Source organism: Paramisgurnus dabryanus, chromosome 3 (genome assembly GCF_030506205.2).
Source record: "Paramisgurnus dabryanus chromosome 3, PD_genome_1.1, whole genome shotgun sequence".
Classification (NCBI taxonomy): Eukaryota; Metazoa; Chordata; class Actinopteri; order Cypriniformes; family Cobitidae; genus Paramisgurnus; species Paramisgurnus dabryanus.
In genome coordinates, this window is record NC_133339.1 from 41,802,591 (window position 1) to 41,874,679 (window position 72,089).

The 72,089-nt window shown below is 37.5% G+C and overlaps 2 protein-coding genes across 4 annotated transcripts; one reads left to right on the plus strand and one right to left on the minus strand.

Annotated features, from left to right (window-relative positions):
* Positions 1–2,975: 2,975 nt before the first annotated feature.
* LOC135718825 (5-hydroxytryptamine receptor 3C-like) lies at positions 2,976–37,847 on the plus strand. Its single transcript, XM_073814126.1, has 6 exons — positions 2,976–2,980; positions 3,110–3,207; positions 3,389–3,549; positions 4,075–4,285; positions 19,847–19,987; positions 35,334–37,847. Exons 1-6 carry the CDS (start codon positions 2,976–2,978, stop codon positions 35,516–35,518), a joined length of 801 nt encoding a protein of 266 aa, XP_073670227.1. The 3' UTR covers positions 35,519–37,847.
* A 1,037-nt stretch (positions 37,848–38,884) lies between these two features.
* Positions 38,885–45,215, minus strand: LOC135744895 (ketosamine-3-kinase-like). 3 transcript variants are annotated; one of them, XM_073814062.1, is made up of 8 exons: positions 45,120–45,192; positions 44,888–45,028; positions 44,178–44,329; positions 44,005–44,096; positions 43,827–43,909; positions 43,629–43,718; positions 42,525–42,557; positions 38,885–40,898 (listed from the first exon to the last, which is right to left on the minus strand). In XM_073814062.1, exons 2-8 carry the CDS (start codon positions 45,026–45,028, stop codon positions 40,560–40,562), a joined length of 930 nt encoding a protein of 309 aa, XP_073670163.1. In that variant the 5' UTR covers positions 45,120–45,192; the 3' UTR covers positions 38,885–40,559. The 3 variants fall into 3 exon arrangements, with proteins under 3 accessions (XP_073670163.1, XP_073670164.1, XP_073670162.1); XM_073814063.1 differs by having other exon boundaries at positions 45,116–45,174; XM_073814061.1 differs by having other exon boundaries at positions 38,887–40,898; positions 44,888–45,042; positions 45,120–45,215.
* Between the last annotated feature and the right edge of the window lie 26,874 nt (positions 45,216–72,089).

Sequence of the window (72,089 nt, forward strand, 5' to 3'; positions counted from 1 at the left end):
CACAGAGAAAATTAAAAATGGCCGACTTCCTGTGGGGTTTAGAGCTTGGTTCCAAGGGACTTTTTTGTAGGTCTTGAGGTGATAGATGACCCTACCAAATTTCGTATCTGTACGTTTTTCGTAGCGGGAGAGCTGTTCTCTTGAAATTTTGCAGGTGGCGCTATCGAGCCATTTCTACACGCCCATTTCTGGTGCCTATACCACATGTAAATTTTCGTCACTTCTGACGCGTGTGCAAAGTTTCATGAGTTTTCGAGCATGTTTAGGCCCTCAAAAATGCGATACATTTTGGAGAAGAAAAAGTAAAAGAAACTGAGCAAAAACAATAGGGCTTTGCACCCACGATGCAGGCCATTCTGGCCTGCTCCTCGGTGCTCGGGTCCTCCTTGAAGAACAATAGGGTCCTCACACCCCGGTGTGCTCGGGCCCTAATTATGTCACCATTGTTGCAATTAATTAGCCTGACTAAATTTCCGCTAAATTTCATTACGCTTCTGTACTCAGTCTGAGATACCTCCCATTCAAACCGTTTTCCTCCGGCATCGAGACGGCCGACAAATCAACGAACAGAGGGCGGGCTGAGAGCCGTGACGTAGACGCTAAGCGCCGAATGTACGGTTGTAGTTTGTAGTGGACATGGAGGCACAGAAAGCTATTTGCTCTGTTGTGGAGAACCGGCACTTGCCAACTTAAGCCCGAACAAGAAAAGTGTTTGTTAAACATTTTAAATGGAGATTATGTTGTTGCCCTACTCCCGACAGGTTTTGGGAAAAGTTTAATTTATCAACTATTACCGATCGTCAGCGAGAAACTGTGCAGCACAGCTTGACGTGCACAACAATCGAGAAATCATGGAAGGGAATTTCATTGTTCACAGTTAATGGTGGAGGACGCGTGGGCAAACATTCTTTGGTGACATTCCTGATTAACCAGAAAATAAGGTAGGAAGATTTGATTTATATATGGTTATGGCTGTCTGGTGGAAGAGTTTGAGAGGAGAGAGGGGCTTTTATCTAAGGCAGTGACTGGAAGTTGTAGTTGTAGTTCTGCTCATTATCACCAGGTGTCTTCAATAATCCAATAATCACTCAAATGATTGCTTAAGTATCGTATTAACTCTAAGGCTCTGTTTACACGTACATGGTTATTTTTAAAAACTGAGAGATTTACCTTCGTTTGTGCCCTTCGTTTACACGCAAACACAGAACTCGCCTCTGAAACCGATTGTTTCTAAAAACTCCGGCCAGAGTGGAGATCTTGCACGGTTGCATGTAAAGTGAGACAAACGGTTGTTTAAGCAGGCAACGTCACAGAGTATGCGCCAGAGCTCGCACCTACGTCAAAAGTGCGACCTATGTTTACATGTGACTGCTACTCTGAACGCTTCCAAGATCACATTTATGTTCGTGCAAACTCGTTTCGTGTGTTTGTATTTGCAAATACAGCTGCTCCATTATGTCGAGGAGTAGAGACGAGTGCTCGGAGGTCAGCAATTTTACGGGTGTTTGACTTCATGCAGCGCTGCAAGAACCGACAGACGGATGATGTCAAAGTACCGCGAGAGCAATTCGAAATTAGACCTCTACGTGTGATTCCTCAACTCGCTCTCGCGGTACGTTGACGTCATCAATCACCTACTGCAACAACTCCTCCCTCCAACATGAAGAACCAGTTCACGTCACCACCAGCGCTGCCGGTGATTGGCTTACGTGGGCTTGAGTGTCTCTTGACGGGAAATATGCACGGGTACGTGTAAATAAACACTTTTCTGAAAACTGACATGTGTGCACAATATTTTTTTTGAAACCGGAGAGGTTGAAATGTCCGTTTATGAAAATAGCCGCCCACGTGTAAACATAGCCTAACACTGTTTCGGTGTTACTTTTAACACCCTGCTGGTGGTACCCATATAAACACTGAGCCGGTGTTAATTTAACACTGGGGATTTTGCTGTGGCACATTTAAATACATGTAAACAGTGAACTAGTGTAACTAGCCCTACATTGGCGGTAATAATACTGTATATTATTAACAAAACATTATTCTATGTGAAAAGGAATTCAAAATAAGTAACTTGAAATGGGACATGAAATAAATAACTGGACAGTAGACATATCACATGGCCTGTGTTAAATGCAATGCAAGCAAGCATTTTTTTCCATCATACAGGTTGGGGGTGTCCTCAACTAAGGATTTTCATATTCGAATCAGAATTGTAGAATCTTGCTATAGTTGACTGATTGTTGAATCATCTATGTGAGTCAAGTCAAGTCAAGTCTTGCCCCCTCGTGGGTTTTTGCTTTCTGGTATTTTGTCTTAAAGTTTTGTTTTCATCCGCCACCTGCATGTGGGTTCTGTGGTTGCATGTTCATGACAGCAAATAACAGATAAATAGGGTGGCCATTCGTGCCAGTTCCGCCGGACACGTCCCGAACATGTTTCGGGTGCTTTTTCCGGAAGTCGCGTTGCTCGGCCGCATATGTCATCGAGGTTCTCACATTTTAGTTAAAATACATCAGAAAATTAAGATTTATTTATTTTAAGAGATAGAACCATTGTAGTTTCATTTTACCTTGAAATGTAACGGTTGCTTTTCTGAAATCGAACCCGAAATATTAAACCTTGATGGCATATGCAGTCGACCAACGCGACTTCCAGAGAACGCACCCGAAAACATGTTCGGGACGTGTCCGGGGGAACTGGCACAAATGGCCACCCTACAGATAAACGCATGAAATCTGTCAAGATTTCACCAGAAGATTAAACAACTCCATAAACACCAATCTTCACTTATTTCAAACCATTTTGCAACATTATTTTTGTCATACATCTTCAAAAGCTCTTACTGAAAATTAAATTAATAATTCTTTGTTATATTGAAACCAATTTAGAGACAGAGCCACATCTGGGCCACCGCCCTTTATTTGATAATCTCTGGGTCAAATCTGGGCACACTCATCATTTCTACTTACACTATGAGGTCTGTTTGTGTAGACCAGATCTGTGTTGAACACCCAGGCATATACTGGGCTACAACTACACTTTGCTACAATAAAAAGTTTATTTTATTTTATTTGAATATCTGATGCTTTTTGTTTTGTTGATTCAGTGTCAAGACAGAGGCTGCAGTGAAGGAGTCTCCATATGTGCAAATAAATTCTCGTGGCTTAAAGTGGACAATGGATATTTTATCTCTGACCACAACCTGTAAGATGGATCTCTACAGGTTTCCATTTGACACACAAATCTGCAGTTTAACTCTTCAATCTTTAACCTATACAGGTGAAATCAAAAACAAACACATAAATGAAATATAACCATTACAGTTGTTCACATGAATTGTTTGATTGTCAAATTTTAACATGTATTGCTTTATATTTTTCCACAGACGATCAGCTAAAATTGAAGAAAGGCACAGATCCGAAATCCCTTGTCAATGAATCCAAGAAGAACTTTCAGACTGAGGGAGAGTGGGATTTTCTCAATTTAACTACGACAACAACCTCTTCCAAGACTTTGTGGGTCGATAGAAGTCGCATTGTATTTCAGGTAGAGAGCAAAGAGCACAGATCCATCATGATGATAATGTTAAAACTCTTATATATTAATAAACTTTTGTCTCAAAACAACATTGAAAATGTGCATAATCTGGTCTGGAAACCCTGAAAAAATATCCTCTGAGATAAATTAAAATTGTGTGCCAGGACCCAGGCATTGCTTTCTGCACAAATTTAAGATGCATATAAGCACAATATTCTAGAATGTAATTGTATACAGTACATTAATTGTGAAATTCCTGAAAAAGCCAAACCTGTTGTTTAGAAAGGGTGTCCAATATAATTAACAGTATATTACAGTACAGAACAGTACAATGTAGTATAATATACAGTACAAATGCCTAAAAATTACAATACGTATAATCTGACATAGATGGCTGACCCATAGGCTTAATGTTAGGCTTTTTACTTGCATAATCACCAATAGTTTCAGAATTGCAGAATTATACAGACAGGCTGTAACATAATAAATTATTTGGACTGTATTGTTGTTACTGTTTATATTTTCATATTGCAGATCACCATCATGAGGAGATCTCGGATGTATATCATCAACTTAATTTTTCCAGTATTCTGTGTCCTTGTGCTAGATGTAGCCTCCTTCTTCATAAAGGCATCTGTAGCAGACAAGCTGAGCTTTAAAGTGACTTTACTGCTGTCCATTTCTGTGTTACTGCTGATTCTTCATGACAAGCTGCCATCTACCTCCAGTAAAATCCCACTGATTGGTAAGTCAACATGACTGTCAGCATTAAAACATTATAATATAATAAAATTACACACTTGATCCTATCAGTATAACATCAATATAATGAAAAATGTAGAGATTTACCAGTTCCCTTAGCAGAAGACAATTTAGATTTGAATACTGGTACTAAATGAGTGAACAAAGCCGACGTTAAGAAATACCCACAAAGCAAAACGATAAGGTTACTCACATAACCCCAGTTCCCTAAAATAACATGAATGAACATTGCGTCAGCAAATGACGCTATGGGAAAACTATTGTTTTATGATACTAAAGCCTATGCGTTAACATATTTACAAATCACAGACCAGTGGTGTTCAAGCCTGCCATTTCGGGCAGATGATTTGCCTATATGTGACCCGTCACAGAAACCAGTGACACAAGTCTGCAGCACAAGTTTCGAGATAATGAGAAACAAAGTTCAAAATTTGTGATTTTCGTTTTTTTGCAGAAACTGTTAGTTAAGATCACGAAGAAGCCTCTCCATGTTTGAGATAGCAGTTTTTGTACATTTAAAAGCGTACATTTTGCGGTTGAAATCGGCTTGTTTTTCCGGAGATTCTACCGTACAGCGCGGGGGGGGGGGGGTCATTGTCTGTGTATATTTACATACTGTATAAGCAGTTGTTTTCGCCCCCGCCCCCAAAGGGAACAGCGTGACTACTAAATAAGGATAGTTCGCCCAAAAATGAAAATAATGTAATTAATGACTTACTCTTATGTCGTTCTAAGCACGGAAGACCTCCGTTCATCTTCGGAACACAGTTTAAGATGTTTTAACGTTAGATTTAGTCCGAGCTTTCTGTCCTCTCTATTGAAAATCTATGTACGGTTTCCGTGTCCAGAAAGGTAATAAAAACATCATCAAAGTAGTCCATGTGACATCAGTGGGTCAGTTAGAATGTGTTGAAGCATCGAAAATACATTTTGGTCCAAAAATAGCAAGAATTACAACTATATTCAGCACTGTCTTCTCTTTCGGTTCTGTTGTAAACCGCATGAAGTCACGTGACTGTACATGTTTGCTAAGTTTTTTTTCCAACTTACAGCGTGCGTCTCCCCAGACTGTAAACAAACTCGGGCGCACAAAACAAAAGAAAAAAAAAGAAGCTGGGGTGGAACAGATAACAGTCAGCCGCATCGTACGTCAGCCGCGTCACTGGCTTACTCGACTTTATGCGGCGCCGCAGTCGGATGAAGTCAAAGTACCACGAGAGCTCTTCAAGAAATCTTACGGAGTAGTTTAATTTCGACTCGCTCTCGCGGTACTTTGACGTCATCTGTCTGTCAGTTCTTGCAGCGCAGCATGAAGTCAAACACACATAAGTTACACAGAGATCGTTGAATTCTTTATATATATTGACTACATGTTTTATCTATCAATATTTTCCATGAAGTCATTGGCTGATGGAGGAACGAGTGAGTGATTGGTTGGTAACATCCCTAAAGGACGTCACGTTTTCAGTGCTGTTTGGATTATCTATTATACTACCTCCCTGTTTTAAATACAAACTTAGAAGGCGGTTTCATGTGTTTAACAGAACGTAAATTACCAGAGTGTAATCTCATATACCCTTACATGTTACGATGTAAATAGTCCTCAGATTGTATATTCTATTTTATTACCAGACGTTCATGCGAAATTTGATGTAAACAATAGACTTTATATCTATATTTCACGGATTATACGTTTTTGTGGACAAAAATGGTCATTGGATGATTCACACATCTGAAACAGACTGGATTCGACTTGTTCAACACAAAGGTAAAAAGTCATGTTTATTTTTGCATGTTGTCATTCGGACTTCTGTCACAAAATACTACATATGACGCTAGAACATCTGTATCTCAAAACGGCTTTACAGGCGGTATGGCTTAGCTAAATGAGATGTAAATGAGCCCTATTGTCTCCCCCAGCTGGAAAAGAGAGTCCCTTTCATCTCTATTTTCTCGGTTTGAGTTTTTCTGAGTTCCTAAATTCAAATGGCCACAACTTCTCCAAATCTTATCAGATTTCCATGTGTTACACAGCGTTGGAACGCTTAGAAACTGCACTTTATAAATCAAAATGGCCCAGATCTGACTTGTGTCCCTACTTTCCGTGACTGGTCACATATAAGTCTGGGCATAGGCCAGAGACAGGACACTCGTAGGGCCCATATAAATATGGCAGTGTGAGCACAAAGGTTTCAAAGCCTATTGCATCTCTTAAAGTGCACTTATTTCGTTGCTAACAAAAAACAATGTTATTTTGTGCATTTTGGATAATACAATGTGTTTGCGTGGTTTATGGGTAATAAAACACATTATTTTCCACATACCGTACATTTTTGTAGCTTTAGATATACTGCTTTCCTTAAACTCTTTGACTTTGTACAAAAATCTTTGATCTGAAAAGCGCTGTGTCCCCGATTGGCCAGCTAATCTGTACGTTGTAATTGGCCTGAATACCTCTGATGTCAACCGGAAATGTGATGCTCCTTATCATGTTTGAAAGATTCGCTCACAATGCAATGCTGACAGGAGTTAATTTACAGGCTGTGATTCCAGGTGGGAGCAATTATGATAATGTCGGTCTTGTCTACGTCAGCAGGCCCAGAAATTAAACTGTTGCCTACAATCCGTGTGTTTATTGTAGCCCAAGAAATGAGATTTACGTTGGAAACAATAACCCACGTTACAATAACATATTGTTAACTTGTATTAAAGGGGTCATATTATGAGAAATTTTCAAGATGTAAAATAAATCGTTGGTGTCCCCAGAGTGTGTATGTGAAGTTTTAGCTCACAGATACTCCACAGATAATTTATTATAGCATGTTAAAATCGCAAATTTGTAGGCCTGAGCAAAAGTGTGCCGTTTGTGTCGTTTAAAATGCAAATGAGCGGATGAAGTGCAAACACTGATCACAATGATGGTGGTTTGTTGTAATTGAAACTCAATTGTGTTGTCAAGTAGAGCTTTAATCGGGCCTTAAAAGTTAGGCCCGAAATGACCGAAGCCCGACAGAATGCAGCCCGAACGTACATTTAGATTGACAGCTTTTTAAAAGCCCGAACCCGTTTACAGCCCGACATTATTTTAATGTGCGCACACACACAGCTTTTGTCAAGAACGAGTAATTTACACATGTTTTAACATTATTTATTCATGACTAATAATCTACATGCCACTTGGAAGTTGAAACAAAGAAATAAAATAAGTCATCTGTAACATTGTAACATCTCATTCTAAATAGGCCTATGCAATACGCTATAAATAGGCCAATAAAAAATATTATTTCTTAACAAATTAAATTAAGATAATACATTCTGAATTAAGATGGGTATTTGGCAATAACGAAATTAAGAGAAGGATTTGCGTCGGCACTTCTCTCCATTACTGCCAACATTAGTCTATATCCTCTGTCTAAATTATGTATTTAAGACTCAATTAATATTTAGTTATACATTGAAAAACCTTTACTCACCAAGATTAGACTACATGTTTTTGATGAGGAAAATTATTAAATCCACTGAAAATGGCTTCAGCGCGGTCCTGCGCTACTGATCCAGCTGCATTGAACTTGACCGCTCATTTACCTCACAAAGCCGGAGCGCAAGCCCGAGCCCGGCCCGAGCCCGTGTAAAATGTTAGAAATTAAGCCCGAGCCCGTCGGGTCCCGACGGGTCCCATCGGGTTCGGGGAAAGATCTTCAGCTCTACTGTCAAGTCCTTATTTTCTCCCTCTTTCTCTCGGCACTAAATGGCAGTGCTGTGGTTGGATAGTGCAGATAAAGGGGGCGGTATTATTGTCATTTGCCTTGCTACCTACCTCACAAAACAACCACATTTTTTACATGCTTGCAGAAAATGGCTTACTCAAATTAAGTTACTGGGTTGATCTTTATCACATTTTCTAGGTTGATAGAAGCACTGGGGACACAATTATAGCACTTAAACATGAAAAAAGTCTAATTTTCACGCTATGACCCCTTTAATAAACACTTACATACCAAAGGACATTTAAAATCTTGAATAAGACAATAACTGCTCCTAAAGCACTTAACACATGGCCTGAATGACAGGGTGGGCACACTGGGGCGCATCACGAATTATGGCGATTTAAAGATTAAGCCGTGAGGACCTGCTTCTGTAAGGCTCTATCTAAGCTTTGAAATCTAATAAAGGTGGGTGGCAAGGACCAGCCGGCTGCCGCACATATATCCGCTATGTATATCCTTAGCCCAGGAGGAGGCCATACCTCTAATGGGACCTCTCAGATTGGAAAACCACGGCTTGTTCTGACACAGGCGGCGACTAGTAGCACTACGCATTAGTCTTCCTTGATCCTGCTAAGGACCTGCATAGGAAAGGCATAAAGACGGTGCTTTGAACACGTCTGGGACAGGGTGTCACTCTGCTTTGAGAAAGGCATCAGGCAGTGGGCATTCTCCTCTGAGTCAAAGAGGCTGATTTCTGCTCAATAGAAAATGTCCCAGATTGTCTCGACCATTTGGGGGTGCAGTCACCATTCCCTTGTTTACTGTGCTCGGGACATGTGTCGCTCTGATTCAGCAGACATTCCGCTGTCCCCAAATTAAGAGGCACCTTGTCAGTCTGTATAGTGGATGAGATCGGAGCCCTCCCTGGTGATTTATGAATTAAACCATCATCATGATGTCCGATCGGATCTAGACGTGGTGGTGGTGCTGAATTTTCGATTGGAAATGCTGAAACACCAATATAACTGCCATTATCTTGAGATGTTTGATATGCCGTTGTGACAAAGGGGCAGTCCACGTGCTGAAGGCGTGTTTGCCAATGCAGTTAGCAGTCAATCCCCTCTTGGAGACATTCTTAGTCACACTTTCCTTCTGTACACTGAGATGAACTCCTAAATGAGCACCTAAAAGGATTAGGCAAGCGGCAACATCGCTCTCATGCAGTCGTGTGTCACTTTGAGCTTTAGTCACCCCAACCTCCACGCTCATGACAGGACCCTCGCTTTTAGCCAAAATTGGAATGGCTGCATGTAAAGCAGACCCAGCAGAATGCTGCTGCCATGAGACCTCACATCATCAAGTGGAATGAAGGAGCAACTTTGAACAAAGTTACTGTGTGTCTGACCACTACTGCACCCTGCCAGGCTCGGACCCTGCCTAAAAATGTGATCCGCTGAGTAGGGGTGAGCTAGGGGTGTGACGGTTATTATATAACCGTGAGACCGACGGTTATAGTTGAACACCGTCATTAGAACTCTATAACCGACAAAACCGTGTTATTAAAATATAAAAAATATATATATCATAAAAAAATGTTTAAATACTAATTAAAAACAATTGTCAAAAGTCTGTGTTACATGCACCACCATGTTATCACGTCACGCAATGAAAAATACAGAGCGGAGCAGACACTGCGCTGACATACAGGAGAGACCAGGGCACTTTTTGGTTACTTTGAGATTAAACATATTAAACAAAGTCTCGCCTTTCAAATCATCTCTTCCTTCTATTTAATTTATAGAATCAAATAAACATGAATGACCATAATATGTTTTAACCGCGGAAAGGCTCCGCCCCACTATTCAAGTTCAAATCCTCCCATCTACTAACTCTCCTGAAAGCACATTCACTGCTAGTGGCCATTGTGCTTTTACACCGGCTGCGTTTGCAGCGCATATGGCGCAGTTTAATAACAGTATAACAATCTCAAGTTCACATTACTTTATTTTACATGCATTTATGAGCAAAACCTCTTTAAGACGCTTTTTAATCCACATTGTTTTCGTGCTGTTCTGGTCCGTGTAATGACAGATATAGACACAATTATAGATATTAAAAGCCCATGGCACAAATCTGTTTCTCTGAAGATTATAAAGATAATGACAGATAGAGGATTTCATTTATGCTGGGCAGAGAGTGACAGCGCAGTCTGGCAAGTGTGTTTTTTAAATATTTAATTGCTTTCTGTTAATTTGTTTTAATTTTAAAAGTCATTATGGTTTAAAACACACTTGGCATCACATTCATGATTTTATGGTAAAATGACACGCATCAATCCACGAGCATTTAAACAACCCCCCCCCCCCCCCAGACGGTTATGTGATGAACCGTCACATTTGACTCACGTCATAACCGTCATCACCAATTCTGTAACCGGCACAGCCCTAGGGTGAGCAAGCTCTTGTTGAGGTTGATCCTGAACCCGAAATATTCCAGATGCTAGAGAAGAACGGATCTGTGTGCACATATCTCCTGCTCCAGCTGAGCTAGAACCATCAATCATCAAAATTATTCAGCATGCCAGTGTCACTCCATCTTAGAGGGGTGAGTGCTGTATCCGCACATTTGGTATACTGTATGTACATGGGGCTACAGATAATCTAAAGGGTATGGCAGTGTATTGGTGTGCTATCCCTTCAAACACAAGTCTCAAGAGTAGTCAACAGGGGACTATTGGGAAGTGAAAATAATCACCTTTCAGATCCACCGATTTACACCAATTCCTTGGGCAAAGTAGAGCCATAATTCGCTTTACTTTTTTTCAACATTTTCAACAGCTTTTTCATGAGAAAGTGGTTCAAAGCGTGTAAGTCCAAGATTGGTCTAACACTGCTGTCTTTCTTTTGAACGAGGATGTAAGGACTATAAAATCTGTGGGGACCATTTTTATAGCGCCTTTCTGTAACAAAGCTTATACTTTGGCTCTGAGGATATGAATGCATTCGTCAGAGGCCAAAGAGGTAAGAATGCAGGAGGTCTGCGAGAGAATTGGAGCGAGTAGCTATTTTTTCACGTCTATGATCCACCTGGACATACTGGGAGCACCAGACATGAAGTTTGGGAGCAAGCTTCGACAGGGGTATGGATTGCAAGACATTTTCTATAATGTATAAAAAATGTAAAGGATAAGGTTGCAGCAGGTACCCATTTCTGCAATATCATAGCAAGGGGGGAAATTGCTCTGTTTGTGAGGATTTTTTTGGTTTCGCTATAACAACAAAAACATTTTGCTACATTTTGGGTTTGCTATGATAGCGAGTTTAGGTGTGGGGGTGCATAGAGTGTGAATGGTCCTAAGAACGGCAACATTTCCATGGTGTCCAGCAACCTGATGTAAAGAGGGGACTGGGGAACACAGGCTTTTCGTGGGTGGTCTGGCCGATGCGAAACTTAACCCTTTTCTCAGGGGAATGATTAGCATGTATTTAGCGTGAAGTGTGAAGGGCAGAAGCGGCTTGACTTTAGAACTTTAGAAAGTTACCAGCCACATTGGCTGGTGGTCAAAAAAGTTAATTTAGGACCCTGTATATATATATAACCCCTCCCCATCATTCAGAGGCGACGCTTCTTCGACAGTTGTTTTGAAGTGTATTGCGAGGACTCTCTATGAACTGCACACAAGGGGCACACACATGTCCAGCTACAATAATGTATCATATTTGAAACAGCATCCCAGAATATTTGTCACAAGGATTGATTAAAACAATGATGAAAATAATCACATGAAAAAAAAAACGACTTAAATCCTGGACTTTTGGAAGTGAGAGGGGGTTTGTTCCAACCATCTGAACCCCCCTGCCTACGGGCTTGTAACATTACTTTTCTGAACGTATAGCTTTTTAAATAAATTTATGGGGAGCGTTTATGCTTGGAGGTGTAGGTTGTTACTATGGCAGGTGGCACCTTGAAGGTTTTGGGAAAAATATTTAAATTTAGTTTTGCATTTTAAGTTTGATTCTGTAGGGACAGACCACGTGTTTACATCTTAAATGTAAAAGCAAAATTTTTTACATTCTATGGAGGGCACTCGTGAATTGTTTTTAAAGCACAGCACAAAATGCGAGGATGTCTGAAAGTTCGGGGTTTAAAGTTCGGCGAAGCAAAAGATGAGCGCCAATCATGTCAATCTAGCTTATGTTAATAAAGAAAAACAATTAAATTAAAAAAAATTAAGTAGAATTTAAAAATGCAAAAGTGGAATAAAAAAATGGTGCGAATCCTCCTATCCTTACTTATATTGCGCTTTCTGCTACAGAACTGCAATAGACCCTCAGTGGCCATTGATATTTTAACGAGCCATCGAGGTTGGTGTTGTTTCAAAAGAGAATGAAAATTTACAGTGGAGCGAAAACGGAGCGAGGCGTTAATAAGGATGGCGTGGAGTTATTATGAAATGCTTTGAGCGCGGATTGCAAATTCTTACCACTCTGCATGGATTACATGCATGAACTAAGGAACCTGCATTTTGACCATAAAACATTTATGGGTGATTTCCTGAACAGGGATTATCTTAAACCAGGACTAGGCCTTAGTTTAATTAGGAAATTAAACTAGTTTTAACAAACATGCCTTACTAAAAACATTAATTATGTGCATTTTGATGCAAAACAAAGGGAACTGATGTATTTTAAGATATGTCAGTGCAAGTTGTTTTCAGTTTGGACAGCTCTTACATTTATTTTAGTCAAGGACTAGTCTAATCCCTGTCTGGGAAACCGCTCCTTAATGTGGTTTGGTAGTCATCATTTAAAAGCATTACACTACATTCGTGACGAGGCACAACATGCTAGCTAACTCATCGAAAGATCACAACATGCAAGCTATCGAGACATACAACATTACTTTATCTCTTGGCTACCTTATGGTTATAAATTGTGAACCAGTGTGCACCAATCAATAACCCAAACACAGCCTAATAACAAATAAGCTCAAAAGTACAAGACTGTAAGTAAAAAATATAAGACTTACAAGAGGTCTCACAGCAGTCTGTGCATCTGACTGGCTGCAGAAACCTATCGTAAGTGTGGATCAAGCAGAATTGCCAAAGTCATGACGCTCATAGTCTCATATGTAGACATTCTCTCAGCAAAAAGTATCATGAGGTTGTTGCACAACTGCACAGCCATCTCATCATGAACCTGTGAGCTCTTTGTAGTCTTTGCATGCCTCAGCATTCTTATAAGATGAATCACCTTTGACCCTGACACTCTCTTCTCTTTTGACAATTCAGTGGAAGCCTCATTGAAATTATGTCGCGACACGGAAGGAGAGACAGGACGCAAACGCAAGGTTCCAAAATAAATAACATTTAATAATAAAACTGGAACAAAACACGAGGAGTAACACAGCAACACAGGAACACAGGAACATCCAATACAGGGAACAGACAGGGTAGTAATGACAATGATCCAGCAGTGAGCAAACAGAAGACAGAGGTATATATACACGCAGACTAAATGACAAACAGGTGTGATGAGGCAGGTAATTAATCAATGAATGTCCAGGTGAAAACAATCGGAACAGAGACAAGACATGACACGGATTAACCGTGACATTACCCTCCCCTCTACGAGTGGCTACCAGACACTCTCATAAAACACAACAAAAACAAAGTCTGGTAGCGAGAGTCCAAGGGAGGGGTGGAGGGCTTGGGGACCCTGGCGAAGCCGGCAGCCGCCGGGATGAGAACAACAGGACGGTTGGCCGGACTGCGCCAGGAGAACCGGAGCGATCGCTCCGAGAACCGAGGCAGACGAATTACCCCCCTCCTGGGAATCGTCAACGATCAGATGCCCCCGGAAATCATCTCCCATCCCCTTGCGGAAACGGAGACCCTCGGTAGCCACCCCAGGGAAATGATCGGGCGTGGTCCGTTCCGGATCCCCCTGCGAGCAGGATGGTGGTCCTCAGAGGGACCGTCGACGACGACTCAACCGTTGGGGGACCGCCTGGGCCGATCCTCCTCCCGCAGGCCCGCAGGAGCGAGCGATCGCTCACGGTGGTCCCCAAGAGACATCGGGGCTGATGGGGAATGAACCCCGATGTCACTACTCCCCCTCGACGAAACTCCTGGGGGAGCCGCCCTCCGTGAACCTGCTGCGTCCAGTTTGGCTGGATCATTCTGTCGCGACACGGAAGGAGAGACAGGACGCAAACGCAAGGTTCCAAAATAAATAACATTTAATAATAAAACTGGAACAAAACACGAGGAGTAACACAGCAACACAGGAACATCCAATACAGGGAACAGACAGGGTAGTAATGACAATGATCCAGCAGTGAGCAAACAGAAGACAGAGGTATATATACACGCAGACTAAATGACAAACAGGTGTGATGAGGCAGGTAATTAATCAATGAATGTCCAGGTGAAAACAGAGACAAGACATGACACGGATTAACCGTGACAAATTACACCAAGACATTCATTTACTTTTTGTGAGGAACGACAGAGTCAGAATCCCAATGCAAAGGTACTTTTAATTGACAACAAAGAGAAGTAGAAGGAGGCTGCCGCCGAAGAAAGGGATAGAATAAACCCCGGCCTTGGACACCGACATGGGTAGATCAGGGGTTAACTGCCCCAATATGGAGCGAGGCACGTAGACCACTGGAAGACTGGAAGATGGGGGGGCGAACTTTCAACCCGGGGCACTGTGGAGATGTCAACCGCACTGCTAAGCCATGGCAGAGGGGCACCGAAGGTGGAAATACAGCGGTACGGGACAACGACACCTGATGGGAATTCTGCAGATGAGATGGCAGTCTATGGGTACAAAGAGAGAGCACAGGTAAAGACAGGACCCAAGAAACGGCTTCCCAGTAGGGCACAATGCCCCGCAGTAGCTCGCCGTGCAGACCGAGGATAGATGGAAAAGTTTTTTAGCGTATCAAGAGGTTCAGCGTCCTTTATAGTCCACAGGCAAATAGCAAATCCACAGCGAAGAGATGGAAATCCACAATAGACACACAAACAAACACAAAACAACAAAGGAAAAACACAACACACAGCAAACCGGTAAGACCGAAATCATGACACTTTTTGGTACTCCTCTGAAGTCAACAGTGTGAGGTTTGTTTTCAAAGTTACCAAAGCAGCCCCTACTGGCTCTCTCTGAGCAAAGAGATGCTCTAACATGGTGTATGTGCTGTTCCAACGTGTATCCACCTCCTGAATCAATTTATGAGTTGGTTTGCACATCTGATTTTGTAAAACCAATAATCTCTCTCTTGCTGTTGTACTACATTTGAAATGAGCCACAATCTTCCGTGCCTTTAGTCTTATGTCCTCCAATCCTTTTGTTTGTTCTGTTGCTTTCTTCACGACTAGGTTTAAGGCATGTGCTATGCAGTTTGTGTGGTGGAGCTTCAGAATGCTTGCACAAGCAATCATATTAGCAGCAGCATCAGTTACTAGACACCTTACTTTGTTTTGAATGCCCCACTCCTCAATTAAAGCTGACTTCACTTCTGCTATATTTTAAGAAGTGTGACTTTTTGAAAATGTTCCTACCCTCAGTAAAACTCTGGATAGTTGATCATTATCAGTTATAAAATGACATGTCACTGCCAGATATGCATCCATATGAAGAGATATCCACATATCAGGTGTGAGGCTTACTGCTTTGTTTTTATTTACCTCTTCTATTGCCTTCTCTTTGACCTCCTTGTATTTTTCCTCCACCATTTTCTTTAATGCCTGGTGGGATGGAAGAGTGTAGGTTGGATCCAACAAACCTACAAACTCTTTTAAGCCAGCATCTTCAATTGAAAATGGTTAGTAATCTTTAACAACCAGTTCCATTCACAAAATTCAAAAGAGCTTACCCCCTGTTTCAGTCTCAGTTCACTATCGATCTATCAAAGTGCATGACACTCAAAACCTGTGCAAGGGGTTTGCGCTACTTTTGAACCAGATTACGAAGCAGTCACTTGGTTGAGAGCGAAAACTAAGCTTCGGACGTCACTTATCATGTGGTTATGGCAAAACGAATCAAGATCTGGTACAGTGCTTCACTGTGAGATTTTTCGTTTTTTTTGATACAAGCACTTTGATCCACTGCCTTGTCTTGCCTGCCTCTCTGTGACAGAATACTCGACCAACATGAATCCAGCAATTCAGCTCATCTGCCTATGCCAAGGTAATCGTTCCCTTGAGGACCACACACAAGATTTCCTTGACATTGCTGGACTCAATAAACCGCTTAAAACCAAACTCCTTGATGGTCCTTAAAGGAATAGTCTACCCTTTTGCCATATTAAACTATGTTATTACCTCAACCTAAACAAATTAATACATACCTATCTTTTTTCAATGCGTGCACTGTACAGCACGTTGTGAATGTGTTAGCATTTAGCCTAGCCCCATTCATTCCTATGGTACCAAAAAAAGTTTTATTTTGTGGCACCAAACTTACTGGTATAACTCCTCATGTAACAGTCTTTAAATAGGGAAAACACGGAAGTGTTTGTTGGCTTCCCTGTTTGGTACCATAGCAATGAATGGGTCTAGGCTAAATGCTAACACATTCACAACGCGCTGTACAGTGCACGCATTAAAAAAAGATAGATATGTATTTATTCGTCTAAGTTAAGGTAATAACATAGTTTATTATGGCAAAAGGGTAGACTATTCCTTTAAGCTTGGCTAATGGATTTTATAGACCAGCAGTTTGTTTAGTTGGGTCCTCTTTCACTGTGGGCGAGGCTGAGGAGGAGGCCTTGCCTAAACAGTTTTTTGGGGGGCAGCAGGCAACACGCCCCCCACCAGCTTTCCCAGTGAACATCAGGACCAGGCAGCTGGTGTCGAATCTGGGAGCTGATTTGGCTGCTGCCATGCCAGAGCCCACAGTCGAGATGGCCGCTCTGCTGACTCCGACCTGGTCTCCAGGCCCTCTGCCTCTACATGGGTCTGGCCCACTTTCCCTCCCCATGTTCCACCTCCGCTCCACCACCGCCTGGACTCTTGCTTCGCTTTTGTGTTGGGAGCATCTGGAAGCTGTTCTTAACCTCTCTACGCGTTCTAGCTAGGGGGAGGGATGACGTCAGTTTTTTTTAAGCTGCTAACAATATCTATATAGCCTACTGTCTACAAGCATTAAAGGGGCCCTTCCACATAAACCATTTTTACTTGTATTTTTTTATATGTGTTATGTCCATACGTGTTTGTGTTGTGTCGTGAATGTGAAAATTAACTTCTACCTCCTCTGTCAGCCCTAGCCACTGAAAAGAAATAAGCGGAGAAATCAGGTCAATTAGAAAAGCTGATCAGTGTGACGTGGAGTTGATCAAGCTCATTACTATTCATGACCTCTCCAACTTGAGACCGCGGCCACATAATACGTGTAGTTCAGTGAGTTTTCCTAAGTTACAGCAAGGATGGCTGAACGTCAACCGTGCCGTATTCGGGCCATTGTTTTTGTCGAGAGACATCATTCCTATCAAACGAGGGAAGCATAACATTTGCTCCATTTTTGGATGTTCAAAAGAATGCTGGATTTGAAGAGAGACTGCGATTAAAAAGCAATGCTACTCCATCAATATTGAATCCGGACAGAATGGCGCAGCTTATGTGAGTAAAACACTTTAGTACTATGTGTCACAGTGGCGGCCAGTGACTTCTCTTCCGAGGGATGCGAATTCACGCAAATTCATACTGCACACGCGTCAAAAAGGTTTATGATAAAAGACACACGTGTGTGTGTGTGTGCTGCTGCACACCAATCAAAAGGCTTTACGACAAAAGACACGTGTGTGTGTGTGTGTGTGTGTGTGTGTGTGTGTGTGTGTGTGTGTGTGCTGCTGAACACGCGTAAAAAGGGTTTACGATAAAAGACACGTGTGTGTGTGTGTGTGTGTGTGTGTGTGTCGAAAGGGTTTATGATAAAATATGTGTGTGTGTGTGTGTGTGTGTGTGTGTGTCTTAAGACAATCACTTAACAGTAAACTGATTAAACATGAGGTTAAATAAGTATTGAAAGTTAGTTTTACTATGAAAAATTGGATCATTTTTCGAACCAGCCTTAAAACCAGGGTACAAAATGGCCTATTACTTATTGCTTTTGATGTTTTTGGATGTAAAAACCATGCGAACGTCATTAGTAGACCTACCAACAGTATGAAACAATAAAAACGACAGAGGAAGGGCCCCTTTAATAATAAAGGTCTACGGGTTTAGCATCAGTTTATGGTCTCTGTTTTGAGATACAGATGCTCTAGCGTCATAAATGTAGTAGTTTGTGACAGAAGTCCAGATGACAACATGCAAAATATAAACGGGACTCCTTACCTTTGTGTTGATATAATGATCGCTAGTCGAATGCAGTCTGTTTCAGATGTGTGAATAACTCATGAAAACTGTCTAATAGAATACATCCAATGACCATTTTTGTCCACAAATGTGTATAATCCATGAAATATAGATATATTGTCCATTGTTTACATCAGATTTCTCATGAATGTCTACTAATAGAATATAATATACAATCTGAGAACTATTTACATCGTAACATTGTATATGAGATTACACCCGCGTTCAAATTGGTTTTAAAAAGAAAGTGGGAGTATAATACATAATATCCAAACAGCACTTTCAACTATCGTGACGTCATCTGACTCGCTCGTTCCTCCAATTACTTCATGGAAAATAATGATAGACAGAACGTGTAGCCAATTAGATAACAAATCCAACAATCTTTGTGTGACGTTTTATTTCCTGGTGTGGAAACTGCATTTTATACGCTTACATAAGGATAAATAATAATAAGAACAAACGTGTATGCATGTAAACAAAAGACTTTTATTTTGGGGCTGACTGGCACTTAGAAAAGGCACTAGTCTTACAAAAACCCTTGCAAGAACCTCAATTTTGGGCCTACTGACTTCAAACGTGAAATATAACTTCTTTAGACTTGTGGCTTTGGCATCATTGCAGGTTTCACACACATATTAATCATTAAGTTTTTATTAATAAAAAGATATTATGCAAAAAAGTACTTCAACCTCTCTACATTTTTTTATTTTTTTCATCCTGGAAAATGAAACTCAGAGTGTCTTCTCTCTAATGATACCATAGTTATTCTTATACTCTAAGGGGCGGTTTCCCGGACAGGGATTAGCTTAATCCAGGACTAGGCCCAAGTTTAACTAGTTTTAACAAACATGTCTTACTAAAAACATTACCTGTGTGCATTTTGAGGCAAAACAAAGGGCACTGATGTATTTTAAGATACAGTATATAAGTGCAAGTTGTTTTCTGTTTGGAGAGCTCTTAAAAATGTTTTAGTCTAGGACTAGTCTAATCCCTGTCCGGGAAACCGCCCCTAAATGGTTTAGTAAAAACAACCATTTTAGTGAAAGTAGGTCTTTTCATGGTTTGGGCTAGAGTGGGGGTGCTTATCAAGAGGTAAAGGGGGAGGGCTCTGTCACAGTCATGTCTTCTATTTCCCCAGTCTCATACTCTTATTTTGAAGTTATGTATTGTCATCCCAGTCTGTCTTTCTTTTGTTCGTTGGTACTCGTGTTGATTGTTTCCTAGGTTTGTCTTGTTTCCTTGTTAACCCTCTTTTATATATTGCCCTCGTGTTTCAGTTGTCCTTTGTCAAGTATTGTTTGCTGTCATATGATTTATGTTGTGTGTTCCGGTCTTTGTTCCTGTTCTTACTTTGTACCTTTCGGATTTTATTAATAAACTTTGTTGCACTTGGATCCGCTGCCTTGTCTTGCCTGCCTCTACGTGACAGATTGCAACAGTTCCTCATGCTTTTCTGTTTTTACAGGGATTTACTGCGGTGGGATTTTCACACTTATTGGCATAAGCATTCTGGAAACCATCTTTGTGAATTTTCTGATTTCTAAAGGAGAAGAAACAAAATCAGAAGCACCAGCGGAAACCAAATATGATGCTACTGGTCATGATGGTAAGTGTCAACCCAACATTTGAATGCAGATAGCATTTTCTTGTAACGTTATTTAACTTATCAGTAACACTTTACAACAAAAATTTTACAACCAATTTGCTGTATTTACTGTAAAAATGTGCTTTCTGTATGAGCAATATATAAATATTTTAATGACAATAGCATTGTTTGGGTTAGTTTGATCTGCATTAGCTAATGTTAGCAGTTACAACTTTAGATTTTAAAAATCTATTTGTAAATGTTAAAATTAAAATGAATTAATGAATTAATGTTCATTGTTAATTTTTGGAGCTCAGTGGGTAGCACGTCCCACATAGCAATTTTTTTCCGGCCCACACAACCAGTTTTCCTCGGCCCACATACAACGAAGAATGACGGCCCTACAGTGGCCCAGTTCTGGATTACAGACTATAGCCCATAACTGTCCCAGACCTGGGCCAGAACAGGCCCTACAAACAAGCCTACGATGGCCCTTGCATGGGCAGACCTCACTTAGCCCCCAGGAAGCCCTCATGCAGCAAAATCCCCAGAGTTAAATGAACACTGCTGGATGTATATATTGTCCCAATCTTACAGAGTGTTAAAAAGTAACACTGAAGCAGAATTAAAAGCTTTGTTATCCTCTCTCTCACCATCTCTGTCTGAAACCTAAAATTGCATTTTAAATCTTACTTGTAGAGTAATTTTCTTACTTTAGGTTTAGATTTTGTTTCATTTAAAGTCACCCTTATTGTGAAGAAAATGACTCTACAAGTAAAATGCAATTTCAGGTTTAGACAGAGATGGTGAGAGAGAGGATAACAGAGCTTTTAATTCTGCTTCAGTGTTACTTTTTAACACTCTGTAAGTTTGGGACAATATATATATCCAGCAGTGTTCATTTACCTTTGGGGGTTTTGCTGCATAAGAGCTTCCTGGGGGCTAAGTGAGGGTTGCCCATGCAAGGGCCATCGTAGCCTTGTTTGTAGGGCCTGTTCTGGCCCAGGTCTGGGCCAGTTATGGGCTATTGTCTGTAATCCAGAACTGGGCCACTGTAGGGCCATCATTCTTCGTTGTATGTGGGCCGAGGAAAACGGGTTGTGTGGGCCGGAGCTGGGCCGGAACAAAATTGCTATGTGGGACTGTTGCTTCACAGCAAGAAGGTCCCCTGTTCAAGCCCCGGCTAGGTTAGGTGGCCTTTCTGTGAAGTGTTTGCATGTTCTCCCTGTGTCAGTGTGGGTTTACTCCGGGAACTCAGGTTCCCTCCCACAGGCCAAAAACATGCATGTTAGGCAAATTGGATGTGCCAAATTGTCCCTCCCCCAACCTGTGTCTGGATTTACTTGGCTGAATAAACTTGTCTATGAATTAACCAGTTCTCACCATGAATATAACCATAGATGCTGGAATGGTGTAAAGAATAAAGAAAGAAAGAAAGAAACATGGCTGATGATGGCTCCTAACTTAAAAACATTAAGTGTGTCACATAAATGAAAACTTGGATTTTGCACTTGACAAAGGAGTGAAATATGATTTCTAAAGGATGCTAACTTAAATGTTGAACCAGTGAGATCACCAAATGTTTCTAAGAATTAAAATAGTCAAATATCATGATTTTCAAATGTTTTAAATGCATCAAGTTTATCTTCAGCGCGTATGACAGCAGTTGGAAAAAAGTCTGCTCTGCTAGTGCAAGCTGAAGCACTGAAAAATAAATTAAAAATGTTGAGGTTTCAACTAGAAATTGAAAGAAATTAAACAGCTAAGGATGCAGATTTAAAAGGAACCCCATCTGTAATGACTTGTATGCTGGTGCATGCTATATACTACTAAAAACTGTTGCTACAAACACATTAAACATTTTCATAATTTTTAAAAATCTCAAAATGTGATCCCGATTTTGACCTACTGAACTGCCTTTGGCTGTTACTTCCAATCAAATGGAAATAATGAAAGTTATGTAAGTCCTCACAGATTTCTAAGACACAAGACCTTTGCATATTGGATCCGAATTAAAAACTCGTCAAAACATTTCGTACATTAAAAAAAATTGGATCAGGTTACATTTTCTGTGCTTTTCCTTCCATTCACGGTGGAGTGGAGTTAAAAAATTTTAATTTTAAAGGAGATAGTGAAATCTTGATCAAGTATTAATACACCTATGGAGAAGAAATACCATTGAAGTTTGAATTGTACTGTGTTTTCTCCCATGACTCCTCTGGATCATCCAAATGGTGATTGGCAAATTTAAGAAGGGCCTGGACATGTGCTGGTTTAAGCAGGGGAACCTTCCGTGCCATGCATGATTTTAAACCATGACGTCTTAGTGTATTACCAACAGTAACCTTGGAAACGGTGGTCCCAGCTCTTTTCAGGTCATTGACCACCTCCTCCCGTGTAGTTCTGGGCTGATTTCTCACCTTTTTTAGGATCATTGAGACCCCACGAGGTGAGATCTTGCATGAAGCCCCAGTCAGAGGGAGATTGACAGTCATGTTTAGCTTCTTCCATTTTGTAATGATTGCTCCAACAGGGGACATTTTTTTCACCAAGCTGCTTGGCAATTTCCCCTTAGCCCTTTCCAGCCTTGTGGAGGTGTACAATTTTGTCTCTGGTGTCTTTGGAACGCTCTTTGGTCTTGGCCATATTAGTAGTTGGATTCTTACTGATTGTATGGGGTGGACAGGTGTCTTTATGCAGCTAACGACCTCAAAAAGGTGCATCTAATTTAGGATAATAAATGAAGTGGAGGTGGACATTTTAAAGGCAGACTAACATGTCTTTGAGGGTCCGGATTCTAGCTGATAGACAGGTGTTAAAATACTTATTTGCAGCTGTATCATACAAATAAATAGTTAAAAAAATCATACATTGTGATTACATCTCTCACAGTGGACATGCACCTATGATGATAATTTTAGACCCCTCCATGGTCTCTAAGTGGGAGAACTTGCAAAATAGCAGGGTGTTCAAATACTTATTTTTCTTACTGTATATAAAACTTTAAAACAACAACAATAACTAGCTTCTGGTAATACCAACTTATATTGCCATATTTACTAACAGCTTGCATATTATTCAAAAATATTCACATTTGTCATACGTCACTACGAAAAGTACATTTGACGTCATAGTTGGTGGCCTCCATTTTCTTTTTTCAAAATGTATAAAACCTCTAATAGTTGCTATGTTTTTATCTCACATTTATGTAGCTAATCTCATTGTAAATCTATTAAGCCATATAAGGCTATATAGACGAGGTACCCAGTCCTATGTAAACTCTTTGCATGGCCCTCTTGAACTTTCTAAACCTGGTAATAGCAAGAATGGATAAACCTGGATAGACATCTACCAATAAAGTCTTCAATGTTAATTACCAAGATTTGAAATGATCCAAGAAAATTTGAGAGCATTATTTTATGATATAATGGAACAGAGAATACAAAGACCTAGTGACATTTATCAAGAAGCAGGCTAGAATCCTTATAGACTCAATGTTTGGTGACATTTAGCCACAAAAGAAGCTGTCACTACCATCACCCCACCCAGATAGCATGCAACCATTGAAACAATGTTAAAAATCGTTGATTTGTCAATGTTAATACCATTGAATCAATATCAAGTTTGCACCCTCCATTAATATTGAAAAATATTGAAATTTCAACAAATCACCATTATCGTGATCAGTGTTTGCTTTAGTTGGGCCCTTTACTCTTGTGTTTTAATGGTAAGTTTTCTTTGGCTGCTGAAGCAGTGTTTTAAATTACATCTGCTATTGCAAAGAAAACAAACCAAAGATCTGATGTTATCAAGTACTTTAATTCTTTTAGATATACCTAAAAGATATTAATAAAATATTGTTAAAGTTATGCAAAAAAATGGATGTTACAGTACTAGTTGGAAACAGTGTCAGGTCTGTTATTTTAAGGATTACAAAAACACATTTAAAAAGTTAAACTACTGAATCTATCTCTGACATCATGAATCGGTCTACGAATCTCATCAATGGTGATGATCAACAAAAGAAAGCTTCATGCTGCAATGCATGCTGGGTTTCATCGTAGTACTAAACTAGTTTATAACTCCCAGCATGCATTGTTTTATATGAATTTGTTTGATGATTGTCACCATTGTTGAGATTTGTAGGATAATTAATGATGTCTGCACTGTAAAAAAAGTCCGTAGAAATTTCAATGTTATTGCAGCTGGGTTGCCGGTAATTTACCGTAGATTTACATTTATGTTATTTACTGGCAAGAGTTTGTTTAAAGTTAAATACATTTTAAATATTAACAAGTCTTTATCTTCACAGAAGAAAACTATACAATAACAGCCTCATGCAAAGCATTCTGGGAATCAGAAATCATCATCAACCTTTTTCTGTTTTTTGCTTCATATTTTGTTTCCCAGAATGTTTTGCTTGATGCTGTTTTTTTAGTTTTACTCTGTAAAGACAAAGACTTGTAAATGTTTAATGTTCATTTAACTTTGAACAAACTCTTGCCAGTAAATAACATAAATGTAAATCTACGGTAAATTACCGGCAACCCAGCTGCGATTTCTACGGAATTTTTTTACAGTGTGCACTGTAAAAAAATCCGTAGAAATTGCAGCTGGGTTGCCGGTAATTTACCGTAGATTTAAGTTTATGGTTTTTACTGGCAACATTTTGTTCAAAGTTAAATGAACATTAAACATTTACAAGTCTTTGTCTTTACAGAGTAAAACTAAAAAAACAGCATCAAGCAAAACATTCTTGGAAACAAAATCTGAAGCAAAAACAGAAAAAGGTTGATGATGATTTCTGGTTCCCAGAATGCTTTGCATGAGGCTGTTATTGTATAGTTTTATTCTGTAAAGATAAAGACTTGTTAATATTTAAAATGTATTTAACTTTGAACAAACTCTTGCCAGTAAATAACATAAATTTGAATCTACGGTAAATTACCGGCAACCCAGCGGCAATAACATTGTAATTTCTACGGAATTTTTTTACAGTGTGAATGTGTCAGCAATTTTTCTGTTTGTCTTGTCACAGTGTATTTACAAACCAAAACATTTATAATTGTCAAAAATGGATCAACATAATCATGTAAAGCAGCTTAATTTTATATAAATCTTGACATCTTCACAAAAAGCAATCACTTTCAACTTAACTTTGAAACAAATCTTTTTTTCCAACGCAGATGTGTTTCTACATAAACACACCCAAACACTAAAAAAAGAAAAGAAAGATTTAACTTAGTTAATAACAAGAGTCAAGGACCCAACTAAAGCAAAACACTGATCACAATAATGGTGATTTGTTGAAATCTCAATATTTTTTCAATATTAATGGAGGGTGCAAACCTGATATTGATTCAATGCAGTTAACATTGACAAATCAACTGTTTTATAACATTGTTTCAATGGTTTGCATGCTATCTGGGCAGTTATTCTTGAAAATAATGAACAACCAGGAGAGAACCAAATCTATTACCCATCTTACAGCCTTTGCAATAACAGCAGGCTTTTAAAGGAGATCATATAATGGAAACATGTGATCTAATGTAAAAAACAAAAACTCAAAAGTAAAAGAATTGTTAAAATAAAGTTAGTTAAAGGTAGCCATTGGATTCAAACATATGCTTTCTTAGACCCTGGAATCCCTACAACATTCTGTACAAAAAGAATAATAGGACGGAGCCGATGGTGTTGTGGGCAGCGCTCCGACATGTGGTGCTTTTGCACTTTTCTCGTGGTCATTTGCCGATCCCATACCCTATATCCTCCCTGTACTTTCATGTCCTCACCTCTATCACTGTTTAAATGAAGGCAAAAAATTGCCAAAACATATACCTTAAAAAAAAGAGTAATGGAACAATTTTTGACATAAATGTTGGCACTGCCATATTTAAGCTCTTTTCGTAAGGCTTCCAGTAAGCTACTAAAGCTAATCGTAGTCATACTGCGAGTGACATAAGTGTGAAGTGAAATGGCTGCTTAAAGACTGGCATAAATTGTGCAGTTAGGGATTGCCATATCTGTATCCAAACATCCATCCAGTCAGTGCTTAATTTGTAAAGTGGGAGGTCCCGGAGCACAGTGGGGGGGGGGGGGCAGGCGACTCAAAACGTGGGTTGGAGGTAACGGAACAAAAGCAGTGCTTCTCAATTTTTTTTTCATTACCCCCTATCATTTTTTTTCTCAGCCAAGTACCCCATTGCCCTGACCGTATCAATAATTTGAGATAGAAATAGGCTACAGGTTATGACTACTACAAGTGATGTGCCATCATTATGAGATTTATTAAACAAATGAAAAACATTTACAATAATAAACAATATATCATTATAGATGACAATCATGCCACATAAATAAAATATAGGCCTTGTGTGTGTGTGTGTGTGTGTGTGTGTGTGTGAGTGTGTGTGTGTGTGTGTGTGTGTGTGTGTGTGTGTGTACCTGGTAATTATCACATACCAGTGTTTTTGTGACCTTGTGGGGACATTTTGACGTCCCCATGAGGAAACAAGCTTATAAATCAAACAAGATGATGTTTATTGAAAATCTAAGGTACAAGAAAGGTTTTTGTGATGGTTGGGGTTAGGGAATGGGGCAGGTAAGGGGAATAGAATATACAGTTTGTATGGTATAAAATGCATTACGCCTATGGAATGTCCCCACAAAACATGGAAACCAGAATGTGTGTGTGTGTGTGTATATATAACATTTTTGCTAAAAATACAATTGTAATAAAAAATAGGATCATAAGATGCGCAATATATCCGGAAGACATGATTTTTTACCACTTTTATTAAGTTTTTGAATTTTGTTTTGTATAAATTGTATCTTAAAGCAACACTATGTAGTTTTTTTTTACCTTTAAATAATGTCTCTAAAATTATTTCAGTGATAGAACAACTTTTAACTGGACAAATTGTACTGTTGCTGCAACCTGAGCAGCCTCCTAGCTGCTACAAGCACACTCTGAAAGAGGCGGTGGAGGGTAGGAAACACAGCCCCGCCCCTCCCCCTGCCTGCAGAAGAGTGTCTGATACCAGGCACTGTTGAGCTTTCCAACCACATGGGGGAGCTGTAAGTCATTATTACATGGGAACTACACAGTGTTGCTTTAATTTTAGTAAATGTTGCATCAACTAATTGCATGTATTTAATAAATAAAAAGCAAATATAGCAGACAATATAATAACCATGACATGGAGGCACATTGCGCGTGAACTGGAGCCAGAGGCGTTGCTAGACATAAAGCTCGCTGGGGCACAGGCCCCCCATTTTTTGCTGACTTTTTTTGAAAACCTGCTGTGTGCAACCCCACTAAACACAGGACGTCGGATAGACGTGCATATCATGTCTATATTGGGTCCGTCGGTCCATGACCAATTCTGGACATGTATGCGACGTCCAAACTAGGTCCACTATTTGGACGTCCCACCATGACCCTATTTGGATGTCATATTGACGGGCAACATTTGACGTTTAAACTGGGTTATTTTTTGGACGTCATTTGGACGTCATATTTACGGGCAACATTTGACGTTTAAACTGGGTAATTTTTGGACGTCATTAGGACGTCTATGACAGGTCTATGTCTATATTACATGATTAGGCCTATGAAAATGTGTTTATTTACAAATATCAGCATTATTGTACCAACATGATTAATACATACGAATAGTCTATATTATTATTACAGTACTGTTTTTTTCTGCTTTCTTGAATTACGTACAAAATTCATCTACATGTACCATTAAAAATATGTAATTAAATGTGTAGTTCGTTATATTAAAAGTATATGACCATACTAACAATTTAACATGAAAATATTGTCATATTAAATTGTTCATGATATGAATGCAATAAGAATGCCTTATATACAACCCAAAAGTATGGCCACGTGGCCGAGTGGTTAGACAGACTTCTTTGTAACACGGAGATCGGGGGTTCGAATCCCACAGCCGGCAGGAAATGTCTGAAAGGTTTCGGTGCCGTGGATGGGTGGAGAGCAGAGGCATTCATTTCTTTTCGCTTTTTTCATGTCTCTTTTCCTTACACGGCGGTCCTACGGTTGTCAACATTTTTAGACGTGCAGAACACGTCGAAAAAAAGACGTCACCTGGCATTACAAAACAACCCCTTTTATGGACCGGATTCGGACGTCCAAAAATTACATGAAAAAGACGTAATTCCGACGTCACTTTGCGCAGTGGGACACTTCTATCTATACAATGTCCTTTGCTTAACCCACTATTCTATAGTGCAACAGTTACTGCGAAAGATACAAATATACAAGGCAGAGGCCAATCTTCATCATACCTAACATTATTAACATGTTTGGAGGCATAAATGGCATAACATGTTTGGAAGTAATGAAAGCAGAGAAATATTTTCTACATTATACAATGATAGCAATGATCTTATTTTTACATGAATATTTTTACAAGAATATTTTAAGAAACCAGTCTTTTTATGACTTCTATACTAAATAATCTCAGTCATAGTTACTGCTTCGTCGCTTCGTCATTTTTACAAACGTAAATTGGGTAACTACATTGCAAGTTGATCCGTTTTTGCCGCGATTGTCTTAAGGAATACACTAGTTAACTGCTACAATTTAAACTTGAGATTTACACCGGGGCACAAAAGATTTACACTGGGGCACGTTCCCCAGTAAAAGTGGTCTAGCGATGCCCAGTGGCGGAGCCAGAGGGCTATTTGGGGTGGCAATTGCCACCCCAGATGAAGTCCTTGCCACCCCTGTTGCCACCCCGCTGAAAACATTACTTTGTTTGATTTTTACGAACATTTCTCAAATCTCCCAGCGGACGTGAATGCATCCTACGCAGCACGCACAAGCGTGGTGTTGCTGCTATCTTTTCATTACGCTTGTTCGACTTCATGCGACGCCGCAAGAACCGACTGCCGGATGATGTCAAAGTTCCGCGAGAGCGATTTAAAAGCAAACTCCTCCGTGTGATTTCGCGAATCACTCTCGCGGTACTTTGACGTAATGCAGCTGTCTATTCTCGCGGCGCCGCATGGCGTCGAACAAGCCTATTGGTTAAGCTGACACGCAGCTCCTTCGTACTCCAAAACATAACGCGCCAACACGCACATGATCGATGAAGAGCGTTTTGCTGGTATGTACGGCTTTTATTGGTATTAAATTAAATGAAGTACTGTTTTAACGGGAAGTAAGGAAGACATTGCACTGTAGTGCTTAGCATTAATACTTAAATGAGCATTACTAGTCTTGTGAAACTGACTAATACTGTCACGCCTGCGTGAAGATGCTTAAAACAATAAAAAACTTGTCATTAGCAAATGTTCAGCAACAATCGGGTAGGCTTATTCATATTGTCACGTGTAATGCAGCATATTGAACTTAATAAAACGACCGTGGATATAGAACAGGGTTGTAAACAGCGCGCTTTTCGGCGCCTCACGCTTTTTACAGGCATTCCATGCAGTTTGACGTTTTTGTCAAACAGCGACCCCTAGAGTCACTGGGGAAAACTTGCAACTGTCGTAATTTCGCACCCCCACTCTGTACGTACCTGTAAGGATAGTGTTGGGCGTGAATATGCAGAGATGGACTCCGAAGATAATGACCAGGGAATAATCCACAATTTCATACAAATATTAGGCTACTGCATGTCTACTAAACTACAGATGATGGTAATAGGATAATAAGAAGTTTATGCCAAGTATAGAGTAGGCATATAATAATAAAGTAGCCTACCGCGTTTTCTGGCTTATTACGTTTTTACAAGATTGCAGCTTAATCACAAGTAAACAGTCTATAGTCTAACGTTATGTCTACTGTATAATTTCATTTGTTATTTAATTGTAAACATTGCAAAATGCATTTTCAAAGTTAATTGTATACGTTGCATTATTTCATAACATTGGCCATTATTCGTTGGCCATAAGAAATCGAAATTAGACAAATGACTACGTACACATCACAACAGAACACTTGAGTTTAGATGGCAAAAAAAAAAACATGTAAGAGTAACAAGTGTTTGTTAGCAAGTCTGCTAAATGCTCTTATGATCGTAAGCTAGCTAGACCCATGTTGAAGTTATTTTACTGGTCTAATTATCAACACTGGATGAATGAACAGCAAAAAAATACGCAAGCAAGCGCAACCACATACAACATAGACCGCAAACAAATTTACAAATAAGAGATTTACTTACTTGTCCATCAACAAGATCGCCAGATCCGCATCTCTCTTGCATCCAGTGCTGTCTATTAGCTCACGCCAACGAGTAAAAACCTGACCGCGTGGGACTCTTGTCCGGTTCCTAACTCGGTCAGATTCTCTTTTTCGCTTTCTACTCTCTTCCGAACGGGTTTTCTTAGCTGTTTCCCTCATGGAGCATCTTGTCTCAAATGCGCGTGTGCAGTTGTTGTTATAGGCTTGTTTGACTTCATGCAGCGCTGCAGGAACCGACAGCCGGATGACGTCAAAGTGCCGTCTCGGATAATTCTCACGGTACTTTTACGTCATCCGACTGCCGGTTCTTGCAGCGCTGCACGAAGTCGAACAAGCCTAACGTGTGTGACGTCGTTGCCGTAAAGCAAGTCGTGATTCTCGCGAGATTTGTCAGGAGCGGTTCTCTCAAGCTTGCATTGCTGGTTTTGCTAGCGGCGTCCTCCCCGAGCTTCAACAGGAGGATGATTCGCCATACTATGACTTCGTTTACCATCAAAATGACTTTGAAGCTGTTATATTAAGGTAAATTAACTGCATAGTGTGTCTTTAAACGTCAGTTTGGGTGACTTGGGTCTGAGAGGGTTGGATTATAATTTCACAAAGTCATCTGAAGCCATTCCATAGCTTAATGTGAGGGACAGAAGTCTATTTACATAAGTACATTAAAGTTAACGGAAACTAGTTCCCTCCTCCCTTAACATAACATGTCTAGATGTCTGTAAGCAATTTTCCTTGTGTTGTCAAATAGGCTAGACCTCAATATACTCAGATTTTGTCGTAGTGTATTATTTTAATATTTGTATTATTAGTAACGGTGTACTTATGGTAAATAATAACAAGCAAATTGTTCAAAATTTTGGTTTCTTCATGAGGTGTGTAACTATAGGGACGATATTACCAACTTCTTTCTAAAGAAGCAAAAGTCAGGTGCAGATCAGGTCCAAACAGATCCCAGTTGTTCTATTTTTGCTGTATACTTAAAGCAACACTATGTAGTTTCCATGTAAAAATGACTTACAGCTCCCCCATGTGGTTGAAAAGCGCAACAGTGCCTGGTATCAGACACTCTTCTGCAGGCAGGGGGAGGGGCGGGGCTGTGTGCTCTACCCTCCACCGCCACTTTCAGAGTGTGCTTGTAGCAGCTAGGAGGCTGCTCAGGTTGCAGCAACAGTACAATTTGTCCAGTTAAAAGTTGTTCTATCACTGAAATAATTTTAGAGACATTATTTAAAGGTAAAAAAACTACATAGTGTTGCTTTAATACATATATAATTGTGTACATTTTGGAAAATAAACAACTTTAATTTAATCTATATACAGTGTACTTGAACACTTTGTATATTGACCCCCCAAAATAATACCTCGCCACCCCTTTGCCACCCCTGTTTTAAAAGTCTAGCTCCGCCACTGGCGATGCCCCTGACTGGAGCCCATCTAATCATAAATGAATGAAACTCAGCATAGGTCTATGTATACATTAGCCATTAAATATATTTATTGCGTTGGATGGATCAGTATCCTGCAGGGTTCACGCGGGGTCTTAAAAAGTCTAAAATACAGAATGTTAAATTTAGCCTTAAAAAGTCTTAAAAACGCCCAGATTTTTATCCTAGGTCTTAAATTTAATTTACCCAAGTCTTAAATGTCTTACCTCCGTTCATTCCCGAAAAGCGTTCAGAGAAAATAAAATAGTAATTTAAAACGCTGAAGAACTAATCAGTGGCGGAGGCAGAAAGATGGGTGGGTCTCTAAAAAAGAAACCGGCGTCCGCACTTTGTCATAATCCACGCAAATCGTGCCATTAGCTATATTACAGGATTGTTGTCTGACTGTATACTGTGGGCTGGGCAAGAAACACACCTTAAACTTTTGTGTAAGCAAAAATCTTTTCTGGGTTAATTTAACCAATTAGCCCGTGGCTTATCTGAGTATTTGCCAGGTTCTGAAACATAGAGGACCCATAAGCGGAAAAAAAATCAACATTATTGAAAATCAACTTAAACAGTCGGGCCGTCGAGTCACGAGCCACCAACAGCGAGTCAACTTTAGTGTTACACAGTTTTCACTTTGGAGGATTTTGTTTACCTCACTGCTCAAAGCGCTTTTACTCCTTTGACTTTAATATTGCTCTCTGCTGCAATGCACTCGAAACTAATGCGCTTCCCCTTCAGCTCTCAACAAACAGCAGCTATTGGCGGACGGAAAGCAAGAAAGTACCGTAATAAACCATATATTGCCAAAAAGCGCAATTGTCTTCTTTAAGGAACCATTTAAACTTTTCATAGCGCAAATGCTTCAGGAGTTATGGTTAAATGAATAGGGTAGAATCAGAGCGTTTCTTAATCTGAAGGCTTTATCCTTCGGAGGTCGAATAGGAAGGCTGCTGCATACATTATCAAGCCTGGTTTATTAGTTTAGTTAACTGAGCATTACATTCGCAAGTCATAATAAGCACATTACAACAATTTACGATTAACTAAAAAATAATCATCAATATTTTAAAGTACCTAGAAATGCAACCCCTGGCTATAGCCTTCGGATTGAGAAACGGTCTTCGTGGATAACGTTAGCAACACATAATAAACCACGAACAGCCTTTTAATGGTCAATTTCGTTTTCTTAATGCAGATAAACATGCATAAACATTATGGGGTGGTTCCCTGGACAGGGATTAGCTTAAGCCAGGACTAGGCCTTAGTTTAAGTGATCTGTTATTAGTGGATTTTATTTGTCAAAAAACATTGTTGATAGAATTTTATAAAAAATACTACTTGCACATATTAGTGGGATATATAAATATTGTAAATCATTGCATTTCTTGATTATTAATTAAGAAAAATCACAGCTCTTTGCCTCTAACTCAATGTATTTCAATGGCTCACTATGAGCTTCCAGGAACTAACTGAAGTCTTCATGAATCACATGACGGCCGAGCTTTTTGGACTTCCATTGTCAGTCTCTTCCTAAAGGGCTTTGGATAGAATTTGTCGGCGCAAACACTCGTGGTCTAATAGGGTTAAGCATAGTGTATTTCCGTGTATTTTGAGTATTTGTCTTAATAGTGTGTTTATTTTATATTTTTCTATAACTGAATCAATAAAAATAGAACATCTTGAGAATTTCTGAGATCATTCGAATGCTTCTAGTAATGTGTCGTGTTGGTCTTAAATTTTACTCATAATGGTCTTAAAAAGGTCTTAAATTTAACTGAAACCTGCAAGAACCATGATCCTTTCTACAACAACAGACAAGGGCTTTTTTCTCGAGGCTTGCATTAGCAGAGCATGCATCGTCAATCAGCGGATGGCGGGCGGGTGCGGCTTTAAAATTTGGTAAAAAAAATAAATAAACAACGCCTACATCAAGGCAATGTTTATTTAAAAAAATAAAATAAATATACTGCATCAATTGTTTTCACAAGCAGCAATTATCTTATTCACCTCGAAACACATTGAAAATGTAAACACAATTTTTTGTGGAACTTTAAAGGGGAATAAAGACGAACAAGACCGATAAAACATTGAACACTACACAAATAGTAATTAAATTTTTTCAATTTAGGCTATTAATTTTCCATAGTGACATATGGTGCCGGATCCAATAAAAGGTTCCGGATCCAATGTCAGAGGTGCCGGAACATGTCCGCCTCAAATTAAGCCCTGCATCCCATCAGGGGGATAGCCATTATTTCAAAAGTGTGTGTGGGGGGGCGAAATATACAGTTTTTTGTTAACCCTTGTGTAATTGACAGGTTTTATTTTTAACTCTTTCACCGCCATTGACGAGATATCTCGTCAATTAAGAGAAAAAGCTTCCCCGCCAATGACGAGATTTTCCGTCTATCCGCAATACCGCTATTATCCACCAGGTGGCAACTTTTTAAACCCGGAAGTATTGCCCTATGGCAAGCGGCTGCATGTCCGTGTCTGTTTTAAAGATCGCTCTGAATGGGATCTCTATGAAAAGTCCGTCACAAAAATGGAATTATCTCTGCTTTTTGCTCAAAATGTGGTGTTTTTGCAGAAACCTACACTGTAAAAAAAATCCGTAGAAATTACAATGTTATTGCAGCTGGGTTGCCGGTAATTTACCGTAGATTAAAATTTATGTTATTTACTGGCAAGAGTTTGTTCAAAGTTAAATAAATTTTAAATATTAACAAGTCTTTATCTTTACAGAATAAAACTATACAACAACAGCCTCATGCAAAACATTCTGGGAACCAGAAATCATCATCAACCTTTTTCTGTTTTTTTTGCTTCAGATTTTGTTTCCCAGAATGTTTGCTTGATGCTGTTTTTTTAGTGTTACTCTGTAAAGACAAAGACTTTTAAATGTTTAATGTTCATTTAACTTTGAACAAAATGTTGCCAGTAAAAAACATAAACGTAAATCTACGGTATATTACCGGCAACCCAGCTGCAATTTCTACGGAATTTTTTTACAGTGTACCCATATTCAAAAGCTGATTACAAAAGAACCACTGAAGGTAGGATGAAACGTTTTTTCTTTTGTTTGAAAGCAGAGGGTCTGTTCTTTCATTTGGTATATTTTATGTTTATATATTTAAAGAAGACTATTTTCTGGAAGGCATTAAACTTTGGTGAAAATCATGAAAAACGCTGGCGCTGGCTGGCAACTTTTTAAAAAAACGCTGGCGGTGAAAGAGTTAATCATACATTTTTTTGCTTTATATGCATACTAATGTAGTGTTACATATTTTTTCTATATTTTACAAATTATTTTTTATTATTGTGCCATATATAATCCTATAAACACTTGTGTATTAATAGATTTTAATGTAAAAAATACTGCAATATCAGCCAGGTGTCAAAAAGAGTCATATATAGAAGAGATTATGTAAACAACTTGAACTGACAAATAACTAAATATATATTTCTTGTCCTAGTTATTTTTAATTTAAAACAATAACAAATTGGCTGTGAAGTACCTAAAGTTGAATTAAAAAACTTTTTGTTGTTTTAATTTAAATATAATTTTAGAATTATCTGGCGTGGGGTTAAATGCAATCACAACCCACCGGCCATGAAACTCGAACCAGCAACTCTCGGGCCAGGGACAAGACTCTCTAACCACTAGGCCACAACTGCCCCCCAAAACCATTGTTTGTCATTCTTTTTACAGATGGCGTAGACACGTTTCCCATGAGAATTCAAGAGCCGACATGTACGGTCAACACTCAGAAGAAGGCATCACTATACTGGAACAGAGCGGCAAAAATCATAGATGAGACCTTTATTGTTCTATACATAATCACTGTTATTGTGTTTCTGTCTGTTCTTGGCAAGAATTGGTTTCATTTCGAATAACCTCTTATGAAACCTTTTAGTGTATGTGGCTCCCCAGTGTTTGTTAAATTCTATTCACGTCCCTTTAAATTGGACATTCATGAAAATCTGACTTTTTTTCATGTTTTAGTGCTATAACTAGGTCCCCAGTGCTTCTATCAACATAGAAAAATTTGAATCATGAATTAACGGATTGCTGGAAATAGTCTTCAACGATTTCTTAACCGGATTTGCCAAGAACGAATGACACTGGCGATCACGTAGTTATCAACAACAAAACAATAACCAGAAAGTAGCCCACAGTAAAACCAGCGGAGCTAAAAACAATACCACCGGAATCAGTAGCGCCTCCTAGTGGAGCTTACAACAATAATCATTTAAATCACATAACAATTTCTTTTGTTGGATATTTTAGTGAAAAAGTGTGACCCGGGGGATTAAATGCTTAAACATTTAAGAAAATAATAAAGTAAAAAAAAAACTTATTCATTTCAGTTAACATTTTTAACCTACAAAATACATAACTTGGGAACTTAAAATGCTCTGAGGAATAGCCATCTTTGCTTCTGAATATTTAGTCACTGTTATTATTTTTTGTTTTGGTATACAGGGACACTTTCATCTACAAAATGCTGTTTCGGGTGTATTTTTATGGTGGATTAAGTTCATTTAATGATTGTCGTGGACTACATCATAAAGTTTTGTGTTATATCAATAAGTTTGCTATAGATCCTTTTACAACACACATGATCAAATAGCCTGCGCGCATTTAGGCAACAGAAGTGGTGTTATTCTAATGTGTTAGCAACTCAAAGTTGATCAAAACAGTTTACCAGCATCAAAATGTCTGGTTGTTGCGTTTGGTTGCACTAATATAACATAATAATATACGTATGTATCTGGCAACTTTATTTTTGGCCATCTGCTAAAATCTTCTATCCACGCCACTATAATACACGGATCTTGTAGCTGTGTTGAAAAAGTTGATAGTGTAAACTTTTTAAAATAACATTGTCTGTGTTGCTTCACTGCTGATTCTTGTCATACTTCCGTTGCCAAGATGCGCGTGCATACGCTGCCACGACATCATTGTGTCCAAACAGTAAAAGGGTCTATATGAACATAAATTAATGTAAAACTTTAAATGTAATGTAGTTTAAGAAACTAAGTGCCTAATTTGTTTTCTTTATACTAATACACTTTAAAACCTTTAAGTTTGCAATAATTAACTGGCAGCAGCTTTACCTGTACAGTACTGTTTAGTTTACAGTTTTTACTGTATTAAGATTTACAGTGTAATACTACAAATAAATGTGCAGTTCATTACTGCATTCCTGTACATTTACAACACAACACAACAGTAAATTACTGTACATTAACAGTATGTCAATTGCATTTAATTTACACACTGTAAAAATACTTTGCTGTATTTTTAAAATACTGTATTTTTACAGTGCAGAGAAACACAGGTAACTGAGTTCCTGGCCATGTAGTGTATTTTACAGGAATGCTGCTGTACAATGTAAAAAAAAAAATGCAGCATGATGTTAAAACAGCTTGATTTTGCAAGCCAATTCAACCTACTCTTTTAAGTTTTGACCTGTGATAAGTTGACATAACTCAAAAAAATAGTTGTTAAGTTAAAGTAACTAAAAATTATATGTTGATTTGACAAAAATGCAGATTTTTTTACAGTGTAAATCATATTTGCCAAACATACGGTAACACTTTATACTACTGTTTCAACTTAATAGGTAGTTACAAAGGAACTAATCTAGTTACTAATGGTTAGTTCTGCATTAACACTGTAGTCACTGGATAACTAATAAGTAAGTGTGATTAACTAATCAGTAAGTCATTGCACACATTTGTTTGGGGTAAGTAACAAATAGTTACTTTTTTATTAGTCATTATTAACTACTAATTGGTGGTGGTTGGGGAGATTCCCCCGTTCATATGTAAAGCGCTTTGAGTACTGAGAAAAGCACTATATAAATGTAAGGAATTATTAAAATTATTATTATATTAAATGCCTCCTAGAGAATTACACATTAACCAATACTTATTTAAAGTAACTATGAATTTCCTACTTTTCACAGTCCTAGTTTGTTTTGCCTGTTTCTCCATGTTTTTCCCAGTCATCATCCTCCAGACAATCATCCTCTATTTCCCACAATCATCTTTACTCCCACACCTGAACTGTGTTTGTCCTGACATTTATGAGGCTCATCACTCCATTGCCCGTTCTCTTCTTTGCAATGTTTAGACATCTATGTAACATTCTAGTTAAGTTGGTGAATGTTTATTATATATTCAAGTCATTTATTCATTAAAAGTTATGTTTGTTTTATCCCGTTGTCCTCACCTTCATCCTCATCTATGAACAAACCATCTTCTGATTACATAAAACAAGGTTAACCTGAGGCTTTGACTGAGTTGTGTTTTTGTATATAAGTCTGTGGGTGATGATCTCTTTAAGAAATTATATGTGAGAACAAATTAATGTACTAAAAAAGCTACGGTACCACACTCTCAGATCTTTTTCATTCGCAGAATTCCACATTTTTCCAAAAACTATTTTTGTGGAAAAAGCAAAAAAGTCTGCAGATTCCATCTGGCCCTGCACATAAGATCAGGCAAAACACAAAAAGATGTGTAAAAAATTATCACATCCTTTTAGTGCATCTCACATGTGACAAAAGTAGCTTTCTTTTACTTTAGAAACCTTGACAATATTACCAATTTCATATGCAGAAAAGCTAGTTCACCCACTTATGGCATTAACCCCTGATTTTAGCCATCTCTTTTAAAATCGCTGTGCATAATAACCGATGAGCACATGAAGATTTTTGGCGTGTTGATTATTTTTATCAAGCAGCAGCAAAAACACCAATTTACGAAAAACTTTTAACTATCGGTGCCAATTAAATGGCAAAACCGATTAATCTGTCTACCGTACTTTCCAGGCTATAAACTGCATCCTTCAAAAATGCGTCATTAAGACGAAATAACATATATAAGTCGTAGTGGACTATACGTCACGTTTAGAAATAAACGAGTCGACGATGCGGTAGCGGTTTTGTCTCCGGAGTGTAGTCCTCATCAGAGTCAACAATGCTTTCATCACGGAAACTCTTCCATGCAAAACACCGTTTATGAATCTTCCACGAAATTCACCTTCATCACAGTGTAACTAATGGTAATAAAAAACTTTTATCAATGCAATCTGTTTTTAGCTTTGTCTTATAAATATAACTAGCCCGTTTACCGAATCAAACAAAATATATTTTCAACTTTACCAGTATCGATATGCTAGCTTAATAGTGAGTACTAAAAGCCATCCTATTTGTTTATATTCATAGTGATAAAGTTAGGTGTAGTATTACATGTGATTGGGACATGATGTTACTATGCACCGCACTCCTTCCTCTCCGCTCGTCTCAGGTAAATGCTTTCTCCAGCAGAGCAGTCGGCATCGCGTGTGTTTTTATACTCTCTTTCTCAGTTTACTTACATTTTAATTATGTATTGGAATATAAAGACAGTTTAAACAAATTTGTAAAAAATATTTTTTAGATAATTTCTGCCTATCCTGCCTTTAAACTGATTACAATTGTCTGTAAACGCAGCTAGTGTCGAAGTTTAAATCTAGTTTAAAGACACATCACTTTAACCAAGCATTCACAAAATTCATCTTATATCACTGACTGCAATTATATCAGATCAAATGCAAATGATTATCTTTAGCTTGAAATGTTTATGAAACGCATCTATGCTAATTATACTACATTTGCAACTGTACACCTCTGCAATATGGACATAACATGATAACCTATTACTCTTCATTGTAATATACAAAAATCAAATCATTGAAATAATGTGTATTGTGAAAAGTGCTATACAAATAAATGTATATTTAACTATGTACATTTAACTTTTTGTCACAACATCATTGCAGTACATTACCATTTAAGTAATTTCAGTATATAAAATGTGGGAAAATGATTAATAAACAATGAGCAAGTGACTCTAAACTTTTACAAAGCAGTGTATGTAGATAGGGTGCTTGGTCCGCACTATTTGGACGGTAATTGTTTCTCATAGGGACGTAAGGTATTTTTTCATCATTTACAGAGGGTTGTCAGTGGTTATTGCCATCCGAATACAAAATGTCAGTGTTTTCCTCAGACCACCCGCATTAAAATCCCTGGCCGAATTACCTATTGTTTTTATTGAACACCAAGGTTTTGTGGAAATTTAATTGCCGTCCGAATCCAGATCTCTGAGTTTAAAAAAGAGGTTTAATGCAAAAGTTATCCTGCACTGCCTTTATGACCACTGAAAAGCACCATATGGTCACGCACTTCACGTTTATTCTGCATAAGTAAAGTGGATTTCTTTGCATGCATTTTGAACATCTACCCGAAATCACGAAAACGTTTAAAAATGTCTATTAGCAGCAACAAGTGCTAAACAAAATTTTTAAAATATTCAATCACACAACAGTATTCAATATACATATAATCAAGTATCCAGGTCATGCTAATTAACCACACGTGCAGCGCATTTCCAGGTGTTATGAATTATAAACTCACACATTCACCATGAATTTGTCTTCATCCGAATGCATGGTTTTTTTCGTGGAGCAGGCATGCAAATATATTTTTACTGACATCCTCATGAGTAACAATTACCGTCCGACCATACGGCTTATGCCAACATGAAACATATTTAACTCATGCACCTTGAAACAGCAATGTTATGGGGTATTTATTGACACATAATGCACACATCTGATTTGAAATCAAAGTGCCATGAGTCACGACAAGTTATTTTTAAAGCATTAACAGTTTAAGGTTAAAGTGCAATTCACAATTAGGAATGTTATATTTTTAACAATGACCATTTGAAAGTACAATGACTTTTCTTTGTTAAATATATTTTCATCAATACAAATACCTTTGTCTCTGTTTGTGTCATCACACTGGAAATGTTTGTTGCAAGCACAAACTGTTTAATTAGATTTGTGGGTTAGTTTAGCATAAACATTTATGGAGTCTGTTTACTTGGCAAGATCTTTCATGATGCGTAAGGAAGAACCTCTGTATCCAGCACCAAAGTGATTCCAATGGTTCAGGTAGTGGAAAAGTTGGTACAGTTGCTGCCTCTTTGCAAACCCAGCTGTCTTTGGGATCTTCTCATGGTAAGCATTGTAAAAAGAGCTCCCAAAGCCACCAAATATGCCAGCAATAGCCAGTTCAAACTCTGAATGCCCATAAAAAGACGCTGGGTCAAAGATGACGGGACCATCGGAACATTCAGCCACATTTCCTCCCCAGAGGTCTCCGTGCAGAAGAGCTGGGACAACTTCAAGGTCTGTAAACAACTCGTGGATCTTCAGCTGAACAGATCATACAAACAATGAGAGACTTGAAAGAACTGTGTGCTATACTGTACCTATAGACGATTTGTCGTTGCCGATCCATGATCTGTATGGACTGAGCCCTGCGGTTCGGACCATATATGACCCATGGATTGATTGTAAAGTATAATTTATATATCAGTGAGTTGAAGGGTTAGTTCACCGCAAAATGACAAATTTATTATAATTCTTACCCGTGTCGTTCTAAAGTCCTTCGATTGTCTTAAGAACACATTTTTACTGTGGATTCACACCAGCCGCTTTGAGGCGTCAAATTCACGTCAACCGCTTCTAGTTTGCCGCTTGAGCATTTTGAGTTTACTCGCTTCATTTACACGTGAAAGCCGCATGTGAAGTTCTAGTCATCGAGACATTCACATGAAAATTTGTGTCATAGGAGGGGCTTCTAAGACTCTGCTCGCTTCCTGTAATCACGTTACTACTAGAGCAAGCTCATGACTGGTTAACGCGACACGTTTTTCTGCTAAAGTTCAAATTTTCATCTTGCACGTTTCCCGCGGCAACGCTCAATTTGCGGCATTTGCGTGAACTAGGGGCGCAGGGACAACTCCAGACGTGCTTCAACACATCTCCACATTGAAATCACTCACACTTGACGCCTCTACCGCAGCATTAGATCTTTTTAATGAAAACCCGTGACTTGAGACTAAAATATCTAAAATGTGATATAGCTAAAATATCTAAAAATGTGTTTTGAAGACAATCAAAGGATTTGGTGGTTTAGAATGACACAGGGGTAAGTGATTTTTGATAAAATTGTAATTATGGGGTGAACTAACCCTTTAATTGGGCATGAAAGCACATTCTCCCATTATTAACTCTTTCCCCGCCATTGACGAGATATCTCGTCAATTAAGAGAAAACGCTTCCCCGCCAATGACGAGATTTTCCGTCTTTCCGAAATACCGCTATTATCCACCAGGTGGCGCCCTTCCGCAACTTTTAAAACCCGGAAGTATTGCCCTATGGCAAGCTGCTGCATGTCCGTGTTTGTTTTAAAGATCGCTCTGAATGGGATCTCTATGAAAAGTCCGTCACAAAAATAGAATTATCTGCTTTTTGCTCAAAATATGGTGTTTTTGCAAAAACCTACCCATATTCAAAAGCTGATTATTAGAACCACTAAAGGTAGGATGAAATGTTTTTTGTTTGAAAGCAGAGGGTCTGTTCTTTCATTTGGTATATTGTATGTTTATATATTTAAAGAAGAACATTTTCTGGAAGGCATTAAACTTTGGTGAAAATCATGAAAAACGCTAGCGCTGGCTGGCAACTTTTTTTTAAAACGCTGGCGGTGAAAGAGTTAAGATCTGAACAGTGAGTTTGGTAATTCACTGCACCCACCCATTAGTGAATAAATGAAGATTTAACAAATAATATATCTCAAACAAGGGCATGTAGGTTTGGTATTGCTCTATAATAACCATATGACATTAACAAACATTATTTCATTACACGTGTGATATACTGGCCATCTCCAAGATCTACTGACAGCCATATAAATGTGTGTGTTCATTAAAATATTTCAAATTTTGGATATTGTGCCAATTAATGCATAATAACAATCTGAGCTGTACGCTTTACTTGGAGTTTGGTCCATAGTTCCCGGGCTTCTCTGTCTCCATTAGGGATGTGCATTTATGTCTTTTTTTCATTTCGATTAATCCATAGGTCTGAAGAACGAGTACTCGATTAACTGGGGGCGGGGCAATCAAAGGGGCGGGGCGTACACGTCATGGTGAAAAAGAAAATATTTTGATTAAAAAACTCAAATAAAACTTAATTTTGAAGAAACTACGACAGAACAATGAACACATACTAGATTTTTAATGAATTAAATGTTTTTAACAGAAACCTCTAACAGGAAAAGCTGCGTGATGAAGTGAAACTAAAGGGTTAATAAACACAAACCAAAGCCCTTTCTATTTGACGCACTCTGCATAATATTAAGCCTTTATACAACATAAATATACAACGTGCATCTATCTGCATAAAATGCAAGACTTCAACTAAGTTATCTAAAAAAAAAGAAAGTTTAACTCCCTTTGTGGATGTGCATCAAAAACAGCGCACTTTTAAACACGTCCAGTCAAAGTTCAAGTTTCATAACATTAAGCAGCTTTAAGTGTTTTGCTATCATGCGCGTTTAGCTGTGTCGTGTCGTCCTCTTACCTCAGTCAAGATGTAATGGTAATGCTCGTATGGCTCTTTGGTATCTCTTGACATTTGATGTTTAAATATGAGATGATAATCCATTGAACTTTTGACGGCGATGTACATTTTGCACCTGACTGACTGTATTTCCGAAAATCACGACATCCTTTTAAACCATAGTGCCTCAGTGATGTGAGTTGTGGCTGGCTTCACGGGATAGGCGGGCTGCCGCACATTGCGCGGATCGGCGGGTTTCTGCTGTGCGGTCGCGCGGAATTATCTGTTTGTTTTTGAATCACGCATGGTAATGTTACTGATGTCATACGTTGGTCTGCGTAGCTTGACACGACGTCAAACACGCATCTCCAGACCCAGTCTTTACTACCACATGCGCTTGTAATGCTAACCAGATACCCAAATGCCGCCATATCCACAATAAATAAATAAATAAACCCACATGATCATCGTTTTCGTGATCGATCATCGATGCCACGTTCGAGTACTCGAGCAATCGAGTACTCGTGCCCATCCCTAGTCTCCATATGACTGCTCCACCAAGCTAAGCTGACATTGAAGCCGTTGCTGAGAGTAAAAAGACACCCAATCATCCTGCCAGTCATTTACCTAAATAAAGATAGAAACATAAAGACATTTTACTGGATAAATGATACACCTTCAAAAATCTCTTAATATAATTCCCTCCACGTGATTGTTTAGATGGTAGATGTTCACCTGAGGGAGATAACCGCAGCATGTGGTCACATGAAACCCAAACTTATTTACTGCACCAATTTCAGACTGTCCTGATCCTTTTCCTTTAAAGATACAGAAACCAAATTTGAAAATTTTAGTTGAAAAGTGCCATCAGGCCATTTAAAGCTGATTAAATTCCCACATTCAAACATGTTACCAATAGTCTGCTGCTCCTTGTTTTCTTTCTCTATCTGTCTCTTGTTGTAAAGGTGCAGATCAGCCAGCTGATCCCCAAGCTTGGCTGAGTATCTACAAAAGCAAACAATAACTCACATGTTATTAATCCACCTCCTTTAGGTTTTAATGGATTCGCATGGTTTTGGGCCATACTTATTTAAGCTCCTCATATCCACATGATCCATTATGAAAACAGATCCACCTCTCTCAAGGTCCACAACCTTCACAGGCCTGGGTACTTTGACTGTGTTTGTTGACAGGATCGCTTCCAAGCTCGCCATCTCTCCATCAAACATCCTTCTAGCCTAAGAAAGAAATATACAGTAGTAGAGAAAGAGAGAAAGCAGGTGATAGTGAAAAATAAAAAGTGAAAACAAAAACATTTAAATATTAATGACGGCCTATGAATCAACCTGTAGCACTTTAAGTTTTTATTATTATTACCCATCCAGAAAAATTGAAGCCAAAACATTTTGGTCGGCCCAAGGTGAATAATAGTTAAACACTCTTAGGTTAGAGTTCATAGCCCTCAGTTAATTTAACATTGCATTAGGAGTGCAAAGGGTTTGATCCCAGAGAACAGACAAACTGATAAAAATGTATCTGAAATGCAATGTAGGTCACTTTTGATAAAAGCATTTGCCAAATGCATAAATCTAAATAAAATGCATCAAAATGTGTTTTGTGGTATACTAAAACTTCTTGGATTTCATTTCAAAGTATTTAAGGGATGTTTCTGACTTTTAAAGATTAGCAGGAATTGTAAACTGTAGCAGGAATAACTTTAACTCAAGTATGCGCTAAACTTTACTTTTTCATGTTTGTAATATCTTTAATGAGTGAAATTCAGGAAGATGTAAGACCTCCTCTTTGTGATTAATCTTGACAAACACTCGTCCAGTATCAGTGTCATAGCTTTGGCCCTCACTGATGCATCCTCCAGCTGAATGTCCAGCGCTTTTTAACAGCACCGTGCCCAGCTCTCGCTTCAGCAACGCCTCCATCTGTCAATACAGATCTGTCACAACAAAACCAAATACAGTCATATGAAAGTTTTCGGGTCATACACAACTGATTTTGCTGCAACTTACTTACAGTTAAAGAATAACTGCTCCTGGGCGACTACATGTGTTGTATAACAACATTGGCGTGTGCAGGATTAATGTCGCTTTACAAGATGTCAAAATAAAAGTCCTGAATAACTTCGTGAAAGTATGAGTTGTAGTATTTTAATATGTTGTTCGAATGAGAACATAAAAAATATTTTCAAGATTTAGTTTTATTTTAAATTAATATTTGTAATTAATTATAATTTTAAATAATTATTAATATTTTGTATTCGATTATATTTTTACAAATTTATGTTTTGTGTAGTTTTTATTTTTCAAGTCCATTATTTAATTTTTAATGAAGCTGAAAACAGAGTTTAATACTTACTCATAAATTATATTAAAATGATCTAATATTATTTAATTACAATAATAATTAAGTTACTAACGAGTAGTTTATATTTGCCAATGATAAAATGCATGTGCAAATGCACGTTACTCTGAATGCACTTAAAATGCTTTTAAAAGTGTACAGTATACTCAGTGTTTGTTTTATTTGTACTGGTTTGAAGAAATCAAGTGCATCTCTCTTCGTTGGCATCTCTCACACATTTTTTGTTCACTGGCGCCATCTGTTGTTAGGTCCTTAAAATAGCATGAATAGCGTATTTAAGCATGTGCTTATTCGTTAAATCAAAAAACCCATCCTAATTGAACACATAAAATATAAATTAAACAAATGTGGGGTATTCATTCTCTATACATAACAGAAATCATAACATCTTAAACATTACAGTTCATGTTTTAAAGCAACCTTATGTAGTTTTCATGTAAAAATGACTTACAACTCCCCCATGTGGTTGAAAAGCGCAACAGTGCCTGGTATCAGACACTCTTCTGCAGGCAGGGGGAGGGGCGGGGCTGTGTTTCCTACCCTCCACCGCCACTTTCAGAGTGTGCTTGTAGCAGCTAGGAGGCTGCTCAGGTTGCAGCATCAGTACAATTTGTCCAGTTAAAAGTTGTTCTATCACTGAAATAATTTTAGAGACATTATTTAAAGGTAAAAAACTACATAGTGTTGCTTTAACTCACCCGCACATTATCTTTTTAGCTCCATTACAAGGGTCAGACTCAGGACAGTACTGTTAAAATAAATTTTAATCTCAGAGAGGCTTTTCCTGGCTGAATAAAGGGTATAAATAATATAAAATTACTACACAGGAAAATCCCCAGTGTTAAATTAACTCTACCAGTGTTAAATCAACACTATTTGGTGTTTATATAATCCACACCAAGATCGGTGTTAAAAAAGACTGGTGTTAAAAATATAACTCTGAATCAGTGTTAAAGTTAATGAGATAATGAAGTGATGATTAAGACTTAATGGTGAACACCTGCTGGTCATTCCGTGTCAAATCAACTACATTTTGGACATTTTCCTGTCTCTACATTTTTATTTTGATGACTCATTTTCTGGAGAAAATAATACTAAAATGATAAAGAAAGACAAATTACTAAATGCAATAGATGAATACTGTTAGGTGTATGCCTCCAAAAGCTGCAATCTTTCACATTTGCCTCTCTATCATCATCTTTGTTTGAAAAATAAAATAATAACTTGCAGAGTTATTTTCTAAATGGATAAGTTTAACTTCTAAACAGCTGTCAGAAAAAAATACAAGTGCTGAACTATTCCAGCATCCACACGCGTGATTTAGTAGACAAATCTTTTTTCTGACGTGATGTAATCACAGAATGTATCACATTAAATCTTAAGTTTGTGTTTGTTTTGGGTTCATTTGAGTCACCATTACTGTGATTAGTGTTTCCTTTAGTTAGGCATTTGTCCGTTGACCTTCACAGATCTAACTCTCCTCTTTAAGCAATAGCAACAGTGTTTTAATAAGATCACTTGTTTGTTGTGTAGATGAGTAGAGATTGTTTAAATTTGTTGTATTCTACTCTCCAAATCATTTAAACACTTGATCACAAATTAATTATGAAGAAAGTGAAGCATGTTAATTGAAACGCTATGCAAATAAGACTGCCGTAATGAATTAGTATTTTTTATTTTTATTTTTGCTTAAGAGAGACATCATGATTTCTGATACAAATCTCAACTATGGTGACAGTTAATGGTAAGAAAGATGTTAAAATTTTGTCATGTTGCAATGCATGATGGGAGTTATGAATGAGTTTTCTACAATCCTGGTACCCAGCATGCATTGCGGCATGAAGCTTTGTTGTTGATTGTCACCATGATTGTGTTTTATAGGCTGATTGTTGATGTCTCATTGTGTCTGGCTAGCACCACAGATTAGATTTGGGTAAACAATATTTAACTCTTCAGGGTATGTGGATTTTACAGGACTGTTGGATTTCATGGGCGCTTCACAGGGTTGGCAGAATGTAAAATTATACACTTATATTCAGTGATTATTTTTTGTATGACATTATTGAATCATAAGACTCATACTTTCACAACAAATTACATAGTAACAGTTTAAAACTCCATTTCTCTCATCGTCCTCTGCTCTAACAGATATGTTTTATAAACACACTGCCATAATGAGCAGAAAATAACTAACACTAAGCTCTAAGACCCAAGTACCCAACTAAAGGAAACACTAATCGGTACAATGGTGACTAACTGATTTTCAGCAGTTCTTTAGAAGTTAAACTTATCATCCATGTAACTCTGCAAGCAAGTTGTAATTTTAGTTTTCTAACAGAGATGATGATAGTGTTCATTGAACTCTAGTCATTTTGTCTATTGCATTTAATATTTTGGCTTTCTTCAACATTTTAGTATTACTTTCTTCCAGAAAAAGAGTCAACAAAATAAAAAAATTAAGACAGGAACAATTCCAAAATTGAGTTGATTTGACACGGAATGACCAGCAGGTGTTCACCATTAATGACTCAATCACTTCATTATCTTATTAACTTTAACACTGATTTAGTGTTTTTTTAACACCAATCTTGGTGTGGATTATATAAACACCGAGCAGTGTTAATTTAACACTGGGGATTTTGCTGTGTACATTTATTACCCCTTCAACTGGGCTATAGTCCTATAAAGGTCCTGCAGATAGCTCAGTACAGTAGTTAGGCAGGTGATTCTCTGAATTGGGTGCCCTTTAAGTCCCCCAAACTTACTTCAAAGATTTTTAATTAAAGGAAATCACAAAATGCATTTTAACGCTGTCAATTAATAGAACCTGCCTTTGCATTATAATGCAACAAAAAATGCTTTTCTTTTATTTTAATTTATACATATGGGTTGCCTAAGTAGTAGACAAGAAGCATACTTGCATGTCCTCACTAACCATCATTACATTTTCATTGAATATCAAACACATAAAAACTGCAATTAATGCAAAATAGTTACTGCTAATTTAATCATACATGGGTTTACTTTAACTAAAATATACATATGTATATAAAAATGCATTAATTATATATGAAATTGCAATATTTATACACGTCCTCTAGTTTGTTTTCAACCCCGTCACGCCATACTATTTACCCCCCTATAAAAATAACGGATCAATCCCTGTGGCATCACACCCAGAAAGTGATATCACACAAGTCTCTTGAAGAACATGCTGCAAAGAAAGGCAAGTGTCAGAATCTTTTCTTACATTTATTTCATGTTTTTCACTGTCAGATTAAGATTGTCAGGCTCAACATTTCAACTCTGTTGTATTACTAAATGATAGTAAACAACGGTTTAAGAAAAATTAAATAATAGTTTTGCAAAACATTAAACTTGTATGATTTCCTAAATGCCGTGATGCTACTGTCTTAGTTAAGTACGGAGTTACAGCTACTGTTAGGCAAAAACTTCAACCCCGTCACATTCAACCCTGTCACATTTTTATTATAACAGGGTTGAATCGTTGTGACGGGGTTGAAAATTTGACACTTTTTAGTAGAGTACTCAATTGTAGACTTGTTATATTGTTATGTGACCTGTTAGAAATAATCGATTATGGTATTTTATGTTCAATAAAACCAAATGGAAAGATCTATTGATGTTTTTGATCAATTAATCCTTAATGCTTTTGATTTAATGTTAAATACTTATTAAAATGTTTGTTTGTTTTTGCCAACTTTAATAAAATACAATTTTATTGAATGTGATATCATTAATTTTACAGGTAAGAAATCCATGCTATATTAAATAATGATCATCACTTCAACCCTGTTATCATTTTCAACCCCGTTATGCTGAGTTCAACCCTGTTATTTGATAGTTTTTATTAATATTTTGGTGATAAAACGACAAATTAGGTCAATGTTTGTTTTGCTGTGTGCAGAATTTACAGGACAGTCTGAAAAAATATGAAAGCCTGATTAAATTCTAATGTTAATGCATATTTTGTGATAACACTGTAAAAAATTTCCCTGTAAAAAAACAGTATTATGCTGGAAGCTGTGGTTGCCAGCATTGCACTGTTAATTTACAGCGGGATACTGTTATTAGGAAAAACAGCATGATACTGTTTTGTTACCTACAGAAGTCAACTGTTATTTTAACAGCATGGTACTGTTTGTGTTATCTATAGAATACAGCTGTAGATAATGTTAATTTATGGTTCTGCCTCTGTTAAAATACAGTTCTACTTCCGTTAATTTACAGCTCCCCTATTTTAACAGTATGTTAATGTTATAATGCCCTGAAAGCAACTCATTTCATTTAGGAAACCAATTGCAGGATCCATTCAAGTTTATAAATATATATATTTACATGGTGGTGTTAGTATTGTGAACTTAATTCATTTGAGTCCACTGAAAACAAATATTACTTCTAAAATTGAACTCCAAACATTTAAACTTTCACACAAATCTCATGTAGTTCATCACGAGCAAACTACACAGTTACTGCTTTAAAATAAAACAACAGGCAGCATAACATCAATGATTTACTGTACATCCTTGACCTAAACAACCACACTACTCTTCAGCACAATGGTAACCCAAAAACTGAGTCAAATCCTAACAAAACAAAACATTAAACACTAAGAGATATCTCACATTATCATCTTGTGTAAATCCTCTGATCAGTTTTTAAATTCACATGATTTAAAAAACAAAATACAAGGACTTTTCTCCAATGTCTGTGTGAAATTAACATATTTCTGTATGCAAATTTGACTGTTAAAGGGGACATATTATGAAAATCTGACTTTTTCCATGTTTAAGTGCTATAATTGTGTCCCCAGTGCTTCTATCAACCTAGAAAATTTTAAAAAGATCAACCCAATAACTTAGTTTTGGTAAACCATTTTCTGCAAGCATGTGAAAAATAGGTCATTGTAATTTGGCCCTTATTGTGATGTCAGAATAAGGTAATACCGCCCCCTTTATCTGCACTATCCAACCACAGCACAACCATTTAGTATGGAGAGAAAGAGAAAGATAAAATATTTCACAGCACAATTGAGTTTCAATTACAACAAACCACCATCATTGTGATCAGTGGTTGCACTTCATCCGCTCATTTGCATTTTAAATGACACACCCAAAACGGCACACTTTTGCTCAGACCTATTTTAGACTTAGTTTTCATCTTTAAAAAAATCTCATAATATGTCCCCTTTAAGTTTTCTGTTTTTTAACAGCACATTCTGTTAAATAACAGTAATCAACTGGAAGCTTGGTTGCCAGCAAGATAATGTTTTTTTACGGTCTCCTTCGGACTGTTAAAAAACATTAGCATTCTGTGTTTTTATATCTTACACATTTAACCCTTTAAACCCCATCGCAAAATCCTTGGTGTCAAAAGAACACTGCTTAATGTGTCCACACTACAAAAAGTAAAAGAAACAGAGCCAATGTTGAAGTTAATGAGATAATGAAGTGATGATTGAGTTAATGATGAACAGCTGCTGTTAACAAACACAATCACTGAATGAAAGATGAACAAGAACCGAATTAAAGAGAAAACTCAACTTACCGACTTAGAAGAGACTCAAGACTTACTCAGATTTCCTAAGATCTCACAAGAAGATCATCAAACAACTCCACAAACAGCATTAACATCTTCATTTATTACAAACCAGTTAGATTTTATTTTAAATGTACATTAGCTCTTACTGAGAAGTAAATCATAAGGTGTGGTTTCCTGGACAGGGATTATCTTAAACCAGGAATAGTTTAATTAGAAAATACAACTAGTTTTAACAAACATGCCTAACATTACTTCTGTGCATTTTCAGGCGAAACAAAGGGCACTGATGTATTTTAAGATATGTCACTGCAAGTTGTTTTGAGTTTGGACAGCTCTAGTCTATAGTTTAATAGTCTAATCCCTAAATAATAGTTACCATTCTCGTGATCAGCGGTTGCTTTAGTAGGTTTCTTGATCCTTGGGTTGGACTTTTGCTGTTATATTTATTCATGCCTTATCAATGTGATTTGAAAGACATTGAATATGGCAAAAAGTATAAATAAAGTATAATCACTGACTAATGACCATTATGGTGTTAGTGTCATGAGTTAAAAGTAATTTACTGACTTTATACAGAAGCTCATAAGTGGTTAGATGGTACGAAACTCCTTGTAGTAGTCTTATAATGTGATTGAAACTGAGTATTGAGGTAGCGAGAGGAATTTTAAAAACATTGGGAAAAAATGAAATAAAAAACACAAGTAAATTACACACACAGACATCAAGAATCAGGCTATGAATCTCAACAATGGTGACTATCAAATGAAAAGCTTTAATTTAATTTTTTAATTTATTCATGCTGCAATGCATGCTGGGTATCAGCATGGTACAAAACTCATTCATGACTCCCAGCATGCATTGCAACATGAATAAATTATGCAGATGAACTGTTTTCCCATTTTCTTTTGTCACCATAGTTGAGAATCATAGGCTGATTCTTGATGTCTGTGAGTGTCAGCTGAGGGCTAGGGTTTCACGTTCACCAAAGTCCATATGTATACAATTCTGTCAAGATATCAGATTACTGTTATACTAATAATTGTTGTAATGATTCTGTTTCAAATATGTAAATACTTAGTCATAAACATCTTTAAGTACTAATAATTGTTATGTTTCAGCTTCTTAAGGCTGGTAAGAGAAACTACTGATCAATAATCAGACATCCAACCTCACAAGACGCTATCATCTTTTGGTTTTCTTTGCCATAACTAACATGCATCATAAAGGCACAGTTATAGCAACCCGACTGTAGTGATGGTCGTTTTCGAAGCACTGCTTCATGAGGCTTCGAAACATTTACGAATCTTTTGTTTCGAATCAGTGGTTCGGAGCTTGTTTCAAACTGGCCAAAGTCACGTGATTTTAGCAAACGAGGCTTCGTTACGTCATAACTGTTTCGAAACGTTTCGAAAATCCGATGGTTCACCACTAGGGGGAGTTGATCACATGACCAGTGTCTAATAAGTTTAGGTGAACTCGGGTCAGTTTTATAATGAAAGTTCATAAAACATTTATCCTTCTGACTAATAACACTGCCATGTTGTCTACTTTTTGTTTATAGACAGATTTAATGACAAAAATGTGCATAATTAAAAGGGTAGTTAGTTTATTCATTTGTTTGCCCTAAATAAAACTAAAAACACATAAAACACTTTTAACTATGTCTTAAATAAGTTAAATCATTTTTTAAACATATTTTAATAAAAATCTTGCTATTATTTTGTAAAAAAAAGTGTAAAATGTGTGGACAGATCTGCTTTTACACTGTTTTGACCAGCAGGGGTCGCCAGCATGTGTGGGTTTCGAACTGCTTCGAAAAACTGAATCAATTTTCGAAGCAATTGGTTCAATTGATTCGAAGCTTCGAAAAGCTTCGTTTCTCCCATCACTACCCGACTGTAAACCAAGTCAAGAGCCCAACTAATGAAACCAGTGATCACCATAATGGTGACTTTAAAGAAAACGCTTGTAAAGTCTAGTAAACACCTGTTTGTTCTCAGTAAGAACTTTTGTAAATGTATAACAGAAATAAAGTCAAAGTGGTTTATAAGTGAAGATGGTAATGGTGTTTGTGTAAATGTTTAATTCTCCTCTGGTGATATATGGAGAGATTTATTGTGTTCTGTTATTTTCAGTTGATGTTCATCAAAGTCTTTGTGTTTGTAAGTGTTTCTGCTCATCTCTTCTCTTTTTTTGTTTATGTTTTCTTTAGTGATTTTTTAGCAGCAGGTGTCCATCATTAATGCTTCAGTATCTGAACTCATTGACTTGATTTCAGGTGGATCATAAGGAAACTAGTGTAGGGAATAGTGAATGAGGGTGTAGGGTGTGATTTGGGACGTAGTCTTTAACGGTGGACTCTCAGGGCTGTCAATTCACATTATTCTGAGAACTGTTTTTTTTACAGAATGCAGAATTTAACAGTATACTTCTGTTTTTGTTAAAAAACAGAATTATACTGTTAAATTTGGCTGTTTTTTAACAGCAATTTTTTACAGTGAAGATATGAAGACCAATGTTAGATACAGTTTTCATGACCTGATTTGGTATTCAAATGGTGAGTATTAAAAAAAAAATTCTACATGCAATAAATGATATCAAACAAGGGACATCACATTGAAAAGCTTCTACAAGAATTTACTTGAAAATCTTTTTAAATCATATTTAAACAGGGTCCAGGTCCAAGTGGAAAAAACACTCTATATTGATTAGAATTTCATGCCTGAGGTGGGAAAATGTATTTTCTTAAAGGTTTGACTAATCCACTATCACATGAAATAATCAAAAATATAACTATTTAAGGTATATATTTTAAAAAAAGTATGACCCAAAAGGCACCCACACTGTAAAAAATTGTGCCGTTAAAAAACAGTAATCAACTGGCAGCTTGGTTGCCAGCAAGATAATGTTATTTTACGGTTCTGCCTCTGTTAAAATACAGTTCTACTTCGTTAATTTACAGCTCCCCTATTTTAACAGTATGTTAATGTTATAATGCCCTGAAAGCAACTCATTTCATTTAGGAAACCAATTGCAGGATCCATTCAAGTTTATAAATATATATATATATTTATATGGTGGTGTTAGTATTATGAACTTAATACATTTGAGTCCATTGAACACAAATATTACTTCTAAAATTGAACTGCAAACATTTAAACTTTCACACAAATCTCATGTAGTTCACCATAAGCAAACTACAAAGTTACTGCTTTAAAATAAAACAACAGGCAGCATAACATCAATGATCTACTGCCCATCCTTGACCTAAACAACCACACTACTCTTCAGCACAATGGTAACCCAAAAACTGAGCCAAATCCTGACAAAACAAAACATTAAACACTAAGAGATCTCTCACATTATCATCTTGTGTAAATCCCCTGATCAGTTTGTAAGTTCACATGATTTAAAAAACAAAATACAAGGACTTTTCTCTAATGTCTGTGTAAAATTAACATATTTCTGTATGCAAATTTGACTGTTAGGTTTTCTGTTTTTTAACAGCACATTCTGTTAAATAACAGTAATCAACTGGCAGCTTGGTTGCCAGCAAGATAATGTTTTTTTACGGTCTCCTTCGGACTGTTAAAAAACATTAGCATTCTGTGTTTTTATAGCTTACATATTTAACCCTTTAAACCCCATCGCAAAATCCTTGGTGTCAAAAGAACACTGCTTAATGTGTCCACACTACAAAGAGTAAAAGACACAGAGCCAATGTTGAAGTGAATGAGATAATGAAGTGATGATTGAGTGATTAATGATGAACAGCTGCTGTTAACAAACACAATCACTGAATGAAAGATGAACAAGAACCGAATTAAAGAGAAAACAAGCAGAACTCAACTTACAGACTTAGAAGAGACTCAGACTTACTCAGATTTCCTAAGATCTCACAAGAAGATCATCAAACAACTCCACAAACAGCATTACCATCTTCACTTATTACAAACCAGTTAGATTTTATTTTATATGTACATTAGCTCTTACTGAGAAGTAAATCATAAATTGTGGTTTCCTGAACAGGTATTATCTTAAACCAGGAATAGTTTAATTAGGAAATATAACAAGTTTTAACAAACATGCCTAACTAAAAACATTACTTGTGCATTTTCAGGCGAAACAAAGGGCACTGATGTATTTTAAGATATGTCAGTGCAAGTTGTTTTGAGTTTGGACAGCTCTAGTCTAATCACTAAATAATAGTTACCATTCTTGTGATCAGCGGTTGCTTTAGTAGGACTCTTGATCCTTGGGTTTGCTATTTGGTGTTATATTTATTCATGCTTATCAATGTGATTTGAAAGACATTGAATATGGCAAAAAAGTATAAATAAATTATTGTCACTGACTAATGACAGTTAGGGTGTTTGTCTCATGAGTCAAAAGTAATTTACTGATTTATACAGAAGCTCATAAGTGATTAGATGGGTGTCAAGCCCATATAGTAGTCTTATAATGTGACAGAAACCGAGTATTGATGTAGCCAGAGGAATCTTAAAAACATTGGGATTAAATGAAATAAAAATGCAAGCAAAATTCATACACAGACATCAAGAATCAGGCTATGAATCTCAACAATGGTGACTATCAAATGAAAAGCTTCATGCTGCAATGCATGCTAGGTATCTGCATAGTACAAAACTCATTAGGCCGATGAACTGTTTTTCCATTTTCTTTTGTCACCCTAGTTGAGAATCGTAGGCTGATTCTTGATGTTTGTGAGTGTCATCTGAGAACTGGTTTCAAGTTTGCAAAAATTCATTTGTAGACAACTCTGTCAAGCTATCAGATTAGTGGACTAATAATAATTCTTATGATTCTGATTCAAATATGTAAATACTTAGTCATAAACATTCCTAAGTATTATTAATTGTTATGATTCAGCTCCATGAATCTGGTAAAATAAACTACTGATCTACAATCACTCATCCAACCTCACGAGACTCTATCATCTCTTGGGTTTCTTTGCCATAACAAACATGTATCATAAAGACACAGTTATAGCAACCTGACTGTAAACCAAGTCAAGAGCCCAACTAATGAGAACAGTGATCACAATAATGGTGACTTTAAAGAAATTGCTTGTAAAGTCTAGTAAACACCTGTTTGTTCTCAGTAAGAACTTTTGTAAATGTATAACAGAAATCAAGTCAAAGTGGTTTCTAAGTGAAGATTGTAATGGTGTTTGTGGAAATGTTTAATTCTCCTCTGGTGATATATGGAGAGATTTATTGTGTTCTGTTATTTTCAGTTGATGTTCATCTAAGTCTTTGTGTCTGTAAGTGTTTCTGCTCATCTCTTCTCTTTTTTTATTTCTCTTTTCTTTAGTGATTCTGTTTATTAGCAGCAGGTGTCAATCATTAACGCTTCAGTATCTGAACTCATTGACTTGATTTCAGGTGGATCATTAGGACACTAATGTAGGGAATAGTGAATAAGGGTGTATGGTGTGATTTGGGACACAGTCTTAAACGGTGGACTCTCAGGGCTGTAAATTCACATTATTCTGAGAACTGTTTTTTTACAGAATGCAGAATTTAACAGTATACTTCTGTTTTTGTTAAAAAACAGAATCATACTGTTAAATTTGGCTGTTTTTTAACAGCAATTTTTTACAGTGCATCTCAGAGAATGACTCAGGCCATAATCCAACCCAGTATCCTAATTGTTTTAAATAAAGCGAAAATGGTACATTACCAAATACAAAGATAGTTTTTCGTATGAAACATTATCATAATTATGTGACAATATGTTTTTATTATGCTATCCTGCAACTCTGTGGTGCATGTTGAACAAATGGTTTTGTATTTTCAGTATTCTCGAAAGAAAGTCAGGCTGCTTTATTAGAGGATAAAGATGTTGTGATGAAATTAGGATAAAAGATGCTGAATAAAATCAATTAAATTGTGCAAATAGTATTTTTTACAGCACATGTTTATGTCGTCTTTTCATACAAAAAGCAGTGCCCTACAAACCTCACAGTGCCAATGGTGACAGCAAAAAAAATTAATGGTACTCAAAAGGTAAATGAAGTAAAGTCTGTTCAGGCTGAGGAAGCAGAGAGTCGTACACATCTCTGTATAAACCACAAGGGTGGCGTTTGTGATAAAGCAGCTGTTAGGTCAATGATTAACTATTTAATCATTGCATATATAATGTCATATAATGTCAAGTTATATAAACTAGTTTAGCTGGGTTTAAAATCTACATAAAAACATGATCAGGATGGTACTGATAATTTTGCAACTTCTCAGCAGGCCCAAGTTTACAAGTATTTAAAATTGTCGAGGTGATGTATAAACATAATTTAATAATGATTGACCATATTATGAATATAATTTAATTTTAAAAAGCATGCATAATGATACTATATTCAACTGCTAAAAGAAAATTACACTTTAACAGTTGCTTCCCTATCGAAGTACCCCTGCTGGTTCATTAAGAATCAGTCAATTTAAATGTTGCTGTGTCATTATCAAGGAAGGAACCCAATTACAGACTGTTCCCTACAGAGAGAAAGAGAAAATAAGACCTCAAGCTGTCAGCAGACTTCAGGTTTGCCACTACACCATAAACTTGAAGAGGGCAATGTTCAAGAAGGGAGGTGTCAAATGTGTGAAGACAACATATTGTTTATGGCAAGAGTATTATGGTTTAGAATGAATGTGATTGGATCTGGGTCCACGTGCACATATGGCACACGTCTAAGTGTTTCAGGTTCATCAATGCCCAACATGAGTTTTAACACTAGAATGGTACAGCCTAGCGCTGGAGAAATGATTCATTCACCACCTGGAATTCCTCAGAAAGCTGCTTTGGTTTCAGGCACTGGAATTGGAAAGGGGAATAATAACTTTTTTTGAGTTCTCCGATCATCATATGCTCCCCCGTATTCAGACCCAATTTATTGTGTGCGTGTATAAGTGTGTGCAAATATTTAAATGTCATTGAGCAACAATATATTGTTAGAGATTCTTTTATGGAGAACAGCCTGCAGATCCAAATCCTTTTAAGCAAAAAACAACAACAACAAAAAAAACACTGAAGCATGACGGAGTCTTATTCAATACAATGTCACTTGCATAGAGCTTTTCTATATGCCTGTTTCATCATAATTAATAAAATTAACAATCTGAGAAGGTCTGGAAGGTTTTCTCTCTACATAAAGCAATGAACAAGTGGTCTTACTAAAACATTGTTGCTATTGCTAAACGAGGAGAGTTAGATCAGTTAAAGTCAAGGGACAAATGCCTAACTAAAGGAAACACTAATCACAGTAATGGTGACTTCAAATGAACTCATAACAAACACAAACTTAAGATTTAATGTGATACATTTTGTGATAAATGTCTATTTGACTTGTGAGAAATCACGTCAGAAAGACGATTTGTCTACTAAATCACGTGTGTGGATGCTGGAATAGTTGAGCACTTGTATTTTGTTCTGACAGCTGTTTAGAAGTCAAACTTATCCATTTAGAAAATAACTCTGCAAGTTATCATTTTATTTTTTAAACAGAGATGCTGATAGAGAGGCAAATGTGAAAGATTGCAGCTTTTGGAGGCATACACCCAACAGTATTCATCTATTGCATTTAATAATTTGTCTTTCTTTATTATTTTAGTATTATTTTCACCAGAAAACGAGTCATCAAAATAAAAATTTAGAGACAGGAAAATGTAATTGATTTGAATGACCAGCAGGTGTTCACCATTAATGTCTTAAAGGCATTCCATGCAGTTTGACGTTTTTGTCAAACAGCGACCCCTAGAGTCACTGGGGAAAACTTGCAACTGTCGTAATTTCGCACCCCCACTCTGTACGTACCTGTAAGGATAGTGTTGGGCGTGAATATGCAGAGATGGACTCCGAAGATAATGACCAGGGAATGTTTCACAATTTCATACAAATATTAGGCTACTGCATGTCTACTAAACTACAGATGATGGTAATAGGATAATAAGAAGTTTATGCCAAGTGTAGAGTAGGCATATAATAATAAAGTAGCCTACCGCGTTTGCTTGCTTATTACGTTTTTACAAGATTGCAGCTTAATCACAAGTAAACAGTCTATAGTCTAACGTTATGTCTACTGTATAATTTCATTTGTTATTTAATTGTAAACATTACAAAATGCATTGACAAAGTTAATTGTAATGTATACGTTGCATTATTTCATTATTCGTTGGCCATAAGAAATCGAAATTAGACAAATGACTACGTACACATCACAACACAACACTTGAGTTTAGATGGCAAAAAAAAACATGTAAGAGAAACGAGTGTTTGTTAGCAAGTCTGCTAAATGCTCTTATGATCGTAAGCTAGCTAGACCCATGTTGAAGTTATTTTACTGGTCTAATTATCAACACTGGATGAATGAACAGCAAAAAAATACGCAAGCAAGCGCAACCACATACAACATAGACCGCAAACAAATTTACAAATAAGAGATTTACTTACTTGTCCATCAACAAGATCGCCAGATCCGCATCTCTCTTGCATCCAGTGCTGTCTATTAGCTCACGCCAACGAGTAAAAACCTGACCGCGTGGGACTCTTGTCCGGTTCCTAACTCGGTCAGATTCTCTTTTTCGCTTTCTACTCTCTTCCGAACGGGTTTTCTTAGCTGTTTCCCTCATCGAGCATCACGTCTCAAATGCGCGCGTGCAGTTGTTGTTATAGGCTTGTTTGACTTCATGCAGCGCTGCAGGAACCGACAGCCGGATGACGTCAAAGTGCCGTCTCGGATCATTCTCGCGGTACTTTTACGTCATCCGACTGCCGGTTCTTGCAGCGCTGCACGAAGTCGAACAAGCCTAACGTGTGTGACGTCGTTGCCGTAAAGCAAGTCGTGATTCTCGCGAGATTTGTCAGGGGCGGTTCTCTCAAGCTTGCATTGCTGGTTTTGCTAGCGACGTCCTCCCCGAGCTTCAACAGGAGGATGATTCGCCATACTATGACTTCGTTTACCATCGAAATGACTTTGAAGCTGTTATATTAAGGTAAATTAACTGCATAGTGTGTCTTTAATCATCACTTCATTATCTCATTAACTATAACACTGATTCAGAGTTATATTTTTAACACCAGTCTTTTTTAACACTGATCTTGGTGTGGATTATATAAACACCAAATAGTGTTGATTTAACACTGGTAGAGTTAATTTAACACTGGGGATTTTCCTGTGTACTCTGGGTTGCAAATGCATTTTGGGGGATAGGCATCCTGAAGGCTGTGTGTTGTTGTGCTGGAGAGAGGGCACTGTAATTGGAGGTCATGGGGTCAAAACCAAAATGATTCGGGTTGGAAGGCCACGTAGGAGAACTGCATGCATTGGACATGTTGCCAGCCAATGGCATGGTCATGCATGTGGCCGTCAAAATACCTGGGAATGATGAAAGTGGAAATCATACAAACCAAAACGGATGATGGGGAAGGGGGGACCAGAGAAGAATATAGCATAAGTGGGGATAAAAAAGAATAAAAACTATGTATTTAATAAAACAGAACAAAACAAACCCACGTGGGGGTAAAACAGAGCATGAAATAATAACACTGTGGTGAACACAAACACAGGAACAACGGGAACAGATCTCAACACGAAGCACATGAACACAGAGTTTTCAACAACGAACGCGCACACGACAGAGAACGAGAGGGCATTATAAAGACACCACATCAATGGGGAACAGGTGAACATAATTAATTACATAAGACACGAGTACATAAGGGAGCAAGGTAAAAGTGACGAGACATTGGGAACACGTGACACAGATACATAATGTGAAAAACACGTGTTCCCACACAGATCACAATGCTGCCATGACCTTGCCCTCAGAACATAGACCTGAACCTATACTAAGGTCTGGCAAGATCACGACAGCGACAAGACACCGGGAACATGTGGAAGCCACACACACAATGTGACTCCACATGTCCCCACACAGAACATAATACTGTCATGGTCCTGTCAGATGCACTCAGACCTAAATCTAGCACAGAAGTCTGACAAGACCATGACAGCCAGGGCCTTCATAAGTGTAAGGGCAGCTGCAGATAAGTTTGACAAATGAAAACATTGAACAAAGGATGGAAGGAACAGATACTGAAGTGAAGGCTGCATTGCCTCCAAAAAGAGCAAAAAAAAGAAAAAAGCAGAGCTGGAGAGAGGGGTGAAGATCAGGGCCGTTTGAAGGAATTTGGGGCCCCAAGCAAAATTGACATGGAGGCCCCCCAACAGGCAAGCAAGCCTACAGGAACCACAACATAGCCATACAGTAATGTTTTTTATTAATTTAATCCATCTGTCCAGGTACGTCACTGAGTGTCTGACACCTAGAAATTTGACAGGCACTACTTTATATGGTAACACTTTATTATAATGTTCATTTGTTAACATTAGTTAACTACATTAGTTAACATGAACTAATTATGAACTGCACTTGTGCAGCATTTATTAATCTTTATTAATGTTAATTTCAACAATTACTAATACTTTATAAAAATTTGGTTAACGTTAGCACTCTGGGGTCGGCTGCGGCGCGGGCGCCGCAAACTCTTTATTTTTCGATCACTCCCCAAAGAGACTTAAATAACTCTGCTGATTTTTGACATACAGATATGATTTATACATCATTTAAAACGTAAAATTGTCTAGTTTTTTTTCTGTCCACTCCCAATAAAAACAGCATGTTGTGCTTTTCGCAAAATTAAGAAAATAAACATGATGCGCGTTTTGTTCTCTCTCCCTCAGTGAAGTCCTTTCAGAAACACGTCAGAAAAATTAACTGTAACTTAACGAATATTCGTCATATAAACAAAAGATAAATGTCTACATAATGCTTGGAATGTCTGCTTTTGGAAGATGTAAGTGAAATCGAAAACAAATATTGTAATTCGTTGTTAACTGTAACTGTAGAAGAGAGAGATGTACCGTCTTTCTTCTGTTGCTTCATTATCTATAATGAGCCACGCCCCGCTCCATTGAAGAAAAGAGCAGAGATCATCCATATTCATTAGTCAACCCCACAGTCAATGGACATTCCATTCCGTCTCTGCAGCCAGCCATTCACTGCTGTGTTGAGTTTTAATCCGAGTGCTGGAAACATGACATCTACTTGTTTACTCGTGACTGTAACTAAAGTTATCTCCAGACGCGAGTGTGACTCGATCGACGTCCAAACGCACACACAAACACACAATGCCTCATATTTGAAGCGCTTTGTGGTATCATTATAAAAGATGCGATTGCACATCACATACTTGTTTACTCGCGCCTAAATCTCCAGACAGACGCGAGTGTGTGTGCTTCGTCAAGGTGACGGGATCGAAGTCCGACATATAAATCCTTATTTACTTGTGGATGTGTGTCAGTATCTCCAGACGCGAGTGTTTTCTTTGTCTTCCGTCAAACAGCTGAGGCGACGGGAACGCACATACACAAACACGCGAGTCAGGAAAGTCGACGCGCTTTTTGGTATTCTTATAAAATACGCGATTGCAAACAGTACAATCCTTATTTAGTTGCGTCTAAGCGCATATCTCCGCACAGCAAGTTTATTAAACACAGGATCACTCGCATGTGCACACATTCACTGCTTTCATGATCAACACGTGAGGTTATGGCGGCGGCTGTAAACAAACATTGATAAGTTTATCACGCGTGTCCCTGGTTGTGTTTCTACTATAATGATTACAAAAACACAAATAGGAGTCCAGACAACGATAGGCAGTTGTTCTTTTGAGCTTTTTACTGCACAAAAGTAAACCTCTGGCTGGCCAACCAAACACAAACCCTGTGTTCACTTTATGATGGCCAAACAGTACCTTTACCATGATTAGGCTACTATGATTTTTAAAAGGTAACTTATACTTGTGATATTAATAGAAAATATTTCTTATATATATATATAATGTGTGTGTGTGTGTGTGTGTGTGTGTGTGTGTGTGTGTGTGTGTGTGTGTGTGTGTGTGTGTGTGTGTGTGTGTGTGTGTGTGTGGCTCATTATTCAACTCTTTTGTCTCTCAGCTGTCAATCACTGATTATTCAGGAGCTTTCCCGCCTCCACGCATACAGCCTTTCCCAAGCAAAAGTGTCTTAGAAATTGTAAATCAATGTATTGCTTTATGTGAATAAGTAGGCCATATGATTTTCATATCATTTTGAAGAAAAAACTCTAGACTACTAGATCCTATTTTGAAAAGTCTTGGGAAAACATGTTTAGAATGAGTTTTGTGGTGTTATATCAGTGACTTAAAAATTTTGCTTTTTCAAAAACCACGCATAAACATTTTTCTCTCAAAAATACAAACATGTACATACATGTTGATTATATGATATTGTAGCCCAGTTTGTGATGAACACAGTGTTATGAGACTTTTGCCATTAATATGTTTTCAAGCAACTGAAAAAAGCACAAATGTCAGTGCATGTCAAAACTTCCCCAGGGCCCTAAAAACCCCTTAGACCCCAGAGGGTTAACCAGTTGGACAAGGATATTGGAACAAGCAGTTTTAATATATTTTGTATATTAAAACATTTTTATAGAAAAAAAAAACTATGTATTTAATAAAACAGAACAAAACAAACCCACGTGGGGGTAAAACAGAGCATGAAATAATAACACTGTGGTGGAACACAAACACAGGAACAACGGGAACAGATCTCAACACGAAGCACATGAACACAGAGTTTTCAACAACGAACGCGCACACGACAGAGAACGAGAGGGCATTATAAAGACACCACATCAATGGGGAACAGGTGAACATAATTAATTACGTAAGACACGAGTACATAAGGGAGCAAGGTAAAAGTGACGAGACATTGGGAACACGTGACACAGATACATAATGTGAAAATCACGTGTTCCCACACAGATCACAATGCTGCCATGACCTTGCCCTCAGAACATAGACCTGAACCTATACTAAGGTCTGGCAAGATCACGACAGCGACAAGACACCGGGAACATGTGGAAGCCACACACACAATGGCCCTCATTTATCATTCTTGCGTAGAAACGGGCGTATATGTTGGCGTAAGATTATGCTAACACTCCTCTCACCGCCTGATTTATGAAACTGTGCGTACCGTTGATATTCAGGTGTACGCAATATCTGCCCTTCATAAATGCCGCGGCCAAAACGAGCGTCATTAGAATAACAAGCCCATATAAATTCAAGTCTCCACCTCCCCCACGCCCTCATTTTACGCCATTGACACACGAAAGACGGCAAAGAAGAGAATCCGGGGAAGTGAAAAGAAACAAAATTGTTTTATTTGGCAGTTTAAAGAGTGGTATTAAAGACACATTAATAATTGGATGACAATTTGTAATATTCTTATTATTATTTTTATTATTAAAGGGGACATATTATGAGATTTTTTTAAAGATGAAAACTAAGTCTAAAATAGGTCTGAGCAAAAGTGTGCCGTTTTGGGTGTGTCATTTAAAATGCAAATGAGCGGATGAAGTGCAACCACTGATCACAATGATGGTGGTTTGTTGCAATTGAAACTCAATTGTGCTGTGAAATATTTTATCTTTCTCTTTCTCTCCATACTAAATGGTTGTGCTGTGGTTGGATAGTGCAGATAAAGGGGGCGGTATTACCTTATTCTGACATCACAATAAGGGCCAAATTACAATGACCTATTTTTCACATGCTTGCAGAAAATGGTTTACCAAAACTAAGTTATTGGGTTGATCTTTTTAACATTTTCTAGGTTGATAGAAGCACTGGGGACACAATTATAGCACTTAAACATGGAAAAAGTCAGATTTTCATAATATGTCCCCTTTAATATTGATATTTAGAAGAATAATTATTTCTTATTATTTACTGTTGCCTACATCTAAATTCTATGTCTGCTTAATGGTTCAGTTAATTTTTTTTATATAATATTTTAAAATGATGTAGTAACTTTTGTAGTGTGTTGTTCTGTATTTACATATAGTTGTTTGTTAGCTGTATCTTAGATCCAGTTTGATACGGAGCTCCGGATATAATTCAAATTAACAATTTGTTTCCACGACATCCACATGTTTTAGCTAAGCTAATTCATAATTTGAAGTAATAATAATTGTAATAGTAATTACGAAATATTCTAAATATTATAATAATTAATTCCAAGGAACAAACTGTTGAATATTGGGAACAAATTCTAAATTTATGGCCATACTTTAGACTAAATAAGAAAAAGAAGTGTCCATAGCATAAAAAAATTATTCGTGGCCATAATTTTGTCCGCATGTCATCATGATCGGATTTACGGCTCCATTCAACACAAGCATTTTACCTTACCTCATCTGTATTTATTTATCATCGAATGGTACGTAACTAGCTTACCTTTAATTGCATTACCATGTTTTCGTAGCACATCCTTGTGCTTTCTTGCAATGTGCCGCTTCAGATTCCAGGAAGAATATTTGCTAACTCTTTACAGTCTCTCCGCAGTCCCTTTCAATTTTTTCTTCCTGCTCAATCTTACTGTAACTTTGATTTTTACTTTACATTTATGTATAAGGCTTGAATTCCATAACTTATTGCTAGACATTTTTACAGATTTTCGAACTAGCAAATTATCAAAGGGCGTTCTGGGTTCAACGAGCGGTGCTGAGGGAGCGGAATTTTCGGAAAGGCGCTTTGATGGTAATATGACCGCACCGCTCAACGCTCCACTCCCACTAAGCTCCGTTTACATGCTCGCTCTGAAACATCAGGTAAAGCGCACAGGCTCTCAACTGAAGGAATACATATGCATACAAATCAAATGCTTTGGTAAAGTCTCACAAATTAAACATTGAACATTGTTGCATAAAAATAAACACTGAAGTTTATAATTACTATGTTTTTTACAGTGGGTCATAATATATCATATATTTTAGTTTGTCAGCACGTTTTGTGGTGTTAGGAAGTTTTTGCGCACTCAAAATGTGCGTACACCACCTCCTGAGCTGGCGTAGGATTTGAGTGTGCCGTACGCCAACGTCCATATTGATAAATCTCAAAGTCACCGTGGTTTTGGGTGTACGCAAGGTGTACGCTGGAAATTTGGTGTACGCACTTTTGATAAATGAGGGCCAATGTGACTGCACATGTCCCCACACAGAACATAATACTGTCATGGTCCTGTCAGATGCACTCAGACCTAAATCTAGCACAGATGTCTGACAAGACCATGACACTGGCAATCTTTTTGAGGCTCTCATGTGTGGCAATCACCATAAGGTGGGCAGAGAGAATATTCATCCCTTCTGTTTGCAGGTATTTAGAAAGTGGAGTGGTTTGGTCAAAAATTCTTAGGAATATCTGTGCTGTTCGCATTGTTTCATACCTCAGGAGGACCTCTTCAAAGCCTCAATTTTGGCACGTACAGTTGGCTTTTCATTTTTCTTCTTTTCTATGGCTGCCAGTGTAAGCACTGTATCAATGACAGCCTCATGCTTGGCCCACCACCATGTCTCACTATTTGGAGAGAGGCGTCTTTGGCTTTTGTCTTGTGCTTGTTTTTCCCATTTATTGACCCTCTTAAAGGACTCAGTAGATTAAAAAGTGTTCCACTTTCGATGACAGTTTAAGTTGTGTCAGCCAGCACAAGGTTAAGCACATGAGCATAGCACCACACATGGACATGAGTAGGAGACTGGGATGTCATCAGTGCCGAAAAACTTTTGTACTGGCCCTGCATATTGGATCCTACACTGAAAAAAATGATTATGGCCCCAATTAAATGAAGCATAATTCAATTTAGCTCGTTTTAATTATTTTATTTAAGTTTTTGATTTTAATTAGTATATATTAATAGGTTTTAAGCGAATTACATGTGCTTTAAATCCAAGTCATTTTAATGAATTAAATTCAGTTTAAAAAATTGTTTGGTTCTTTGCGCATGCGCACAAATGCACATTTTCCCTGGCGCTAAAAGGAGTTTCCAGTCAGGTTCACGGTGACGGTGGGAAAGGAAGATGGGATATTTCAGCCCCGGAGTTTTGCTCAGTCGGTAATACAGCACCTTTTTTTTACCGTGAATATTTCTATATACTTAAAATACGCCGTTTATAAGATAGCTCCTCCAGGCCGAGTGCCGGAGGCAATCCCAGCCGTGACGATGTAAGTTAACCAAATACCACACGACTCCGAGAGCGAAATTGCTTTTATACAACAGTTCAACGGCACACGTTTGAAAAACAAAACTAGAAAACAACAACAGAGTTATTTTAAAAGCCTCTTTGTTTGGGAACTACTTTCTTCCGCCACGGATTTCACTCGGCTGTTTTGAATCTCATAACAAGCCGTTTCTTAATATTACCGTTTCTTTGTCACAAGATGTAGTTTTAAGATTAGTTCAGTTGAGAATATATATGTATAATATTCAAATATGCAGTCGATTAGTCTTTAAGATAGCGCCTGTTTGAATGTTTGCTTTAGGAAGCTTCGGTACCTTAGAACCAGAGAGCAGACGTCAGTGTTCACTTGCCCCGCTGAACACCGCCCTCTCTGGGCTACATCTCTGACAGGGATTTCCTGGCTCAAATATAATGGGACAGTTCGCTAAAAGCTGTTTTATGGACATGAATTGTGTACATGATGTGTGTTCACAGTAGGGATGTGCATCGATGCATCGCGCTCCCATTAAAAAGACCTGTCTGAAATCGATTCTGAATCGTAAGGCTCCGATTCAGTGTTTCATGCACAGCTTGTGCATGTTTTACGGCTCCGTGATCAGTAGGAAGTCCTTATCAATCTAAAATCACTACAAGTTTGACTCGTTTATAACGTGCATTTAAAAAAGCAACACTCGTCAAACACAATCATTTAAAATATTCTTTATTATCATGAAAATACCTGAAACAATCTGAAGAACAGCGATATAAATATTCCTTTAGACATTTCCTGGAATAGTGTTTGGTATACTACTTCTTCTGTGGCACAAATGGTGTTTCTAAGCGAGAGCGCCCCCTGGCTTTTGGATGTGCCTGCATTTCACCGTAATTCATTCAAATTCATTCATTGAGAAAATGCGCATTTGCCCGATTAATTGTCACAACCCTAGTTCACAGCCACAGCTTCCAAATGCTAAACTTCAACTTCAGACTGCAACATGTTTCATATATAAGGAAATTATTTAACAAATACAAAATTCATGTCCATTACAGCTTTTAAATCAACTGTCCCATTACGTTTGGCCCATTTAAACGACTGTAATTCCTAAATCCTAAAGACAAATTGGAATTTGTGAATACCCTCTAAATACAGCTCAAAGTGTGCACTCTGTCCCAAAATTAATGGAGGGCACTGTATAATATATGGGCAACAGGGGTGTCATAGTTTTTGTAATTACCCTTGCCTGTAGACTTGTCAAAGTGTTATGAATCAGAACAATCTCTAATAACAGCTTATTTTTATTTAAATGTAGGACAGTCAACAAGATGACTTATTGAAAGACCCAGAAAACGTCACCATGGGCATATGTGTAATCAAAAAGAAAGAAGGTGTTCTTGGCGACTATGACGATATTGGAATCGTTGTTGGAGTGATGATTCTTGAGCAGCTCAAATCTGTGGCACAAGCCTGCATTGATGCTGGGTACAATCTATGTGCTTAATTTGGCGTACCCCAAAGAACTAAAATACTACTTTTTTGAATTTTTTTAGAAATTCATTATGCAGATGGATTCTAAAGCTCTCCCCAAAAATTCAAGGACTGAAAAACGTTTTAAAGGTGCAGTGTGTAAATTTTAGTGGCATCTAGTGGTGAGGTTGCGAGTTGCAACCAACGGCTTAGTCCACGGCTCACCCCTCGCTTTTGAAACACATAAAGAAGGACAAACATGTCATCTTTGGAGACAACTTAGCAAAAAAATTGTCCTTTAAGGGCTTCTGTAAAAAAATGGCAGCACAAAATGGCGACTTCCATGTAAGGGGACCCTCGGTGTATGTAGATAAAAAGGTCTTGTTCTAAGGCAATAAACACATAACGGTTCATTATGAAAGGTCTTTATACACCCCTGATAATATAGTTTTGTATATTATTTTGCATTTCTGTCAAAAGATCCTTCTAAAAATTACAAACTGCACCTTTAATACTGAAATTTTGTAGCAGACATGTATGTGCATGCTCAGCATGAAATGTTAGTCCAGATGTCACAGTCTACTCTGTTTTTCATTTAAGACCTGGGAATCAGTAGTTTTAAACATTTTAATAATGCTTTTAATGATTCATAACTGTTGTCTGTAAAAATTTAACACTTTTTTTTATAATTATTGTGCAATGTGTGAAGTCAGCACTACTGTTTTTGACTTTTGTGCTGTTTTATTGATTCACAAACATTGTGGCCTATTTCCATCTGTGTTTTTTATTTTATATTTTGTGAATGTGCAGTGAGCACTTGTTTTAAACACTTGTAAATGAATTGTGTTTTCTACAGCAATATATTTACTGAACGTTCAGAAATAATGTTTTATAAAATAATAAAATGCAATGTTTCTCTATCATTTACATAACAATTAAACAAGTCAATATAATAAACAGTTGTTGTTTTAAACATTGTGTGCACATTAAAGCATGACATTGTCATAACGTTTACAAATGGTAAAATAAAGCATGACATTGTCATAACGTTTAAAAATGGTAAAATAAAGCATGACATTGTCATAACGTTTAAAAATGGTAAAATAAAGCATGACATTGTCATAACGTTTAAAAATGGTAAAATAAAGCATGACATTGTCATAACGTTTAAAAATGGTAAAATAAAGCATGACATTGTCATAACGTTTAAAAATGGTAAAATGTAACATTTCTCTAACGTTCAGACAACAGAAACGTTCCTAGAACTTAACTTCTTCCACCCTGAAGCTATTTTGGGGATTTTCGCCTGGATTTTGCCTACCCAATTTCAAAAGCTTTCCATACCCACATGCAGAGGTTTACATACAAAGGTTTGGTATCATTTTACAGGAAACCCTTTGAAATTACATAAAACACTGTTGAAAGTGCTAAACATGGTTGTATGTGATGTCAGTCCTCTAATAAACACAAAAATAAATAGGCGCTTTTTGATGTTTTTTTTTCTAAAGTTTTTATTTGAAAGTGTATAACTCTGGCCCTGGGTGCCTCAGCTACCTGCAGACAGTTTTGTTTGAATCCAGCAATTGTCAGCTTACAGAGGAAAAAGGAATTGTTTCTCTATCATAATTTATGCAAAAGTTATTTTACTCCAACTGAAGGGAGTAATAATTCCCTTTTTGTATACAATTTCTGCCTAAAATCATTTGAAGTGTCCCCATAACCACATACAGTGGAATAAATGCAATATCTTTATATCATTTTGCAGAAAACCTTTTGAAGTTACATAAAAAGCTGCTGTTTGTGACATATAGTGTTATTTATATTGTTTTTATATGATAAAACACCAAATTTTCTTTTTTTATGTTGTAAATACTGTCTTTTATACTGTATAACTCTGGTTCTGGGTTGTCTAGCAGACTGCAGACAGTTCTGGTTGTTACCAGCAGCAGACAGTAAACACCCAAAAAAAGAATGAACTCTTTATCATGTCGCAATCAAAAGTTATTCTCATTTAACTGAAGGGTGTGAAATACATTTTTAATATAAATATATTTTTTTTGTTTTGCACATACAATAATAGCAAGGGATTATATATGCACACAACCAAAGAACATGCTGTGAATGGACTCATTGTTTAGAGTAGGACCTAAGATAAAAGATGGTGTATCATTTGTGGCTATCTGTGCTATCTGAGGCAGCTCAGGCTCAAGTTTCACATAAATTTACAAAAGACCATTTTTTACCTTATTAGTCATTCAACGATTATTGGATATGTGTTGATAATAGAACAATAATGCTGTAGCCTTATTCCTGAGAATGAGAGCTTTCATTTGATATAAGACTTGCCCATGTTGGTCATATTTGAAAAATATGAAATATGTGAATATTAAATGATATAAAAAAATATGGGGGGGGGGGGTGATAGTGTAAATTAAGTCTAAATAAATTTCTTACAGTAAAAGATATGTCAAAGTGATGCATATCTGCAGAAAGTAGAGACTCTAAGCTTTCAAATAGTATCTCATATGTGTTACTGGGGTCCATGACGGACCATTAAAGATTAAAAGAATATTTTATACTAAGTCAAAATACGAAATTTTGGCCCCGGGACAGGGTCCTCAGGGTTTAAGGACACTTTTTACGTTGGCAGAATGTTTTTGGGAACCTTGGGAACTTTCAGGGAACGTTCTTAGAACTTTTTTCTGCTAGCTGGGAAACCATTGCCCGAAATTAAATAAATGAAACAAACAGCTTTACTTTGCTTACATGATGAAATCTCACAAGTAATTCTGTCAAAACTATATACAGCCAAATAAAATTTTATTTAGGCCATAAGTGGTTGGTCGGACTTCATTGGGATTATTAACCTAGACAGTTGCTGGGATATATTTAAACCTTTTGTGCATGATTAGATTGAACTTTTAAATACTGTAACACAAGACACATAAAAAATAAACAAATCAAACAACAAAGCCAACAAAAAAAACGTACCTTACTACACAGGAAAATCCCCAGTGTTAAATTAACTCTACCAGTGTTAAATCAACACTATTTGGTGTTTATATAATCCACACCAAGATCCGTGTTAAAAAAGACTGGTATTAAAAATATAACTCTGAATCAGTGTTAAAGTTAATGAGATAATGAAGTGATGATTAAGACATTAATGGTGAACACCTGCTGGTCATTCAAATCAATTACATTTTGGACATTTTCCTGTCTCTAAATTTTTATTTTTATTACTCGTTTTCTGGGGAAAATACTAAAATAATAAAGAAAGACAAATTATTAAATGCAATAGATGAATACTGTTGGGTGTATGCCTCCAAAAGCTGCAATCTTTCACGTTGCCTCTCTATCAGCATCTCTGTTTGAAAAATAAAATGATAACTTGCAGAGTTATTTTCTAAATGGATAAGTTTAACTTCTAAACAGCTGTCAGAACAAAATACAAGTGCTCAACTATTCCAGCAT

Bases quoted from the DNA above. Each gene is read 5' to 3' on its own strand.
- LOC135718825 (XM_073814126.1), top strand. The intron at 3,550-4,074 runs GTAGAGAGCAAA...TTCATATTGCAG, and splicing joins GAAGTCGCATTGTATTTCAG to ATCACCATCATGAGGAGATC. The intron at 19,988-35,333 runs GTAAGTGTCAAC...TTCTTTTTACAG, and splicing joins TGATGCTACTGGTCATGATG to ATGGCGTAGACACGTTTCCC.
- LOC135744895 (XM_073814062.1), bottom strand. From the start codon at position 45,028: ATGGAGGCGTTGCTGAAGCGAGAGCTGGGCACGGTGCTGTTAAAAAGC. The intron at 44,330-44,887 runs GTCTTACATCTT...TTTCTTTCTTAG, and splicing joins AGATTAATCACAAAGAGGAG to GCTAGAAGGATGTTTGATGG. The intron at 40,899-42,524 runs GTAAAGCGTACA...TGATCTGTTCAG, and splicing joins AACTATGGACCAAACTCCAA to CTGAAGATCCACGAGTTGTT.